This window comes from Triticum urartu, chromosome 2A (assembly GCF_056163025.1).
Source record: "Triticum urartu cultivar PI428250 chromosome 2A, HENAU_Tu73, whole genome shotgun sequence".
In the NCBI taxonomy this organism is placed as follows: domain Eukaryota; kingdom Viridiplantae; phylum Streptophyta; class Magnoliopsida; order Poales; family Poaceae; genus Triticum; species Triticum urartu.
The window spans coordinates 84673465-84744556 of NC_141874.1; the positions used below are offsets into that span (position 1 = coordinate 84673465).

Below are 71092 nucleotides of genomic sequence, written 5' to 3' on the forward strand. Positions count from 1 at the left end.
AAATTTTACCTCTTCCTCACTTGCATATAACGTATTTTGAGTACCTGGATACGAAGATTATGGATCTGGAACCTGACACTCCTGCAAGACTTGTCATGTGGGACACAGAGGCCATTAAGAATTATGCTAACATAGACAGCCTGTCAACAGAGGACGAAATTTTTGGGAAACACACGGTGAGTCAACTTTTCATCATTTTCCTTTGGCGAACTTTTCGACTCAACATAATGACTTAGCTGCCATATATTAATTTGACTTGACTGTAATTCTTTCCTTCCACATGACAGCTGAAAGACATTAGGCGCACGCCTTTCCAACCACCGCCTGGCTTTCAGGCGCCATTTTTTCAAATGAGTCCCAGACTAGAAGCCTACATAGAAGAATTTGTGCCTCAATAAAAACTTTGTTCCGTAAGTGATTTCCAACTTCTACACCTGATTTTATGTTTGAAATGATATCCCTTAGTTTTTATGAAACAGATACATGTCCTATTGTGTTCATCCAGACAGTTTCCTATAGTACGTTAGCTGTGCTTTTGTGTTAAAACCAGAAGTGCTTCCTATAGGACGTTAGCTCTGCTTTTGTGTTAAAAACAGAAGTGCTTCCTATAGGACGTTAGCTGTGCTTTTGTGTTAAAAGCAGAAGTGCTTCCTATAGTACGTTAGTTGTGCTTTTGTGTTAAAACTAGAAGTGCTTCCTATAGTACGTTAGTTGTGCTTTTGTGTTAAATATAAAAGTGCTTCCTATAGTACCTTAGCTGTGCCTTTATGTTAAAACCATAAGTGCTTCCTATAGGACATTAGCCGTACTTTTGTGTTAAATGTAGAAGTGCTTCCTATAGTACGTTAGCTGTGCTTTTGTGTTAAATATAAAAGTGCTTCCTATAGTACCTTAGCTGTCCTTTTATGTTAAAAGCAGAAGTGCTTCCTATAGGACGTTAGCCATACTTTTGTGTTAAATATAGAAGTGCTTCCTATACTACGTTAGCTGTGCTTTTGTGTTAAATATAAAAGTGCTTCCTATAGGACGTTATCTGTGCCTTTGTGTTAAAACCAGAAGTGTTTCCTATAGGACATTATCTGTGCTTTTGTGTTAAAACCAGAACTGCTTCCTATAATACGTTAGCCGTGCTTTTGTGTTAAATATAAAAGTGCTTCCTATAGTACGTTAACTGCGCATTTGTGTTAGATATACAAGTGCCTCCAATAGTACGTTAGCTGTGCTTTGGTGCTAAAACTAGAAGTGCTTCCTATAATACATTAGCCGTGCCTTTGCGTTAAAACTAACAGTGCTTCGTATAGTACGTTAGCTGTGCTTTTGTGTTAAAATAAGAAGTGCTTTCATATAATACGTTACCAGTGCCTTTGCGTTAAAACTAACAGTGCTTCCTATAGTACGTTAGCTGTAATTTTGTGTTAAAACTAGAAGTGCTTCCTATAATATGTTAGTTGTGCCTTTGCGTTAAATATAGAAGTGCTCCCTATAGTACGTTACCTGTGCTTTTCTGTTAAAAATACAGGTACTTCCTATAGAATGTTAATTGTGCCTTTGTGTTAAATATAGAAGTGCTCCCTATAGTACGTCATCCGTGCTTTTTGTGTTAAAACTACAAGTGCTTCCTATAGTACGTTAATTGTGCCTTTGTGTTAAACATAGAAGTGCTTCATATAGTACGTTAGCTATGTCTTTGTGTTAATTGTAACACTGCTTCGTAAGGTAGGTTAACTGCGCTCTTTCAAGGAATGTGTTCGCCATGATCCATGGACTTTGTTAGCCGCGCTTCCCGCAGCACACCATGTGTCCTTCTGCGCACATTATTCCATGCCCTTTCTACAATTATTGACACAACGTACAGTAGTTCACAAGATATATTTCATTTTCGGTATTAATAACTTATTTTAATTCTCGGTGTTAATAATATCTGATGGTTTTTATTTCAATTCCAGGCCAAGATGAAAATTGCCAAAGTTATCAATGAAATGTACACAGAACTTTTCTCACAGTTTCAACCAGTTCTCGAGCAGAAATTGGAGAAGCTCCTTTCACTTGGTAGGGATCTTAGTGCAAAAGAAACCAAGACTAGAGACCAGGGCGTTTATTGTAACTTGCAACAGGACAACTCAAATGAAAAAGAAACTTTTTCATCACTCCCTTCAACATATTCTACGCTTCCAAGTTCTAGCACGACAAGCAGTCAAAGTTCTTCCAGCAATGGCTCAACCAGTGTCCTTCATGCCACATCATACTCCCTGGAAAATTTAAAGGGTTGCTGCGATACCCCTGACCCAGAATCCCAGAATCCGTACGACAAAGAGCAGTCCCAAATTCGTCTATCTTCACACCTAAAATCATCAACCCCGATTAAGTTGCTACTAGAAGTGAACAGGATCGACCACAACAAAGAGGACATTGATGAACAAGCCAAGATTCATCTGGACAAAGTTCATAACCATCTGCACAACTGCCTTGATGGCTTGCCGGTCCATGAGCCCTTCGTGTCAACATCCGAGATGCTGGAGAGCAGAGCAATTATAATGACAGGTGAAAACTCATCTGAGTGTTCTGTACCGATTGAAATCCAAAATTCTGCTGGAGGATCTGCAGACCACAACTCTTTGACAAGCCCACTGGAAAAACTCTTGGAGGAAACAGCAAAACCTACTGCAACAGAAACATCAGCCTCGCACTCTGCGGTTGACAAACAATTACTGACTGATCCAATCTCAGCAGATACACTTGGAGCACCTATTTATCACGTTGGGAAAACGTCACCAACTACTGCACGGTCCAGCGGTTCTGACAGCGCTCACAACAACTCTTCAACCAACACAAAAAGCCTCACTGTATCCCAGCCTGCACAAAAATCAAACAATGTCACTGGACAACATTCTTCTTCGCTACAGGAAGATAAGGTCCATATTGTTTCAACTTTGAGTGACGAGAAGAACATTGCTAAAACAGAACGCACAAGAGCTACTTCCTCCCTTCCTCCTACAGTAGAAGTCCCCAGTGATTCTGCTAGCGGTTCTGGCTCAGTACTGGACACGGGAAAAGAAATTCCATCCACTAGTGATGCTCCACTGGTTTCTGCACCATCTGTCAATGCAGAAGACAATAACATTGCAGAAGAACATGAACAGTGTATGAAGCAACCACCTATTGATCCCACAGACAGCGTCCCTATTACCACAAGCGCACATCCGCCAGAACCGGAACCACAAATGGCACCTCACAAGAGGTCCTTAAAGCAGTCAGAAGATCCAGGTAACAAGAGTACAGAGCCTCCACATAATTCAACAGAAACTGCAAACAACCAGTCTCTACAAGCTGACAACCACAGAAGCCTCCTTAATTGTGGATTCATTGATGATGATCAAATATGGTCTGACCCATCTATCTATGAACAACTTGACAGAGTCATTGAACAAAAAAAGAAACAACCCTTTCATAACCAAGTAGCATCACAACAATGCCAACCTGATACTGTCTCACACTTGGCCAATAATTCAAGCTCGTCAGCTAGATCTTCCCTTTCTAACTATCCAGATCCACCTATACCCAGCAGATCAGGATCAATGTCAGGCGGTAGCCACCCAACACAGGCCTTTGATACGTCATACTCTACAGGTTTAACTCAAACTGTCTTGTCCCAAAGTTTACCAGCAACTCCCTTGTCCCAACACTACAACCAACCAACTCCTAGTATCAAAAACCACTTCTACCGACATCCTGGTGCTCAGAATAACGACGATTCAAACAAAAGCCAGCGCTCACCATATGCGATCAACAACCAAAGTCACAAGCAGTACCAGCAACAAACCACTGTCCGTGATGCCCACTACCCCCAACACAATGATGCTCAGAATAACAGCACTACACGGTGCCGACAACGCCAACCTCAAGAGCAGAAAAATCAGCAACCACACAGAGGCGGGTCTAATGGGCAAACTTACAGTGCCTTGCAACAACAGTTCAACAGCATGCAGTATTCCGGCCATCCTCTCCAGCATTTTCCAACAGATATTCCTTCAAGCTCAACCGGTAATCCAACTGTCAGAACATTAGAACTGCGCATGCAGCACCAACCACAACGCCTAATGTTCCAAAGAAACAACAATTATAATGAGGGTCGTCTACAAATTAGTAATGGTCAATTGAAATCCGATGGTCATGTCTTCCAGCCTCACAACATCATTCTGAGCTAGAACAGACTCGATTCACTGACCAAGGGAATGGCCATCAAGATCACTGCCAACTTTTCAAAATAAGAGATTCCACAAACAAGGAGAAAGAAGTGTATGAAACAATCATCGACAATACGCCAGGTATCAAGCAAAATGATAGGTAATGAATTCGTTGTTCCTGTTACAGTAAAGTTTTGGTCCCTTCGTTTAATAATGCTAATCGTTTCATCTTATGTTTAAAAAGAAAATCTTACGATTTAAAATTCATTTGTTTTTTTACAGCAAGAGGATATTCTCCGTCGATCGATGTTGGGCCGATCATCGAACTTTAGGTTTGTCAATGAAGGTATACGGATATATCCACTCATTCGTGGTCGATGCTTACTCAGCGTTGCTGATGAAAGAACAATTCTACGCAACGCCAGCATTTATGCACAAGCATATAATGTACATGGACGCTTCTGTAAGTTCTTGCTTCTCATAAATAATAATAACAAACCACAGTTTCTACTACTACCACACTGAGTGACATAGCTACAATTTTCTGCAGGATAAATTTAAAGTTCTAGGAGCAAGCACAGAACTACTCAAGGAACAGATTGTGGAAAAAACTATTGGGTACAGGCTGCCCAACAAATGTAACATTGTGAGTTCACCCTACTCACTCTATCTGCCTAGTGTTCGTCTTTGATTCTACAAGTTTTTCTTGTTACAATGATATTATTCCCTGTCAATTGTTTTAGGTCTTAATACCTGTGAGAAAGGATCCACATTTTATCTACCTCATCATCGTGAATCTTGCAATGCGTCGCTTCGAAATTCTGTGTCCTTATATCAATTGCGACGGTATAAAGGAACACTCGGACATTGTCATCGAAAACTTCAAGAGAGCTTACCATTCTGCTTACAACAACTATCCTCACACCATGGCCTCCTTTCATGTCAAACTTGTGCAGAGTGTATGTAACTCAGACAGAGAGTAAGTTTCTTTTAACTGTAGCTCTACCTCATTTAAACCATGCATCTTTTTGTTCCACTACACATCCCATACCTATTGTTCACCTTCTAATCACAGACATTAATGCTCTCAATTTTCAGGGATGACAGTGCTATTTACAGCATGCATTTGATGTCGCTCATTAATATGAATAATAATTCATTTTTTATCAATAATGTAAGTTCACTCTCATTGACAACACATCAACATACGTTCATCCAAGCCAGCTGAACAATTAGTTTTGCAATAAATTTTATTAATTTGCACGGTTATGTGTTTGCAGATCCATGTGAAACCGATGAGAGAACAACTAACTTACAAAATGATAACATCCAACCACAACACAGGCCATGTATTTGAGGCACTGAGCATCGTCCTCGACAAGTACAATATCCGGCGCGAAAGAAGAAGAGTTGGAAGAAGATGACTACTGCTTAAATTTTCCTTAATTTAGCTGGAGCCATCCGAACATTGTTTCAGCCAGCCATATCGACTCATATGTAATCACAACAATATTTCACCTATTTTTGTGTCCGTCCAAGATATCTGCTATGGATCCCGTTAAACACAGCTGTGCGTTCAAATGGTCAAGTCTTAAATTCCTTAACAGCAAACATTTACAAATAAGAATCATATTTTTTCCAAAAGTTCTAAACATGATATTCAACACATCACTTCCTTGCACTAGAACACCACTCACTTCAATAAGACATAATAAAAGAAACAATTGAAACACAGAGGAAAAACACTATCAATTCGTAAGCATCTGACGAAGGAGCTAAATGACTGCACTGTCGTGCCTCTTATCCACGTAGAACATGCCTCTCTAACCACGGACAACTAAGCTGACACACACAAGTGCGCCACCAGTTAACACAGGACCGTCCCCTCTCGGAAGCTTAACACCGGTCCCTCTCCAAGCCAAATGAGTCATGGAAGCACGACCGTGGCTCAAGTTAACGAAAGAAGAACCATCCTCTGTGATAGACGACTAAACTGAAAAAAATACCAAAACAGAAGAACGACCGTGACTTCAACTGTAAAAGGTCCGTGACCTCACAAGTTTCAACGACGAGTCTCTCTCAGCAAATAAGTGAAAGCAAACGTTTCGAAAGAAAGGCACGACCATGCCTTTAAGTAACATCATAGACGTGCCTCTCCGAGCGAACGTGTAAGAGAAAGCATTTGTGAACAACAGACAGAACTCTGACTCAACATAACATAGCACATGCCTCCACTAACTAAACAGACGTGACTTCACTAGCAGACTAACTAGAAATATTACAGAACATACAACCATGACAGTGACTCATACTAACATAACGCAGTGCCTCTCCGAATTTAATACTGAAAGGAAGGATAACGCCTCTACCAAACATACGACAATGCATCCTATGCCTTCACGGTCATGCCTTTCAAAATCAAAGTACCACCACAGTAATAGAAAGACAGAAATGCAACCGTCGATAACACAATACTCCCACAGCAAGTATCACACTGGATTACCGTGCCTAAAACAGAGAACATATACTAAAACAGACAACATATATTGAAACAGACAGCAAAGTGAGAAAATCTGAAGAATCTTAAACACACTCAAGCTCTGCATAAAACCATTTCAAAAACAACCGTGCCAAACACAGTACAAACACAAAGGAAAAGTAAAGCCCCTACCTGTCAGTGAAGAAGCTGGCAAACTAATAAGACCAGAGCGTGCCTTGCCTAAAACAAAAACAATGCCTCCCTGAACAAACGACTGTGCGCTGCCTAGAATCACGAAAGTGCACATCTGAGTGCTCCTCTTAATACATCTCATCTTATACCAACCCGTAGCAACAAATCATAGAGGAAAATATTCTTGAAGGCACCCAATCAAGGAAAACATAATGGAACGAAAATAAACTTAAATTTCCAAACTAGTCAACTCCATCCGGTTCAAAATAAAACAACGACAATTACAAATGCATCAGTCTATGTAATACTACCCCATACAATAACTATCAAATAACCAATTCATCACACAATCCATCTTGCCAGCACTTCCACCTGGACTACTCCTCAGAAACGTCCTCGCCATCTGAGATCAGGAAGACAGCGACGATGTAGGATGTCCCTCATCGACAGAAACCGGCGGTATAGCTCATAGCTCACATACCCTTCCTAAAGGAAAATCAAATTAAAACATGAATATACAAAAAAACAAGTATTGTTCTAGCAACAAAGGCAGAAACTAACGAAAATGAAATCTTCACTTACAGTAGCTCCATATTTCAGGTGATCAAATCTAAGTGGCTTCCAATCCCAGTAGTGACGAAGAAGTTCTGGAAAAGATGACTCCAGCTTCGAATAAGATTCGTCAATGATGGCTCCTGCTAAGTCCTCCATGGAGTCCCTTTCTTTGCCGCCTTTGATCATAAACTTCTCTTGGATGTCGATATGGTACCCTTCTGGAATTCTGATGAAATCTTGAAAAAGAGCATCTCTAATATTCCTGATGCCCACACTAGAGAAAGTTATACCTCTATTCTCAAGGAAATCCTTCAAGGCAGGGCACTCCGTCCTGGCCCTGCAGAAGTGATAGAGCAAAACATGATTCCGCATAGCCAGTTGCATGACAACGACTTTTCTACGCCCGTAACAATCCTTTCGCGTGAACTCCATGCCGAGACCAACAAACTTGTGCTTCTCCCCGCGCAACCAGTCCTCGTACAAGCGAATGATCTCCTCCACCTTACCAGGCTCGTTGGTGTACCACACATCGAGCTTTGTGTTACCATCGGCAACTATAGAATGGTACTCGGTGGTGTTCAAAAAGTCATCCATGGCAACGAGCAGCAAGGTGCCAATGGAGATTCCTAAGACCCTGCGACAAGGTTGGGGAGTGGTGAGGAGGCTGGGAACTGACTGATGTTCTGTGGCTACAATATGACGTGAAAACCTCACAAACACGGCCAGTATTTAACCTTGGCGAGGGACCTTTGAGTTACAATGCGCATTAACGTGTGAACTAGGAACAGCGAATAGACGGTTGTGCTTCCGAAGCTCATAAAACCATGCACTTCATAAAGTCACGGCTGTGCACAAATATTTGATGCCGTGGAGAAATCGAGGAGTCTCTAACTTTATTTTACGGTAACTGACACACTGAATAGTCACATAGAACAGCCGGCACATCGGTCATCAATTCCTCCTTTAAAAAAAGACCACCAATGGAAGAATCCAATGAAGCAAACAAACAGCCAGTCGTACGCCTTAGATCCGAAGGCCAAAACTCATATGTGCCTCATCTTGCTAGATTCACAACATTTGTCCCTCGATAGTCAAGGCTGGTTTCAGGTGAGGCCCGGGTATGCAGGCACAACACGCACATACGTGTCTATCAGGCACGGGTATGCAGGCACACGACGCACATACGTGTCTATTCCACAGGCACGGGTATCACCACAGGCACGTAGAGATACAGGCAGCAACTCGTCGTAAACACGTGAATGCAGGCAACAAAGGCACGGAAACGAAGCCTCTACATGCACGTGCTTCGGCTTGGCAAGGCACGAATACGGCCTTGCAATTAACGTTCTCGAGCCACGGCTAGACACCCTCTGCGTATAGACATGGAATTGTAGCTTCTCCGATGCACAAGCATGGTTTTTGAATTGGCATTATCGAGGCACAGATACAAATCCTCTGCATACAAATCATCTGGATGCAAAAAAGAGAGGTGGCAGAGGCATCGGTAAGAACACTCTGTTCGAGAGGCACGGTTGCAAACTCTCAAGAGGGACAGCCATGTGACACCGCAGACACATAGACACGTGAAGTGTATCACATGAGGATACATCAAATACAAGCAGCGAATCAACGGTAGAAGTGAAAGAGCCACAGTTTTAAAGTGACTAGAGGCACGGGCGTGTAGAAGCACGGGCACGACGAGTCACAGCCACCGCATCCCCTCACGGACAGGCATCTGGCACCACAGGCACGTAGAGTCACAGCCAGCGTGTCTCCTGAGACAAGCGAATGTAGGTACAGGACGCACAGAACTGCAGCGTATACAGGCACGGAATTGCGACTTTTGTCGCACAGGTACGGCTTTCGAATTGGCGTTCTCGAGGCACGGGTACAAACCACCTGAATGCACAAAAGAGTGGTGACAGAGGCACAGTTGTGTAGTCTGAAGAGAAACTGCCGTGTGACACCACCACATAGAGACATCGCGTGTGTCACGTGAGATACATGAATAGCGCAAAAGAAGCCACGGAAGTGCAGCCTCCACAGACACGGATGCGGGCTTCTAGAGGCACGGTCCCGAAGAACACAAAGATAGGAAACTGAAAAATGTTGCCTCGTACGTTACCAGACATGCGTCTCTTGTGCGAATGTGTAAAAGCAACAATACAAACACAAACAAACAGCGGTGAATATAAGCCAAACAAAAAACACGCTTCTCCCAAACAATACATATGCGTCCCCTCACGGACGGGCGTCTGGCACCAGAGGCACATAGAGTCACAGCCAGCATGACGCCTGAGACACACAAATGCACGTACAGGAGACACCTAATTACAGCGTATACAGGCATGGAAATGCGGCTTCTCATAGTTATCAAAGCACGGGTACAAACAACCTGGACGCACAAAAGAGTGGTGGCAAAGGCAAGGATGTGTAGTGTCAAGAGGAACTGTCGTGTGAAACCAGCACGTTACAGACATGGCATGTCTCACGGATGTACATGCATAGACGGAAAGAAGCCACGGAAGTGAAGCCTGAACATACACAGATGAACGGATTCTCGAGGCACGGTCCTAAAGCACACAAAGACACAAAACTAAAATGTTGCCTCGTACGTTAGCAGACGTTCCTCTCTTGTGCGAACGTGTAGAAGACAACAATACAAACACAATCAAACGGCACTGAATAAAAGCCAAACACAAAACGCGCTTCTCCCAAACAATACATATGCACCACTTCAACTGGTTCTCTAAATATACATAAACTCGCGCAAACGTCAACAATGAACTTGTAACATGAAAAAACATAAGAAATTATATTCACATAACATGAGACGGTACTCCATAGGATTGAACTAAAAGTACTCATTAATTATACAAAAAAAGAAATGAAAGTCTTCCAGGAGTCCATTCTGCTCAGACCACCGGGACCATTCTACTCAATTGGAGTTCTGCTCAAAAGCATCAACGGCGTCCGGGGTCGGGAAGACAACAAGGATGCATCATGTCCTTCATAGACAGAACTCGAAGGTAGAGCTCATAGCTGACATACCCATCCTAAAATAAAAAGCGGATGAGAATGAAGATATACGTAAAGGGGAAAAAGTACTATTGTTGCAATAAAACAAAAATATAAAGACGAAATTTTCACTTACAATTGCCGCATATTTCAGGTGTTCAAGGAAAAGCGGCTTCCATTCCCAGTAGTCATGCAGACCTTGTGGAAAAGACGACTTCATACTCAAGTAAGATTTGTTTATGACGCCTGCCAAATCTGTCATTGAATCCCTTAGATTGCCTCCTTTGATCATGAGCTCCTCTTGAAGGTCGATGTGACACTCTCTTGGGATTTTGAGGTAACTGTTTGCGAGAACATCCCTATCGTTCCTGACGTCGACACTAGCGAAAATTATACCTTTGTTCTGAAGGAAATCCTTTAGAGCAGCGCACTCTGTCCTGGCCTTGCACAACTGATAAACAAGAACATGCTTGCGCATTGCCAGTTGCATAAGGGCAACTTTTCTACTACGATCAAAATAATCCTCTCGTGTGTACTCCAGATCAAGACCAACAAACTTGTACCTGTCCTCACGCAGCCATTCCTCATAGAGAGTAAGAATCTCCTCCACCTTGTGGGGCTCATTGGTGTACAACACATCGAGCTTGGTATTACCATCAGGATCTATAAAGAGACGCTCAGTAGTGTTCCTGAAGTCGTCCATGGAACCGAGGCTGAGATGACAATGGAGTTTGACTATGCTTCTCGTACGAGGCGAGGATGACGGGAGCTACCTGCACTTCTTTGGAGGGAATAAGACACGATAACCTCCAGGAATACACCACTACTTAACCTTTGGGGAGAGACGACTCAGTTACCATGTGCCCATTTAATTGCTAAGGAAACGGTGAATGGACGATTGTGCTTCTGCAGCTCGTGAAACCATGCACTTCAAAAGTCACGACTGCCACGCTGTAACCGAGGAGCCTCTAGGTTAACTCTAGCACGCTATCTGGCACAATAAATACTAACAATAAATAGCCATCCCATCGGTCACCAGCACATCTTTTGACCGAGAGAACAATGCGAAGAGGCAAACGAGATGACCCTGTCGTACAAATACTACACTGGGAGCGAACAAAAATAGAAGCACGGTTCGCCAGAAGAAAAGCCACACACGTGCATCCACTTTGGTTAAAGACAAACCTCACTAACATCCACGCACCATGTCTGCGTACCACCTGAAAGATTGACAAAACAAAAGCACGTCCATGCTTCTGACATACATATAACCGTGGACTATCATACATATTCTCGCCTGAAGCTAGCATACATAAAAACAGTGACTCCCCTGGGTCAACAACTGCCTGGAAAAAAAATGCAATACCAAAGTCACGAACCGTGACTCGATTTCAGATGCAAATGTGCCTCTCATTAGCAACCATCATGCCTCCCGTCAATTTGCATCCCCCGACATATCGACCATGCCTCTCCTGTTACAAAGACTATGCATCTAATAACATCAACACCAGTCCTCTCCTAAAGAAACACCCAACCATATCTGATTAAACATGTGATTAAAAAAACACAGAAGCACGAGTATGCTTTTTAGCATGTATATTGGTGCCTCTCAAAAAGTATGTGAGGTGGGATAGGCACGTAAAAGACTCCGCTCGGACGCAACACAGCTGGACAACTATAATGGGAGGCAGCTGGACGAGTCAAACATCTCGTGTCCCCATAACACCTCGGAATACACGCACACCATCTACAACCAGCATTCATTCCATTTCGCAGAATAAAAAATAAAACAAGAAGCACTCATTACTACTCTTGCTCTCTCCCGTCTCCTTTATATTTCAGTAAGCTCCGACTCCCTCAGCCACAACACAACTCATTTGCCTTCTCCGTCGCCTGCTTCTAGGGTTCGTGCTTCTTCTCCGTCTCCTGCTTCTAGGGTTCGTGCTTCTGACCCGCACACAATCGATTAATTTCTAAGCCATACTTCTCTCGTAGATTGCTGGTCGTGGGTGCTTGCCCTAAGCTTCCCATCACAAGCCATCTGCCTTATCCGTCCGCCTACTTCTAAGGTTCATGCTTCTTCCCCGCACACAGTCTCATTTCAAACAAGTTATTGTAGAGTTTTTATTGGGTCTCTTGATTAACTTCCAAGCCGTGCTTCTCTCGTAGATTTTGCTAGCCGTGTGCGCTTGCCCTAAGCTTCCCCTACCCAAATCTCCATTCGTCAACCCTCGTTCTTCTTCTGTCACAAGTAAAAAGCATATGCGTAAGCAGCATGCTCTGATCCGTATTTATGTTTTACGTTTAGGTTTTTCATTTGATAGTTATTGAAGCATCAGATCCGGTACAACGACTTCATTCTGTAACGGAATATAAAAACCATTCGAAAATCTAAACAAGTGTTATAAACTCTGTCATACTGCTTTTCTGGAAGGAGTAGATGACAAGATTTATGGTAAATTTGTAGTTGTTGCCTGCCTTCAATATGGCTAACATATTTGAAGCTAGCCGTTGTCTACCTTCCATGTTGAAGCTTGTTTTTAAATTTTTATGGTATTCTTGTTTTCTTAACATAGTTTTTCTGAAATATTTAGGTATGATTTGCCCTGCCTGCCGCCAACCAGGCGGCCCTTGCGAACCACACCCTGAAGTTATCCAGGAGTTTGAGGTTATTCTTGATGAAAATTGCTGGAGCCGCATGGTTAGTAAGCATCACTAACAAATTAGTTGCTTACAACACAGTAAAAATCGTCACTGTCACTCATACCCCCTTGCACCTACACTAGGTCCCCCTGCTGCCACTTCTTCGCACCTGCCTTGTGTTTTCATTTTCCATTAGTTTGCTTGCCTATGCCCTGATTAATATAGTCCATTAATTTATAATACAATTATGTTGTTATCTGTAATTCTTATCAAAAATTCATATCCAATTTAAGAAAATTTTTAACATTAATAGTATGCAAGTTCAAATTTATACTTACAGGTTGTTATTTGCACTATTTTTTCCAGTATGTACCTTGTAATGTCAGAGCTTTTCTCGCTGAATACATTGAAGAGGAGAAGAAAGAAGCAAGAAAATTGCGTAAACAACAGGTAGAGCTAGCCCTTCTTACACATGAAGGAAGGTCTTACAATGCTTTGTTTAAGCATAGGGTGAACTACACAAAGTTCTGCGGTGGTGAGTGGAACATCTTTGCGGCTGATTATGAACTTCGTGCTGGAGACCGCATAGAATTTGAACTACCAGACGAGGGTCTCAATCTCGAAATACAAACATATCGAGATAACAAAAGGCTACTTCCATTACCCCACGTTGGTAGGTATTTAATATTACAAACATTACAAACTTATCTTCTTTTGTTGTAATTTTATATGCATGAATCGAACTGAATAATATTAACCCCGTGTTGGATATAACTTTATCTAACTTTAAAAGATTTTTCTTTTTCTAGCTCTCGACGATCTTTTCTTCTGACGATTTCGACCATGTTCACTGCTGTGTCTACTCTAAGGATATTGAGCTTACCTACGACCAGACACGATTCTTTCTACAACGCCTTTTCGGAGATACTTTCATCCATTGCCATCCATTTGTCCATGTCCTGACTCACACTAACACCAAAGACTACGTCATGGTTGGTTACAACTGTCCTTGTTAAAATACCAAACGTATTTTGCTCATATGTAATATAAACAATACTGACGTAATATTGCTTATATGTAAAATTATAAAGAACCTATTTATTCAAACCTAAAACAACAAAACTTCCGTTGTTCTCTTAATATGTTGTTTTATCTGTTTACACACCAAACCTGAACATGCCAGGAACTATATTACTTCCAATATGGAATTTCTTAATGTTTGTGCACTCACCATATTCAGACATTCTTTTATTTATTGTCCAAGTGACAAATCAACGGTTTTAATTTCTATTTAATTTTGATTTTCTTCTAGAAAATTCTGAGGAGCGTTGTCTCAACACTGAAGAGATGGGTGGACATGCCAACCAATGGCAGGGTAACCCTTGAAGCTCCTGATGAACATACACATGTCATCACTACTTCATTGTACTACATCTCCAAAAACGACGGCAGGATGGTAATACAAAAGTCTTCTTTCAGAGACTTCATATCAGCTGCATCCTTCGTTGAAAAGAACGTTGTTCTAATCACTTTCAAAGAGCGAAATGACCATTCTGTGTCCATCATCATTCAGCGCATTATGTAGATTCCGTCGGAACCAGCACCTAAAATGGAAGCAAACAGTGTATCTCCTAGAATGTTCAATGCTCGTTTCATCATGATGCCTCCAGGAGCAAAACACTGATTACTATAAGTTTTCTAGATAGGATGGTAGAGTAATTTAACTATTATGGACCATGTGCTTGCTTGAACTATCGGAATAATCTTTTGCAACTTATGTAGCTCTTACAGACACTCAACTTGCTATTTCAACCATCGGAATTATCCTTTTAAAACAAATGTTGTTTGAACCATCGAAATGATTCATTCGAAAAAATGTAGTTCTTATCCTTTGAAAAGTTCACAATTCAAAAAACCAAAAAACAAAAAGATTCATTTTCAAAAATGAAACGAAACAAGAATCAATTTGTGATTCAAAACCTCTAGCAATGCGATGTTATCAAACTTATTCAAACCATCTAGTGAAACATATCTCAATTAAAAACCAAACAGGACTTCGTTTTCAAGTCCAAACTATATTTACTTCAACTTTTCCTAAACACACACTTGTGCACCGAATAACATAAAAATCGTGCCTCCCTAACCAAGGAAGATTATTAATTGAAAAAAACGTTTCACAAAAAAGGCACGACCATGCATCTGCTGAATGTTCTAACGTTTACACAACTACTTTCACAGCCAAAGATGCATCATGCAGGCAGCACGCAACGAATAAAAAAAATTCAATGAACAAGACAAGTGAAAATCTTAAAAAAAGATAAAACAAACCCCTGTTTCCGAAATTCTACGCCTGGAACCGCCGCGTGACTAGCAACTGCTCTTTGGTGATTTCCTTTTTTGCACGACAAAACAACTCTTTCACTTTTCCGACTCCATTTCATCCACTTCCTCGAAAGTTTCTCGCCGGCCGCAGTTCACCACCGCACACCTCCAGCCATGGACGACGGGAAACTAACAACATTCACCGAACACATCACTATCCACGGTACAACCGTGCTCGAGGTGGTGTACACCAACGACCCAAGGACCGTGGAGCGGATCATCAACAAATACGAAGAATGGCTAAAGGAGGAGAAGAACAAGTTCGTCGACCTCGAGTACACACATAAGAGCAGTTACATACGACAAGGGATCACCGTCGTCCAACTTTCCATGCGCGAGCATGTCCTTGTATACCACTACTGCAGATCCGAGCGCTCCCAGGCGTTAGTTGACTTCCTGCAACGGAAAGCGGTAACTTTCACTAGCGTCGACACCAGGAACGACAAGACCATGATTGCCCGTGCATGCATCAGAATTCCAGACAAGCACCACGTCGACATCCAGAGGCTATTCTGCATCAAGGGTGGTGGAGAAATGTACTCCATGGGTGACCTTGCAGCGGCCATCATCGACCCCTCATACAAGAACATGAAGAAATCATTCCCAAAGGAGAAGCACCAGTTCTGGAAGTGGAAGCCACTTTCCCCGATACACCTTGAGTACGCGGCAAAGGACGGGTATGTTAGCTACGAGTTGTACCGTAGAATCCTAATCATCGAGAACGGGCTATGTCACCTCCACCAACAACCAATGAAAGAAAGACTCCGCCCACGTAAGAGCAATGACGAGGGATCTTCCAGCGGCTGGAAGCGCTGGAAGGGAAACAGTGGTTGGTAAATTGCGAGAAAATGGATGTCTACATTAAACTAGTAGGAACTACTATTATCATAATTTGGATTGTATGAACCTATGTTGTAAATATGTTTGTTGTCGCTCAAAGATGATGTGTGTATTGTATTACTATTTTACGTTTGAACTTTGAACACAGTGGTGTGCTCATGTACTAATTTGGATTATATGAACCTATGTTGTAAATATGTTTGTTGTTGCTCAAAGATGTTGTGTGTATTGTATTACTATTTTACGTTTGAACTTTGAACACAGTGGTGTGCTCATGTACAAATGCATACTACGTTTTGCATGTCTAAATGCAATTAGTAAGTTATGTCTAAATGTAATTAGTAAGTTATGTCCCAGTACTGAGCAAGCATATATTGTATCCATGATTATAGAACAAGAGATATCTCGCACGATATTGTATTATAATTTTCATACTCAACCTTTACAAGATGCATTGTGCATTTACAGGAATATGTGATGATATCGTTGTAAACTTTCAGTACAATGCTTATTAAACATTGGCGTGAGCAATTCATAAATACTGCAGAAGATCATTCGGTACACAGTCACAAGCGACGAGAACTTTGTTACCTTAACCACATTGAAAAAAAATCCTTGCCTCCATTTCACATCAAACACCACTCCGTCCATTCAGAACATCCTTGCTATTGTACACAGCTTCCTCTCCGTACACCAGTTCTGCACGATGCCATAAAACTACACTACTGTGTGCAACTGACCTATTTACAAGCGTGACTCACTAAGTGTCTACTCAATCCATGCCTGTGGTGCCACGCACCCGTGACCCTAGAGACTACACACCTGTGCATCATTAACCGAGCCCCTCTAACCAGATATTCGGACCGATGCCTCTACTGCCGTACATCTGTGCCTCTAGAATCTTGACACCAGCAAGAGGGTTCAAAACCGTGCCTCCAGACAACCGTGCTTGTACTGACTGCACTTCCGTGCCTTTGTTTGCTTGATCAACGTGCCTCACTTGAAACCCACAGTAACTCTACATGCTCCGCACGCGTGATCGCCAATGAAACTTTGGTGCTGCATAGACGCGTCTCTCAGTATACCCGTACCTCCACAACCGTGCTTGTACTGACTATAATTCCATGCCTCCGTTTTGCTCAATCCACGTGCCTCACATAAAACCAACAGTAACTCTACGTCCTACACACACACGTGCCTCTCGCATGAAACCCATAGTATCTCGCCCGTACAACTTTGGCGTTGCACACACGTAGCTCTCAGTATACCCGTGCCTCCTCACGACCATGCCTGCACTGACTTCAATTCCGTGCCTTCATTTGCTTAATCCACGTGCCTCACATAAAAGAGATACACAGCCGTGCCTCGGAGTAAACAACACACGTGCCTCTACTATATTGATAACTATGACCCCAATTAAATAACATCCGTCCAAAAGAACATCTTTAAAAGAGATGCACAGCCATACCTCTTCTACAAACATACAACAGCAATGAACACTTAGGTTCTTAGGTTATATCAAGACAACATTAACCCGTAGCATAGATTTTTAAACAAAATCCATTTATGTTCAAAGGCTATAACTAACATCACTGCGGCAGAAGATTGAAGATAACAACAAGCCTCCCATCACGCTCTTTGAAAGTTATCAGCACCAAGCTGTTTACTTCAATAGACGATGCCTGGAGAAAATCACTGAAACCTTCCTGTTTGAACACCATTCTACTACCCAAGCCAATGAAGTAGGAGCAAGGAGTGCTCACATATATATCGTCATCACCATATTCCAAAGTAACTTCAAGGGTTAAAACGCCAGTCCTAGGAAAAGTCACAAACTCCTTCAAACTCCTCACAACAATACCAGGAATAACCTGACAAAAAACATGAAGCTATCAGAAATAGAACAAAAGTTAAAAACTATAAATAGAAGAGATAATAAAAATAAATAAATAAACAGAAACAAAGAAAAAACGTTGGAAAAAATCTGACCATATGATGACCATTAACATTCATGGAATCAATCCTGTGAACAAAAGGACAACACGGTATGTAGACATCATCAAAGAGTTGACACCTCATGAAATACATCTGCTGATAATTAAGAAAAACACCACGGGTGTAATAACAACTCGCAACAAGTTCCATCTCGGAGTCGCTCAAACCATCAAGAGCTACAAAATATAATTACACAGGCTCAAGGGAACAAAAAAATCATCATGTGCAATAAAACAAGCTAAAAACTTCCTTAAAAATAAACCTTACCAACAGACGGTAAAGGAGACAACGCATCTCCACGACCAACACGATAAAAATCAATACCAATCCATGTTCCATAGTGTTCAAGCCTAATGGTCATTATATCACGAGGACGAACACCATAATCACTGACCAATCGTTCCCAGGAAGGACCATGGAATTTACTCCTCAACCGACCATGACTAAACAGAACATCATACAAATAACCCTCATTGCACTGAAAAGCAAGATCAGTATCTTCGTCACCCCTCCTTATGGCTAAAGCCCTACACTCCTCGATGTAACGATCAAGATGAGCTCTAACACTGCACGGAACATACTGCACAACAAATCAAAACAAGGATCATAATCAAAACCTAAACAGCATGAGCAGCACCAAAAGAAATAAACGTGTGTGCCAAAAATTGAACAATTATAAAATGATATTCTTACAACACGCCTCCAATAACGCCGATCCAGGACCACACTGAACCCATCTACAGAAGAATCAACAGAAGAACACGGGCCACCAGGCATACGGCAAAAAGGACAAGCCATAACTGCAAGGAACACAATGATTATCAAGAACTAATCCCACAAAACCCAGTTGAAACTTGACATCTGATAGTGTTGATAGTCCCCACCCGTAACTACCCCATAAATCTCCATATCCCGGAAATATAATGGGAACAAAAAGAGAAAAGTGAAAGGGAAACAGGGAACCCACGAAGGCAACCGGTAGGGAACGGCGATCACGCAAACGGGGAAGCGCGGTCGACGCTAAAGAAGGACCGCCGTAAAAGCAGGCAACAAGCGCGGCGGCCGGGACAGGGGCCGCCGTAACCACGCGACAAGAGCGGCGGCCGCGACGGACGGAGACGATGGCAAAGAAAGAACAGTGCTCCACGACGGTTCGCCCACACCAGAGAGAAAACAGATCTCAAAACAGATCAAAAGGTTTTACAAAATATTAAAAAGTATAAGGATTAAAGTGAAAAAAAAGGAAAAAGCGGAAAGGAAAACCAGAAACCGGAAAACATGGGAGACGCCGTGCGCGTGACAAGTGTCGCGCGCAGAGCGCCTCGAAAAAGTCTCCCGACCGCTCCGCGCGTGACACTTGGCGCGCGGGGAGCGCTCCCCGACTAATCGTTGCGAGAAGCGCTCCTCAATTAGTGATTTCGTAGCCACTCTATCTCGTAGCTGTTTTTCTTTTGAGAATCACTACCTCGTAGTTGTTGATGATAAAAGAGAAGCGCGAAAATATTTAACAACAAATAGTAGTGTCGAGATTTGAAAAGATTTCTGAATTTTTTAGATATATTTTTTGAAAATTGTCAACAATTTTGAAATCCGAACATTTTTTGGAATTATGTGGAATACACAAACAAATTTTGAAAATGTGTACCATTTTTTAAATCCCCTACGATTTTTAAAGTGCGAACACTTTTATAAAAGGAATAATTTCGGAAGCTGAACAAAATATAAAAGTGCGAACAGTTTTGTGAAAAATTGTTCCCATTTTTAAAAAGTTAGAAAGTGTTCGCACATTAAAATTTTATTCAGGTTTCAGAATTTGTTCGCATTTTTACAAAGAAATGTTTCTGTTTCAAAAAATTCTCGTCTTGGAAAATTCTTCGCACTTATTTGTTTAGGTTTCAAAATTTTGTTTGCTTTTTTAAAAGTGTTCGCACATCAAAAAATGTTCGGGGATTTAAAAAATGGTTCGTGTTTTCAAAACTTCTTTGTGTTCCTTTTTTGCTTTTAAGAACACTTAGATTTCAAAATTGTTGACCATTTCCAAGAAAATGTTCCGAAATTAAATGTTTCAAATCTCGACCCCGCAGTGTCTTATTAAATATGTTCGCGCTTCCAATTTACAACAAAAGTTACTAGCTAGGATGGTTGGTGGTATGAGCTTGGAAGCAGCAGGTCCCAAGTTCAAATCTTTGTTCACGATTTATATTTGTCTTGGGTATTTTTAAGTCGCGCGATATACTAAAAAGAAAAAGATGCTTCGCGCCTGATGGGCTGGCCCAGTCATAGCCTTACCAGCCACGTTGACAATCCCCTTGAAAAGACGCTTAAGGTTTAAAATATATTGGGATCTTATAGTTCGGTGTGCTGATTTTAGGGATTCACAGTTTAGGGTCTGATTTAGCTTCCATCTACAAACTTAAGGTTTATTTTTGACTTTTTCCTTTTTTCCATCAACTTCATACATATACTCCACAAAATTTTGCGGTTCCACGAATTTGGAGTAGTCCACATCTTTAATGTATATATATACATAATCTGTATATAGTCTATGAACGAGTGTAGCGACCCCTTTTTTACTGATTCCTGTAGGGTATCTCGATGATCAAATGTAATCGGGATTTTCGATTATGATCCACCTGTGGTAGCGCAGCTGCGGTAGTGCACACCTCGCGGAGGGCGTGCTTCCGCTGTTTTTTCGAGGTGTGCCTCGTATATCATGTACACATCCTTGACATCAGATGAGTATGGTGGTTTTCCTCACTAGGGCAGTACCCGCCATCACCATCATACGGCCGAGTTTCCCGAGGCACATATTTCCTGCTTTTGCGACCTTACAGAAGACCCATCATTCTGTGTGTATGTGGGTGGCTGGTCATCCCGACGTTGTCGCATGGCTGGTTGAGGATTTTGTCTAGCCGTGACCTATGATCGCTCCCGGCGTTCCGACACCTTTTCTAGGCGCCGACAAAGGTAATGGCAGCCGTGGAAGATCTTTGTCCATAGTTAGTATTAGGTAGAAGATGCTAAATTTTTATAATCCCATGTCATGTGCTGATGTTGCAGTCGAACACTTTGTGTTGCATTGTAGAGACAGTTTACAAATACAATGCATGTGGTTGTATGAATTTAAGGTTGCTAACTGAGGTACCTGATTACGGAACCTCAAATTTAAAAGTGACCGCTCACCGTACGCAACGCGTTCACAGATGTTTGGAAGGCTGTATTTGATGTATCGGGCTATAGATGCCTTACCTAGATATCAAAATAGGGTGTCTCACGGTCTTGCAAAATATGATTGATTTGAGCACGACGTGCTGGCTACATTAGACCCTGAGTTTATTATTTAGATTATCGTTCCAAGTAATATGGGTTAAGCCAACTCGAACGTTGATGTACTGGTTTCGTCACAAGAAACCTACTAACCATTTACAAACCGTTCGCATGAGATCCTTAGTCTATCAGTGTTATTATTATGACATTTTCATAAATCTTATTGTTATGAAATACTCACTTCGTTTCATAATATAAGATTGTTTTGCAAACTAAAAACTACTCACTCCGTTCTTAAATATAAGTCTTTTTTAGAGATTTTAATATGGACTACATAGGAATTTAGGAACGAAGGAAGTAGCTTGCAAAACAATCTTATATTGTGAGACTGAGGGAGTAATACAGAAAACTTAACGAGCAAACATTCACGCATATATTGTTCTGTGCTACCTGACACCGAGACACGGGCGCTTAATCTGAGCTGCTTTATTCCGAGACGCTTAGGAAATGCGCACCGTTTTGGCTGTATTCTATGTTCCACGCAAGCCTGATCCCTGATCCGTCAAGTCTTGGGAACTACTGGCCGAGTGCAGGTGTCATGACGACACGTCTAATCTCCTGGCCAAAGTGCTAATGGCAGTGAGCCTAGCTCGGCACGGCCATGAGCCCGTGCATGACCCGTTCAATCTGAAGCAGCTTTCTTTTCATCCACCGCGTCGTGATATGCACCGAGATGGCCAATCTGCCCCCTCCCGCCCGGTGGAAATAACGAAATAGCACTTCTTGCGCCCCCATTCTTTCGCTCTTCTTTGATTTAATTTCTAGACTAGAAACTCCCTTCTTTGGAATGCAAATGCCGAAATGCCTGAGCGGGTTTCCTAGCGATGCACCAGCTCACTTCCCTTTCTTTCTCTTCTCCTAGTCTTTTTCTTTTTCTTTCCCTCATCCTAGTCTTGCTTGTAATGATCTTCAACTTCGTATTTTCGTTAAGCAAATAATGAAAAGGAATGCCCGGTTGAAAAAAGAAATGCCTGAGTGACAAGCTCTGCAAGTACCGCATGTTATCTTCCGCCCACGTAGGAGAACGAAACAAATCAATTTATCAAAGAGCGGCGAGAGATTCACAAAAGACTCGGAGCGAGCCCGTACTTTGTGGACCACACATTTGCGATTCTGGGGTCGAATGAATGGTTTAGCCCTTAATTACCTTGGATTTTGTGATGTATCAGTCCACCTTCATTTCGCACATATAGCCTCACGGAGGGATTAAAGAAGATTGAGAGGAAATTTCACTTGTAAGAGATTTAATTCTCCGTAGCCCTCACTATACCAAACAAATTTTAAAAAGGTCATATTTGGTAAAAATAACTAAAAGTAGCGGATTGCTTCGTAGAGGATGGCCAAACTGCGGTCTTTGCCAACTCTGCAAAAGGGATCCGAAATCTCCTGCTCATCTCATGTTCAATTGTCCTTACACTATTAAAGTTTGGAACATGGTCTTCGACTGATTAGGAGTACAATCGGCGACTCCGGGCTGGAGTAATCTCCAGACTATCAAGCAATGGTGGACCTTAAATGATGGAATGCAAAAGAAATCCGGGAAGGCCAACAACTCTCTGTTGATGCTCATATGCTGGGAAATTTAGAACGAAAGGAATGATAGGGTCTTTCGCTTCAAAGCATCACTTTCTTCTAGAGTGGTCGCGACGATTAAGGATGAGACAAAGACTTGGGTTATCGCCAGGGCTAGATTGCTAGAAAACTTAATTCCAAGAGAGTGATGCCAATTTTTTCAGATCTGGATGGTCCTGTAACCTTTAAAACTATGCCTGACTTTTCTTTTTAGTTAATGAGATGAGGCAAAGCTTTTGCCTCTATTAAAAAAGATTATTTTGGCTGAACTTTAAAAATGGTTCAATTTTGTTGCTAAAATGTCATTTTACTAGGGACGGGGGCAGATAAGTAAAAATACAAGATTCGCCTCGAAAGAGCGATGCGAACTGTGTGCACCCCAATAATTCTACACTTACGGGCAAACTCTCCACGGAAACCACTTATGGACTGCCCTCCACCAGTCTTTCTTCCTCCCTTGATTTTCAGTGCGGGACCCACCCTTTACTGGTTCCAATCGATGTGTCCCAGCTCTGCCCGTAACTCCATTCAGTAGGAATGAGCGCGTAAGTGTAGCATTGCCGGTGCGCACCCTGGGGGTAAGGCCAACTCCACCGCGCGACCCTATCCTGTCCGGCCCCGTCCGTTTGGGGTAAAAGGGACAAAAGAGGCGGCCAGCGCGCGGGAGCAAACGTACTTTTATCCGTTTTGTGTCTGCTTTCGACCCATCCGCGACCCAAGTTTGCGCCGCTTTTGGGGTGAAACGGACGCCACGCGGACGCGCGGGTCGTCTGCGCGTGTCCTCCCCTGGCCCGCCCGTCGGTGGCACAAGGCGGGCCTTTTTCTATCCGCCCCCCTCTCTCCCTCCGGCCGCACCCCCTTCACTCTTCCCCACTCTTCCCCTCGCTGCCGCCGCCGCCGCTGCCGCACCCCCTCCACTCTGCCGCCGCCGACGCGAGCTCGCCCAATCCCTTCCCCTCGGCGCCGCCGAGCTACCCAACCACGGCCACCTGATTTGCGCACCCGCCGGCCGGTTTTGGGGCGGATCCGGTCGGTCTTGAGCTCGGCCGGCTGTGGGAGGCCGGACCGCGCCATGGACTGGCCGGGCACCTCGTCGGAAGGCCCTAGCAGGGCCGCAAGGCCACATGCAGGCAATGGCTCCTCCTCTAGCTGCTCGGATCTGCATCGTCGGGGTCCGCCGGCAGATACACGAATGTCGGTCGGCCGGGCTCGGTGCTTGCCCAAAAGCTCGTCGGCGCACCGTTGCCACTCATTAAGTGCGACCACTGCCCAAGGATAGTCGTGCGCTGCGTGTTTACAACGCCGGAACATTCCGGATGGGTGTTTATCAAGTGCTTAAACAATGGGTATGCGCTTTTCTTAGCTTCGGTTTGTGCTCTAGATTTGACTAGTTGTACTAACTTCAAATTTTGTTGTGTAGAATGGATGCAAGTTTTGGTATTGGGAAGAAGAATACATCGATATATTGATAGAGCGAAATTTAGTACATGTTTGTGCACTTTTAGCTAGTATAGAGGCTGTAAATGAGACAAGTGCACTTGTTGCTAGATTAGAGGCTAAACACGAGACTAGGTCTGAGAAACCAACATCTACTTCTGGCTTGAAGAAGAAAGGAGGATGCCAGATCGAGCCTCCTCCACAGATCAACAATGAGTGCATCGAGAAGGCCCTAACCCAACTCAAGGGGGCAATTATGGAAGTTGGCTATCTTCTAAAATGTATTCTTGTTGTTCTTATTTTCTTTGGCCTTGCTTTACTAGTCAAAATATGATGATGTATTGTCATGTATCAAAAATGAATAAAAAAAATAAATACTTGCAAAGAAAAAATGCACGCGGACAGGATGCGGCCGGGATGCGTCCGCGCGCTGGGCGTACGGTCACCGTATCCCAGGATACGTCCGGACACGACTCCAAATTCCTACCCAAATGAATAGAATCCGGACAAAATGGATATTCGTTTTAAGATCGCGCGGTGGAGTTGGCCTAAAGTGATGGCACACGTCCGCGGGCCAAAGCACTACAAAAACCCAAGCCGGCCACCACCCTTCTTCACTTCTGCTTACCGACGAGGCCAAGCAGAAGCACCATCTTGACTAGCCCCATCCCATCGCCCCAATGGCAGCAGCAATTCCCAGCGCCACCCGGACCAGCCCAGACGACTGCTACTGCACCGAGCCCGGCTGTGGCTTCCAGGCCCCGCCGCGGGCGCTCCTCGACCACCTCGTCGCCGTGCACTCCCTGCGCGCGGCCAGAATCTCCTACGGCGACCAGTACGAGCTCGTCGTGCCGGCGTCGGAGCGCCGGATCCTCCTGCTCGCGGAGAAGGACGAGCGCGTGTTCCTCCTGGCCGTAGGCGACGCCCACGGCTGGGGCCCGTCCGTCAGCTCCGCCGACGGCGACGAGAACCGCGCGTTCAAGGCGATCTCCGTGCTGTGCCTCAGGGCGAACGCGGCCGCGGAGGCGGGGCCGCAGTACGTGACCGAGCTCTCCACCGCAGGTGAGACGATGTCGACGGAGTCAGCCGTGTGGAGCTCGCCGGGGCCGTGCGAGGCCCCCCTGAAGTCCATTCTGCCGGCGACCCTGCACGGGGCGTCCAAGGACGTGCATCTCCGCGTACGCATCAGCGTCCCGAAAAAGTCGCGGTTCTGGAAAAAGTTTCGTCACTCTTGCAAGTTCGGATTCCTCGGAAGACTTTGTTGTTGTGTCAAGGTATATCGGACGGGTAACTCGGTGACATATGTCAGTTGCATCTGAACACCTCTGGTTAGCAGCCGACTATAGTATGTTGCGTGCGTGGCACTATATGCTTGGATATGTATGGCTGTTAAATCTGTTACTAAATGCCTTAAGTAGTTAAGTTGCCCTGGATGGGCATGGGAAATGCTGATTAGGATTATGTGAGCTTCGTCTTGTATGTTGTTGCGTTGCGTTGTTTTCTTTTCTAACCGGGCTAAATCCCTTTTCATTGCGAATGAACGGAAATACATAAGCTCGAGAAACATTGTCAGGGGAAAGGAAAGAGATTGCGTTCCGTTGTGGATGGGTCATGGGTTTGATGTCTCCTAGCAGCTACACTAGTCAACGTCAGTGTTAATCTAGCTTACCAATCTTTTTGTAGCCGAATTAAGCTTAGTCTTGGCTTCCAAGGATAAACCCTAGATAAGCTACAGGTGAATCTGAATATACAAGCCATGGATGACCTAAAAAAAGTCAAATGACAAGTGTCACACATGTGGCATCAAGCTCTCCGACCGGGAAAGCCTAAAACGCACACATGAGCATACGTAGCTTAGGATTGATAGGGACATCTATTATATCCTTTCTCTCAACAGAAATAAAAAACATCAGCAATCTCCATCACCAGTTCACCACGATGTAAATGATCCGACGTTGGTCAGGCCCGACCATAAATAGACATGTCAACTATGTGACTATTACTCATCAATAAATAAAAATGGATGTCCATCACTGCGATGATGCAGAGGCCCGAGGTTTAACCTCTTTTTATTTTATTTTTACTCAAATCAGCATCAGACGCGCAGCAACATATTATCCTGCGTTGCAAATGTTATCAAATTAGCATTCGGAGTAACAAGATATACAGCCTAGCAACTGCCGGATATAACAATGCGTTCTATGAAATCTGTTCAGAGCATCTGTGTATACCAGATTAGCAGTTCACCGATTGTTCGTCCTATGCCGCTGTTGTGTATTCAAATGCACGCGATCCATTGATCCTCTGTTGACTCCGTGTGCTTCCGTTAACAAATTATTAGGGAAAAGGAAATACTGAACCGCCGTCTCGTCCAAATAACTGAATCACGGTGTGTCACTGTACATATTTCCCTCTACTAAATGAAAAGGCAGCGCTCCTGTCAGTTCTTCAAAAAAAAAAAAACACGGTGCGTCATTTGATCCGGCAGGAGCACACACCGTACATGAGTTTTTTTTTTAACATGGTACATGAGATTTCTATTCTATCCATCTCCTCCTGATCTACTCGGGAAACACATAGTCACATGCCAATACACTGGAGAGCAAGGGTGCCGACGGGGCCTAACTCGTGAGCCTCTCCGCCGCCGCACGCTCAAACACCGCCCTCAGTGACTTCTTCACCTCGTCGTCAGCGAACATAAACTCCACAGCTCCCTGGGCTAGACGAAATAGCTCGGTCTTGCTAAGACCTGACGAATTACACACCGGATGCAATGTTTAGAGTCGGTGTAAGCAAGTATATGTTCTTGGAATTACTGAGGAATAACCTCTGATTGATTTTCTGGGTACTGTTTCTAAGAGAAATGAGCGCATACCAAAGGTAGACGCGGCGAGGTAATACTCATTTGAGAGGCTCGTTGAAAAGAGGCCACAATCGTCGGTGCATATCGACAGAGGGTGTTTCGCGTTGTAGAGGTCAGCTGCACAAGTTCGGAAACTCGGAATGTTAAGATGCTTGCTGGGGTTAGTTTTATTTATCAAGGATTTTGGGTTCTGCATTGTCAGATACAGACCAAAGTGATGACGCTCAAGAGAAGGGGTGCCTCCGGTCATAACATTGGAGGTTAAACATATCTCCACCTGCAGAATTTCGTCTTGGAAGTTAGGTAAGCATGGCTGACATAGAATAGCTACAGATAATGAAAGGCGAGGAACAGAAATGAGGTCACCGGGATCACTGATGACTTGAGCTTCTTCCACTCTTCGTCGTCGAGGCAGCAGACATGACCCAGCCTTTGAGGGCAGAAGTCCAGCATTGCTTGGATCTCCTTCCTGTTTGGTACCTGTTGTTCACTAGTAATATTTAATTTCATTGGCCAAATAATATATGTAAAGATTTGCAAACGGTACTTTGAGAAAATAATGATAATAAGAAAACAGTGTGTTTTGAATTGTCTAAATGTATTTTCATACCTCACCACAGTGAATTGTGGTGGGGATTCCCAGCTCTTTAGCATGTTCTAGAGCAGGCAGGTATGTCTCCCTTCACAAATTTTGAAAACATCATGCAATATTAGCACATAAATAGCTAACATGTTTTCATTTAGTTCGAGCCAGATATAAAATATTTCTTACCATTCCCCTACAACTGGATTGCCAGAGAGATCAATGCCAATTACACCCTGGTCCTTCATTTCCATGGCTAAATTAACCTGATGAAAGGAAGTAAACTATTAAATATGTTCCAAGCTTTGTTCAGAGTATAGGCTGAAGTGGAAGATCAACATACAGTATCCAATGCAGCAGAAGTTGTCTCATGACGGTCAATACTCAGAAGGAGCCTAACATATATCTTCTTTCTCTTTGTGTCGCCACCCAAATCACTCATTGGTGTACAACTTAATTTTTCATTGTTTAGAAGAACATCAACGTCTTCAACAGACTTATGACCTTTTACAACAGCATTCATGTAGGATCGCTTTGTTATCCCCTTGGCTTCATTATTCTAGGCGGTGAGAGCAAAAGAGACACAAAACTAGTCACGTTGCGCACAGACTTGTAGAATTGTGAACTAATATGAAAAATAATCCAAAAGTAGCACCTTAGGCGTCGTCCTTATTTCTAAATACACAACATTCTCAGCAGCAAAATCTCCCACAACCTGCTAGTTTTGTCTGAACAATTAACTGAAGAAATGTTGTGTACAACAATGTGAAATAACGCAAATAACGATTAACATGCCTCCTTGGCGATTCTTGTTACTGTATCATGGTCAGTTGTAAGTATATGAAACAAATCAAAGAGCCTAACACACTCTGGGAGACATCTGTCATCTGTTGAAAATTTAAAACCAGAGTTAATAAGCAGACATGGAATTCAAGCCATACAAATAGTACAATTGCAAACAGAGAAATATAAGTACACAATTTGAAAGATGTTCATATTTGGTTCATAGCATGTTTTGATATGACTTATGGGTAGGTAGCATTGGAAAACGGCATGGAAATGGTCCACTTACTCTTCATGATCACATCCTTAACATCTTCAAGGACAATGACTCCTTTGTCACCTAGTTCTTTTGCTAGTTCTCTATTCAAGAAATGGCAACAAAAGGATATCAATTTCTAGAAATAGAAATATCAACTCCAATGGAAATACTAACATGCCAAGATAGCATTGTTAGAAGACAAGAAAGTAGAATACTGACAACTGAATGGTACCGAACAAAACCAGAGGTGTTTTATATGATAGTACTAATTTATACATTGTTGAAAATGTTGCGCGTTTTTGTGCGTATTAGAGAAAAGAGAAGTACGTGTTGAAGACAATGCAGTTATTGCGCCCTGAAATCACCATGGTAGTAAAATTGGTAGGTGATTTAAGTAGCTAGGGAGCATCCATCAGACTATGACACTATCACAGAACAGTTTCAGTACCCACATGGCATCTAACTTCCTCTGTCCCAAATGATAAGACGCTTTTGGTATGCTAAATTTTCGAAAATCTTAGGTGATGAATCGTTCAGCAAAACTTTCTTCCAAAAAAATCGTTCAGCAAAACGATCTGGGAGAGCGGTAGCAGACGCTGTTGGCCCCAAGGATGCAAACGAACGAAGCCAAGATCAGTCCAACTGCACTGCTCTAGCCTCGGATAAGAAGGCCTTGTCCACCGGATGGAAGGCACGAAGGACCGGGCGCTGGGGTTGAGGGGTGGCCGGGAAGAGGAGGGGAGAGGGAGCGGTACTGACAGGAGGGTGGAGTTGCGGACGGAGCCGTTGAGGTGGGCGTGGAGCTCCACCTTGGGGAGGGCGACGCACCACTCCCTCATCTCCTTCTCAGCCTCCGAAGTCTGAGTCTCCATGGCCGCCGGCTTCGTTTTGCTCCGGCGTCTCCCCGGCGCTCGCCTCCCCTTGTATGATTGGTTTCGTGTCGCTCGAGTCTTTGTGGGGCCAGAGCACGGAGGCAAAAGTGCGCAGCCGCCTGGCAAAATTGTAAAAACATCCGCCAAAGATAACAGCAGCAATCTCCAGACCACAATGTAAAAGATCCAACCTTGGTCGACTGAATTGCAAAAGCCATCAACATTGAAGTCCAGGTTTGCAGGAGACACACTTCTATAGGTTTGTGCTAAAAACGACTAATTTTGCATCTAAGTTTTTGCAAGAAACACTAGTCGGCAGCTTAGGTCGTTTTGAACACGATTATGACAGGTGGGTCCCCTGGACAGGGTGACATGGTAAGAAAAAAGCCAATTACACCCCAATACAATTTTGTTTTGCAAAATGACCCCTAGAAAAGTAATCAGGTCCTCCGTGACCTTAATCTCCCACCGGTCCGGTGGTGGACGCCAGCGGCCACTCCCTCCCCGTGCGCGGCGAGGCACAAGGGAGGTTCGACGTGGTCGGCGACGGCAGGACGCCCTGGATCCGATGGTAGTGTGGGTTAGGCCTTGTACAATGCAATGTTCTTAGGAAGGTGCTTAGAGAAATAAATCAGGCTTTTCTTAAACACCGGTGCTTATTTGTACAGGGTAGACGTTTAATTAGGCGTCTCTCTTTTAAAAATAGGCACTAATGCTTCAGAAAAAACCGATTTATTTTTCTAAGCATCTAGCATTGTACAAGGCCTTAAGACGGCAGTGCAACAGAGCTCTGCACGGCGGCGATTGAATATCAACGGTGTTGTTCCTGTAGGAGAACGATGAAGACGGCACACATCAAAGAGAGATGGAAGAGATAGGGGAGGGCACCTGCGGCGGAGGAGCTCACCGTCGAGGGTCGGCAGGCTGCACGGCAGCAAGGTGCAAGGGTAAGCAGTGAAGCCGTTGAGGAAAAAAAAGAGAAGGGGGGGGGGGGGGGGGGGAGGCGTGGTGGAGCTGTTGCTCGTGGCCTGGCCTGATGGCCTCAGCCCGCACGCCTGCGAGCTCGAGCGTGCCGGCTGCGGAGCTCGCTGCTGCTCCTGGCCCTCTGTCACAACCTTATCCTCTTTCTTTCTTTTTTACAGAAAAGATAACCTTATTCTCTTCTATAATTTAATCTATGTTATTCTGTCTATTTGTGATCCATTATGTCGTGCCACGTCATTCTGTTCAGTGGGTCCTGCCTGTCATAAATGTTATTAAAATGAGCGAAGCGGATGACTAGTGGTTTCTGCAAAAAATTTAGGCTTCAAATTAGTGTTTTTTGGCACAGACATGTAGAAGTGTGTTTCCTACGAATCTAGTCTTCAATGTTGATGGTTTTTGCAATTCACTCAACGTTGGTCAGGCCCGGCCATAATAGACATGTCAACCATGTGACTATTATGCGATTAATAAAAATGGTTGTACATCAATTAATAATAGACATGTCAAACATCTCAACGTTGCCTAGGGGTTTATCACTTTATCCTCCCTTTTGATTATTATTTTTACTCAAATCAGCATCAAGAACCAAGAAAGACACGCAGCAATATATTATTACCCTGCGTTGCAAATGTTATCAAATTAGCATTCGGAGTAACAGGATATACGGCCTAGCAACTACTACCAGGTCTATAACAATGGGTTCCATGAAATGTGTTCAGAGCATCTGTATACCAGATTGGCACTCCACCGACTGTTCGTCCCTATGCCGCTGCTGTGTACTGTGCAATTGTGCATTCAAAAAAAAAAAATGCACGCGATCGATGTGGACCCCGTATGCTTCCGTTGACACGAACCAAACCGAACAACTGTTCTGGTTCAGGGAAAATGGAATACTGAATCGCCGTCATGTCCAGGTAACTGAATCACGGTGCGTCATTTGATCCGGCACGGGCGCACACCGTACTACGTGAGATTTCTATTCTATTCATCTCCTCCTGATCTACTCCGGAAACACACAGTCACATACCACTAGATTACTAATACACTGGAGAGCAAGGCCGACGGAGGAGGCCTAACTTGCGAGCGTCTCCGCCGCCGCACGCTCAAACACCGCCCTCAGTGACTTCTTCACCTTGTCGTCGGCGAACACGAACTCCACAGCGCCCTGGGCTAGCCGAAACAGCTCGGTCTTGCTAAGGCCTGACAAATCGCAGACCGAATTCAAAGCTCAGAGTCAGTAAACAAGTATATGTTGGGATTAATGGGGAATAACTCTGATTGATTTTACAGGTACTGTTTCTAAGAGAAATGGGTGTACCGAAGGTAGACGCGACGAGGTAATACTCATTTGAGAGGCTCGTCGAAAAGAGGCCAGAATCATCGGTGCATATCGACAGAGGGTGTTTCGCGTTGTAAAGGTCAGCTGCACAAGTTCAGAAACTCGGAGCGTTAAGATGCTTGCTGGGGTTAGATTTCTTTTTGTCAAGGATGTTGGGTTCTGCATTGTCAGGTACAGACCAAAGTGATGAAGCTCCAGAGAAGGGGCGCCTCCGGTCATAACATTGGAGGTTAAACATATTTCCACCTGCAGCTCTCGAAAGTTAAGTAAACATGGGTGCCATAGAATAGCTACAGACAGTGAAAGGCGGGGAACAGAAATAAGGTCACCGGGATCATCGATGACTTGAGCTTCTTCCACTCTTCGTCGTCGAGGCAACAGACATGACCTAGCCTTTGAGGGCAGAAATCCAGCATTGCTTGGATTTCCTTCCTGTTTGGTACCTGTTGTTCACTAAGCTCTAATTTCATCTGCCAAATAATATATCGCATATGTAGAGATTTGCAAATGGTACTTCGAGAAAATAATGATAATAAGGAAACAGTGTGTTTGGGACATGTCTGAATGTGTTTTCATACCTCACCACAGTGAATTGTGGTGGGGATTCCCAGCTCTTTAGCATGTTCTAGAGCAGGCAGGTATGTCTCCCTTCACAAATTTTGAAAATATTAGCACATAAATAGTTATCATGTTTTCATTTAGTTCAAGCCAGATATAAAATATTCCGTACCATTCCCCTACAACTGGATTGCCAGAGAGATCAATGCCAATTACACCCTGGTCCTTCATTTCCATGGCTAAATTAACCTGACAAAAGGAAGTAAATTATTCAATATGTTCCAAGATTTGTTCAGAGTATAGGCTAAAATGGAAGATCAACATACAGTATCCAATGCAGCAGAAGTTGTCTCACGACGGTCAATACTCAGAAGGAGCCTAACATATATCTTCTTTCTCTTTGTGTCGCCACTCAAATCACTCATAGGTGTTTCATCGTTTCTTAAGTTAGAATCAAATAGAACAACGTCGACGTCTTCAACAGACTTAAGTCCTTTAACAACAGCATTCATGTATGATCTCTTGGTCATCCCCTTTGCTTCATTATTCTAGGCGGTGAGAGCAAAAGAGACAAAAAAAAACTAGTCACGTTGCGCACGGACTTGTAAAATTGTGAACTAATATGAAAAGAAATTCAGAAAATAGTACCTTAGGTGTCGTCCTTATTTCCAAATACACAACATTCTCGGCAGCAAAATCTCCCACAACCTGTTAGTTTTGTCTGAACAATTAACTGAAGAAATGTTGTGTAGAACAATGTGAAATAACGCAAATAATGATTAACATGCCTCCTTGGCGATCCTTGTCACTGTATCATGGTCAGTCGTAAGTATATGAAACAAATCAAAGAGCCTAAAACACTCTGGGAGAGATCTGTCATCTGTTGAACATTTAAAACCATAGTCAATAAGCAGACATGGAATTCGAGCCTTACAAATATCACAGCAGAGAAACATAAGTAGTACAAAATTTCAAAGATATGGATACTTGGTTCATAGTATGTTTTGATATGACTTATGGGTAGGTAAAGCCTTAGAGAAAACGACACGAAAATGGTCCACTTACTCTTCATGATCACATCCTTAACATCCTCAAAGACAATCACTCCTTTGTCGCCTAGTTCTTTTGCGAGTTCTCTATTCAAGAAATGGCAACAAAAGGATATCAATTTCTAAAAATATAAATATTAACTCCAATGGAGACAATCCGGTTTTTCCATCTCATAGAAATTCTAACATGTCAGGTAGTATTGTTTTGTTTTTTGCGGGAAGTCACGGTAGTATTGTTACAAGACAACAAAATAGAATATTGACAAATGAATGGCACGGAACAAAATTACGATATTGCTGATAATAGATTCCCTAACATTGCACATTCCCTTTGGAAAATGATGCGCGCTTTGGTGTGTATTCGAAGAAAAATAGAAGTACATATTGAAGACAATGGCGTTATTGCGCCTAGAAATCATCATGGTGGTGAAATTGGTAGTACTAGTACTAGATGCTATAAATGTCAGGTGAGCAAAACAATCTGGGAGAGAGGGAGCAGGCGCTGCTGCTGAGGATGCAGAAGAACTGAACCAAAATCACTGCGACTTCAATTGCACTGCTCTAGCCTCGGATAAGCAGACCTTGGCTACCGAACGGAAGATACGAAGAAGAAGCCGGGTCTGGGGTTGGGGAGGGGGGGAGCGGTACTGACAGGAGGGTGGAGTTGCGGACGGAGCCGTTGAGGTGGGCGTGGAGCTCCACCTTGGGGAGCGCGACGCACCACTCCCTCATCTCCTTCTCCGCCTCCGAGGTCTCCATGGCCGCCGGCTTCGTCTTGCTCCGGCGTCTCCCCGGCGCTCGCCTTGTATGATTGGTTTTGTCTCGCTCCAGTCTTTATGGGGCCAGAGTGCAGACACAAAGGTGCGCAGCCGCCTGGCAAAATTATAAATGCTGGTCGATTTCTGGACCACCCGATTCTGCGCTGAGATCAGTGATGCGCTTTAGACTAGCCACAATGAAGAGTAACATACACGTATCCCTAAACTATGTTACTATCTTTATAGTGGGTAGTAACTTAAGTATGATAACATGTAAGGATTCATTTATTAGGTTATAGACTCATATTGCATTGAGACATGTGATGTTACAGTAACTAACTAAGTTACTACAACTATCTCTCTCCTCATTAACTCATTGTCACACAAGCAAATTTGCTGAGTTGGACTCGATGTTACTGCTGAAGTTACTACCACTGTGGCTAGTCTTATGCGGCTCGTCCAACACGTCCTCGCCTCCCCATTGTTCACAAGTTTTTTTTCTTGAACCATCGTTCAGAAGAGTGTGCCGGCAGCATATCACAAAAATCGCATCAGTGTGCCGGTGCGCCTTTTCTTATTTCTTTTTCTTCTATCCTTTTCTTATTTCCTTTTCTTCTGTCCTTGATCTACGGATCATCGCCTTTGTCACATTTCCAACTGCTCCCTGCTTAAAATCAATGAAACACCAGCCAAGGCTGCCCTTTCAAAAAAAAGTCTTGGTGGTAGAAAACGGAATTTACTCTAAAAAAGTAGTCCCTAGTTGATAAGTTTGTGGAACTATGTATTGTATGATGATTGTTCTAATGGTCCCTAGTTGATAAGGATGTGCGGACACATATTCTTGACTAGTATACGACTCGGTTGATGACTATGTTTCACAAGTCATGTGCATGGAGATGCTAAACCGATAGTATGGGATCGGGGATGGAGATCACCGAGCCGGACAGACCCACTTTGAGACGCGGCGAGATATAGTCATCTGTTAGTCTCAAGTGCAATGTCTATGCCATGTCCTAGACCTGAGGTCCTCGCATGTTTTCGGGATGAGGATCGACTCACTTAGGGTCTATCAAACGCTACTCCGTAACTGGGTAGTTATAAAGGTAGCTTTCAGATGAGTCGTGAGACATGCCGCGAGACATGGTTGACCAAGATGGGATTTGCCCCTCCTATTTGGAGAGATATTCTCTGGGCCCTCTCGAGTGATCAGATTCAGAAAGCATGGCCATGCGACTTGGGTTAAGTCTTAACCCAGTTCGGGAATCTGTATCATGGTTTCGAGAAGAGAGGTCGACCTATCACAAGGGTGACAAGTATTCGCCTTGAGCTCGACAACAAATATCGTGAGGCAAAAGGAAAGTTGCATTGTTGAGGTTCGTCAAACGACTTTATGCCCACATGGGAGTTGGCACGTTCTGCTAGGAGCCGCTACCAACTATCGACTCTGGTCGTGTCCATGTGTACGTGAACCTATAGGGTCGCACACTTAAGGGGCTGCAGCCCATTCGGATTGGATCTGAGTGGAAAATGGATGTGGACTCCTAGTGGGCTCAAGTGTTGAGCCCACCTTGAAGGTCTATATAAAGGTTAGTGGGCACACCACTTAGGGTTGATAGTATTGAACCCTGGTTAGCCATCGCCACTCCCCACGCCCATGCCGCGCGACCGGACCTAGCAGTCCCCGCTCGACGCTGCTCCCCGTACATGTGTATACCTTGGAGGCATCGCATCTGCGGTGCTTGGACGAACCATTCGAGGGAACCGCGAGGTGCCGAACCGCATCTGTGGTGCCTACGTCTGTTGAATATGAAGTTAATGATAGTGATCATGAAGCTTCGGATCAAGTTGCTATCGAACCTCGTAGGTCGACAAGGATATGTACTACTCCTAAGTGGTACGGTAATCCTGTCTTAGATATCATGTTGTTAGACAACAATGAACCTACGAGCTATGGAGAAGCGATGGTGGGCCCGTATTCCGACAAATGGTTAGAAGTCATGAAATCCGAGATAGGATCCATATATCAGAACAAAGTATGGACTTTGGTGGACTTGGCCGATGATCGGCAAGCCATTGAGATAAATGGATTTTTAAGAAGAAGACGGACGTGGGCGGTAATGTTACCGTCTATGAAGCTCGACTTGTGGGAAAGAATCTTTTCACAAGTTCAAGGAGTTGACTATGATGAGAATTTCTCACCCGTAGAGATGCTTAAGTCCATCGGAATAATGTTAGCATTAGCTGTATTTTTCGATTATGAAATCTTACAGATGGATGTCAAAACAAGTTTTCTTACCAGTTTTCGTAAGAAAAGTTGTATGTGATACAATAAAAGGTTTTGTCGATCCTAAGGATGCTAAAAGGTATGCTGGCTCCAGCAATCCTTCTATGGACTAGAGCAAGCATCTCGGAATCGGAATATATGTTTTGATGGAGTGATCAAAGCTTTTAGGTTTATACAATGTTTGCTAGAAACTTGTATTTACAAGAAAGTGAGTGGGAGCACTACAACATTTCTGATAAGTATATGTGGATGACATATTGTTGATCCGAAATAATGTAGAATTTCTGGAAAGCATAAACGGTTGTTTGAAGAGTGATTTTCAAAGGAAGACCTGGATAAAGCTGCTTACGTAATGGGCATCAAGATCTATAGAGATAGATCAAAACGCCTGATGATACTTTCAAAGAACACACACCTTGACATGTTTTTGAAGGAGTTCAAAATAGATCAGTCAAAGAAGGGGTTCTTACCTGAGTTGTAAGGTGTGAAGTTGAGTAAGACTCAAAGATTGACCACGACAGAAGAAAGAGGAAGGACGAAGGTCGTCCCCTATGCTCTTGTCATAGGCCCTATACGGTATGCCATGCTAAGTACCGCAACTGATGTGTGCCTTGCCACATGTCTGGCAAGAGGGTACAAAGGTGATCTAGGACTGGATCACCATATAGCGGTCAAAATTATCCTAAGAGGAATAAGGAAATGTTTCTCGGTTATGGAGGTGATAAAGAGTTCGACGTAAAGAGTTACGTCGATGCAAGCTTAACACCTATCCGGATAGCTCTGAGTAGAGATACCGGATACGTATAATGGAGCAACAATTTGGAATAGCTCCAAGTGGAACGTAGTAGCAGCATCAACGATATAAAGTTTTGCAAAATACATAGGGATCTGAATATGGCAAGACCCGTTGACTACAACCTCTCTCACAAGCATAACATGATCAAACCCAGAACTCTTTGAGTGTTTATCACATAGTGATGTGAACTAGATCATTGAGTCTAGTAGACTCTTGGATGTTGGTCACATGGCGATGTGACATGTGAGTGTTAATCACATGGCGATGTGAACTAGATTATTGACTCTAGTGCAAGTGGGAGACTGTTGGAAATATGCCCTAGAGGCAATAATAAATTAGTTATTATTATATTATATTTCATTGTTCATGATAATCGTTTATTATCCATGCTAGAATTGTATTGATAGGAAACTTAGATACATGTGTGGATACATAGACAACACCATGTCCCTAGTAAGCCTCTAGTTGACTAGCTCGTTGATCAATAGATGGTTACGGTTTCCTGACCATGGACATTGGATGTCGTTGATAATGGGATCACATCATTAGGAGAATGATGTGATGGACAAGACCCAATCCTAAGCCTAGCACAAAGATCGTGTAGTTCGTATGCTAAAGCTTTTCTAATGTCAAGTATCATTTCCTTAGACCATGAGATTGTGCAACTCCCGGATACCGTAGGAGTGCTTTGGGTGTGCCAAACGTCACAACATAACTGGGTGGCTATAAAGGTTCACTACAGGTATCTCCGAAAGTGTCTATTGGGTTGGCACGAATCGAGACTGGGATTTGTCACTCCGTGTAAACGGAGAGGTATCTCTGGGCCCACTCGGTAGGACATCATCATAATGTGCACAATGTGATCAAGGATTTGATCACGGGATGATGTGTTACGGAACGAGTAAAGAGACTTGACGGTAATGAGATTGAACAAGGTATCGGGATACCGACGATCGAATCTCGGGCAAGTATCATACCGCTAGACAAAGGGAATTGTATACGGGATTGATTGAATCCTTGACATCGTGGTTCATCCGATGAGATCATCGTGGAGCATGTGGGAGCCAACATGGGTATCTAGATCCCGCTGTTGGTTATTGACCGGAGAGTTGTCTCGGCCATGTCTGCATGACTCCCGAGCCCGTAGGGTCTACACACTTAAGGCTCGATGACGCTAGGGTTATAAGGAAAGTATGTACGCGGTTACCGAATGTTGTTCGGAGTCCCGGATGAGATCCCGGACGTCACGAGGAGTTCCGGAATGGTCCGGAGGTAAAGATTGATATATAGGAAGTATGGTTTTGGCCACCGGAAGTGTTCCGGGCATCACCGGTAGTGTACCGGGACCACCGGAGGGGTCCGGGGGTCCACCAGGTGGGGCCACCAGCCCCGGAGGCCTACATGGGCCAATAGTGGGAAGGGACCAGCCCCTAGGTGGGCTGGGGCGCCTCCCACCAAGGCCCAAGGCGCCTCCAAGAGGGGAGGGGGGCAAACCCTAGGGCAGATGGGCCCTAAGGCCCACCTCAGGTGCGCCTCCCCCTCCCCCCCTTATGGCCGCCACCCTAGATGGGATCTAGGGCTGCCGCCACCCCTAGGGAGGAAACCCTAGGTGGGGCACAGCCCTCCCTCTCCCCTATATATAGTGGAGGCAAAGGGGCAGCCCAACACATGAAGTTCCTCCCCTGTTGGCGCAGCCCTACCCCTCTCCCTCCTCGTCTCTCGTAGTGCTTGTCGAAGCCCTGCTGGAGTCCCGCGCTCCTCCACCACCACCACGCCGTCGTGCTGCTGCTGGATGGAGTCTTCCCCAACCTCTCCTTCTCCCCTTGCTGGATCAAGGCGTAGGAGACGTCACCGGGCTGTACGTGTGTTGAACGCGGAGGTGCCATCCGTACGGCACTAGGATCATCGGTGATTTGGATCACGACGAGTACGACTCCATCAACCCCGTTCACTTGAACGCTTCCTCTTAGCGATCTACAAGGGTATGTAGATGCACTCTCATTCCCCTCGTTGCTAGATTACTCCATAGATTGATCTTGGTGATGCGTAGAATTTTTTTAAATTTCTGCTACGATCCCCAACAGTGGGCCCCCTGGAGCTCCTCCGACCTCAACTCCAACTCTATATATTTACTTTCGGGGAGAAAAAAATCAGAGAGAAGAATCATCACGTTTTACGACACAGAACCGCCGCCAAGCCCTAAAACCTCTCGGGAGGGCTGATCTAGAGTCCGTTCGGGGCTCCGGAGAGGGGAATCCGTTGCCATCGTCATCATCAACCATCCTCCATCACCAATTTCATGATGCTGACCGCCGTGCGTAAGTAATTCCATCGTAGGCTTGCTGGACGGTGATGGGTTGGATGAGATCTATCATGTAATCAAGTTAGTTTTGTTAGGGTTTGATCCCTAGTATCCACTATATTCTGAGATTGATGTTGATATGACTTTGCTATGCTTAATGCTTGTCACTAGGGCCCGAGTGCCATGATTTAAGATCTGAACCTATTATGTTTTCATCAATATATGAGAGTTCTTGATCCTATCTTGCAAGTCTATAGTCACCTATTATGCGTTATGATCCGTTAACCCCGAAGTGACAATAATCGGGATATTTACCGGTGATGACCGTAGTTTGAGGAGTTCATGTATTCACTATGTGTTAATGCTTTGGTCCAGTACTCTATTAAAAGGAGGCCTTAATATCCCTTAGTTTCCATTAGGACCCCGCTGTCACGGGAGGGTAGGACAAAAGATGTCATGCAAGTTCTTTTCCATAAGCACGTATGACTATATTCAGAATACATGTCTACATTACATTGATGAATTGGAGCTAGTTCCGTGTCACCCTAGGTTATGACTGTTACATGATGAACCGCATCCGGCATAATTCCCCATCACCAATCCATTGCCTACGAGCTTTTCATATATTGTTCTTCGCTTATTTACTTTTCCATTGCTATTGTTACAATCACTACAAAATACCAAAAACATTACTTTTGCTATCATTACCTTTTGCTACCGTTACCACTACTATCATATTATTTTGCTACTAAACACTTTGCTGCAGATATTAAGTTTCCAGGTTGTTGAATTGACAACTCAGCTGCTAATACTTGAGAATATTCTTTGGCTCCCCTTGTGTCGAATCTATAAATTTGGGTTGAATACTCTACCCTCGAAAACTGTTGCGATCCCCTATATTTGTGGGTTATCACCCGTGCGCCGCCCTTGCCCCGCCGCGCGCCGCTCCTGCCCTGCCGTCGCCGCTAAATGTAACCTTTTAGTTATACATGCTATTTTTTACATGTTTTTAGATTTTCATATATGTATGTATGTATTTTTTAGATATATGTATTTTTTTATGTATGCTCATATATGTATGTATGTATGTATTTTTTACATGTTTTTTGTATGTTTGTATGTATTTTTTCAATTGTAATATGCATGATGTTTTAAAAATACATATATGCAAAATTTAGTTTTTTTAGAAAAGTTTTATCTATATATGTTCTCTCATTTAGTACATTTTAGGTTAGTTTCATTTTTAGAAAAGTTTTATATATTTAGGAAGAAGGAAGAAGAAGAAAAAAAATTATATGCAAAAGTCACATTTTTAGAAAAATTTTATATATCTAGTTAGGAAAGGAAGAAGAAGAAAAAGAAGGAGAGGAAAAAGGGAAATAAGAAGCGGAAGAAAGGAGAAGAAGAGGAGAAATAAATAAGAAGAGGAAAAAAGAAGAAAAAGAAGAGAAGAAGAAGAAAGGAATAGAGGAGAAGAAGAAAAAATAGGAATAGAGGAGAAGAAGAAAAAAATAGTTCTTCTTTTTTTTCTTCGATCTTCTCCTCTATTCCTTTCTTCTTCTCCTCTTTTTATTTCTTCTTCGTCTTCTTATTTTTTATCAGGTATGTCGTTGTCGATATACCCCTCCCGATAACTTCAACACGAGGGGGAGATCGATATACCTCCTCCCCGATAACATTATTTTCCCATGTATGTATGTCGTCGTTGTCGATATAACCCCCTCCCGGATAACTTGGACATGAGGGGCGGTTGATATATATACCCCCTTCGATCGTGATAACTTATACCACAGAAGCACCCCCAGCCCTCTCGCTCGACCAAAACTCTCGAGGACACCCAAACCCTAGAAAAAAACAATGTCGGTCTCCTACCCCCTCCCGCCGCGCCCCTACCCGACAAACTCTCTCGAGGCCACCCAAATTTACCAAGTTAAAAGAGTGTTGTCGTCGAGGCCACCCCAAACCCTTGACGCGTTTTCGAGGCCACTCCAAACCCTTGACGCGTTGTCGAGGCCATCCCAAACCCTTGAAGCGTTGCCGAGGCCACCCCAAACCCTAGAGAAGCATCGAGGCCACTAATATGATTCCTTATTATGATTAGCTAGCTAGTTCTACATTTGTCACTAATATATCCATCTGTCATGTTTGAATAATAATTGCCATGTTGTAAATATTTTCAAAAACTATGGAGCACCCCCGAGACAAAGCAATAGAAGCGGTGTTGGGGGACATAATCGCAGCCGGAAGTGATGTCGTCTTGTCGTTTCTCAACGACACCGATGGTCTAGAAGGACATGGTGAAGAAGCAGGCTACGATGATCGAACAATGGAGGAGGAAGGACATGATTATGATGGCTCCGATGACCGAATGCCGGTGGAAGAAGGACACCGTGATGACGGCTCCGGTGAACGGAGTCCGGCCAGGTATATATATTAATTAAGCATGTGCTGACTATAGCTAATTGATGCATTAATTGTTTTTGGTATGTACACATATTAATTAATAACTCTCGTCTTTCTCCTTTTTTCTAGCCCTCCGGATCGAGCACAACTTCGGTAAAGAGACGAGGCCCGAAGAAAAATTTGCGCTCGGATGAAAGGTTTGAGATCACAGCAATCGCGCGCGATGGCCAACCGATTGAACCATCCGGACAAAGGAAGCATTTGCTGCTCAGTGTGGGGTTCTTGTTAGGGACAAGATCCCGATAAGCATCCACCAATGGTATAAGCCGGCTAAAGAAGACCCTGAGGTGTCTTATGTCAACGATATGCAGAAAGATAATCTTTGGACCGCGCTGAAGGCAAATTTCACCCTACCGCCAGAGGAGGATCTGGAGAAGCCAGTTAAAGAGCAATTGATCAAGTCTCATGCTCTTAAGAAGATGGCAGAACTATCCAGGAGGTGGGAGAATGAGCTGAAAATAACGTTTGTTGACAAAGAAGAGACACCAGAATTCATCGGCCGGTATGAGAAGATCAGAGATCACTGGGACGAATTTGTGGCCCATAAGACATCGGACAAGAGTAAGAAGATGTCATCGACAAACAAGATAAATGCTGCAAAGAAGAAGCTTCACCATCGCACGGGGTCAGGTGGCTACCTCAAAGCCCGGCCATTATGGGCCAAGGCTGAGAATGACCTGGTTGATAAAGGGGTCGAACCAGAGACATTGAACTGGCCAGACCGTTGCCGGACTTGGTTCTTCGGGGTTGGCGGAACCTTGGACCCTGTATCAGGGAAGTACCGTTGGACGAACGAGCAACTGCGAATACCCGTCACGAAGCTTCGGTAGTATATCGATGCTGCGCAACAAGGGACGTTCGTTTCAGACAGAGAGAACGGCGATCTCACAATGGCCCTCGGGAATCCTGAGCACCCTGGACGGACACGAGGCACGCCAGGCTCCGTTCCGTGGAAGGATGGGTTTCCGGGCGCATGCGGTTACAAATGCCAGGAGAGGAGGAAGAAAGTGGAGCAGACCCAAATGCAGGCGCTGCACGCAAGGGTACAAGCGATAGAGGAACGAGAAGCAGATCTCAGCAAGCGACCTGCCAAAGCTTCCCCCAAAGCTACCCCGCCATCTCAGCGGAGAAGCAACGTGGCTACCACCGAGCTGCTTCAGCTGGAGCCTGTCTTCACGGCTCCTGTCAGCTACCCCGTGGATGCTATCACGGAGTCTCAACATTGCTATCTTATGACGCAATGGATGAAATTGAAAGTCAAGGCGGCTGTTGGCTCTGTTGCACCTCCTGAACCTGGCGCAACTTTTCACTGTCGGCCGATTCCAGAAGGATATGCTAGGGTGATGGTGGATGAAATAACTGGCGTATTTGAGGACCTCGAGCTTGACCACCCTACGGGTGAAGGGGAGACTCGGCTGGGTTCTTCTCTGAAGACTCCATGACTATGGCGGAATGAGCTCCTCAACCTTCCGAACTGGACGCCTCCGCCTCCTCCTCCGCCTCCTCCTCTAGCGAGTCAGGGCACTCCGCCTCCTCCTCCGGCGAGTGATCAGGGCACTCAGCCTCCTTCTCCGACGCATGGCGTCACTCCGCCTCCTTCTCCGCCTACGCCGGCGCGCCCGAGCAGCCATCCTCCTCCTTCTCCGCCTCGCCAGCAAGGGCGGAAGAGACCCGCCGCCGCTCCGGCTGCTCCGGCGCGTCGTAGTCCTTCTCCTCCGCCTCGTAAGCAACGAAAGAAGACAGCCACAACCGCTCCATCTGCTCCGACGTCTAGTAGTATAGCTAGAGGTGGGAGGCAATACAGATTCGGTCCATCTCTCAAGCCTCTAGAGAAGTTACCATACGAGAGGACCGCGGAGGAAACCGCAAAGATCATGGAAACCGAAGTAAAGGACTTCTTTGATGGGGTGAAAGCAAATAAACATCCACCTCCGAAGGAGAAGATAGATTTAGTGAATTAAAGCGCACTATCGATGCCCTGAGGAAACCACCAAAGTCTCCGCCGAAAACAAACTATGAGCGCATTACTGAAAAGGTATATATCGAAGCGGAGCGGTCGAGAAGTACTATCAGTGATCGAAGGTTAGCAGAACGACGAGCTGGGAAAAAAACTGCCTAGCTCGGCGAACAAGCGAACCAATCATGCCCCCCGCTCAAGGTGTCTAGCGATATCGTCGCTAACGATCATAGGATGGTGCCCGGTTATACCAATCTTGAAGATTACCTGCCCGACGATGTACATTATGAATTCTTGGAGGTGGACGAACACAAATACCATTACGGGAAGCCTCTCGTCAAAGATGAAAAATCTCTAACAATGATGATGCGAAGATTGCATGATTGGTACATGAAAACATATAGAGAATCTGGGGGGCGAATACTTTGACTTGAGAGTTAAAGAGGAGCACGACCTCGTTGGAATTGATCTGTTGTCTATTCCATTTGAGGAGTTCTCCCAGTTTTTCAATCAAAAGGCCCTCGATAAATTAACGGTCACTTGCTACTGTCTGTAAGTACTACTTCGGTCATTAAGTCTCTATATATAGCTCAGCTCTTTCATTGCATGTATTTACAATTATCCTCACTATATTATGCAGATTGAAAATCGTCGAGTGCAGAAAAGCAGAAATATATGATATTGGGTTCATTAACACAAATCTCATAGATGAATATGTTGTTAAAAGAATGCCAAAGAAGCCGAGGCCAACTTGCTCAAATCGTTGGTAATAAATCAAAATAAAGATAAAATACTCTTTCCTTACAACTTCAAGTGAGTGTTACTGTCTTGTGCATATTTGGTTTCCCTTATTACTCAAGGTTATAGTAATGTAATTAATTGATGAGTTATGCATGCGTCCGCAGCTTCCACTATATTCTCATGGAGATTAAGCTTGAGCAGGGACTAGTAATCGTTTTAGAATCGAGACGAAAAGATCTCGAGACCTATGCAGACATGACTAAAATTCTCAACAAGTATGTTCAATCGATCATTATCGCACCATATCGGCAACTCTTTGTTCATTTCCTGATATCTCAAGTAATAATTATTATCTTTGTCTTGCAGGGTTTGGAAAAAGTTCACCACAAAAGCTCCGGGACTGCCAAAGGAGCTGCGATATACATACCCGAAAGTAAGTACTACTAGCTAGCTACTTCCGCGCATCTCCCGTTGATTCTAGCTACTTTCATTGATGCCATTTATAATGTATGACGCCCCCGATTTGACCGTACACTAATCATGCACGCAGATGTGTACGATCAAGATCAAGAACTCACGGGAAGATATCACAACGCAACTCTACAAATAAAATAAGTCATACAAGCATCATATTACAAGCCAGGGGCCTCGAGGGCTCGAATACAAGAGCTCGATCATAGACGAGTCAGCGGAAGCAACAATATCTGAGTACAGACATAAGTTAAACAAGGTTGCCTTAAGAAGGCTAACACAAACTGGGATACAGATCGAAAGAGGCGCAGGCCTCCTGCCTGGGATCCTCCTAACTACTCCTGGTCGTCGTCAGCGGGCATCACGTAGTAGTAGGCACCTCCGGTGTAGTAGGAGTCGTCGTCGACGGTGGCGTCTGGATCCTGGACTCCAACATCTGGTTGCAACAACCAGGTAGAAGGGATAGGGGGAAAAGAGGGAGAAAGCAACCGTGAGTACTCATCCAAAGTACTCGCAAGCAAGGAACTACACTGCAATGCATGGGTATCAAAAGGAATAAGGGTATCATATGTGGACTGAACTGCAGAATGCCAGAATAAGAGGGGGATAACTAGTCCTTTCGAAGTCTACGCTTCTGGCAGCCTCCGTCTTGCATCATGTAGAAGAGAGTAGACTGAAGTCCTCCAAGTAGCACCGCATAGCATAATCCTAACCGATGATCCTCTCCTCATCGCCCTGTGAGAGAGCGATCACCGGTTGTATCTGGCACTTGGAAGGGTGTGTTTTATTAAGTATCCGGTTCTAGTTGTCATAAGGTCAAGGTACAACTCCAAATCGTCCTATTACCGAAGATCAGGCTATTCGAATAGATTAACTTCCCTGCAGGGGTGCACCACATACCCCAACACGCTTGATCCCATTTGGCCGGACACACTTTCCTGGGTCATGCCTGGCCTCGGAAGATCAACACGTCGCAGCCCCACCTAGGCACAACAGAGAGGTCAGCACGCCGGTCTAAACCTAAGCGCACAGGGGTCTGGGCCCATCGCCCTTAGCACACCTACACGTTGCGAAGCGGCCGGAAGCAGAACTAGCCCCCTTAATACAAGAGCAGGCTTACGTTCCAATCCGGCGCGCGCCACTCAGTCGCTGACGTCACGAAGGCTTCGGCTGATACCACGACGCCGGGATACCCATAACTACTCCCGCGTAGATGGTTAGTGCGTATAGACCAAATGGCCAGACTCAGATCAAATACCCAGATCTCGTTAAGCGTGTTAAGTATCCGCGAACGCCGACCAGGGCCAGGCCCACCTCTCTCCTAGGTGGTCTGAACCTGCCCTGTCGCTCCGCCTCAAAGGTCCACTCGCGGGTGCTCCTACGAGCCGACCCGTCTTTAATCACCACATGTATCATGTATAAAGTATATAGTATATACCCGTGATCACCTCCCGAGTGATCACGGCCCGAAAGTATAGCATGGCAGACGGACAAGAATGTAGGGCCACTGATGATAAACTAGCATCCTATACTAAGCATTAGGATTGCAGGTAAAGGTAACAACAGTAGTAGTAAGGATAGGCTATGCATCAGGATAGGATTAACGGGAAGCAGTAACATGCTACACTACTCTAATGCAAGCAGCATAGAGAAGAGTAGGCGATATCTGGTGATCAAAGGGGGGGCTTGCCTGGTTGCTCTGGCAAGAGAGAGTGGTCGTCAACTCCGTAGTCGTACTGGGTAGCAGCGGCGTCGGTCTCGGTGTCTAGCGAGAGAAGAGGGGGAAGAAACAATAAATATTTAAGCAAACAGATGCATAGCGATGCATGACATGACAAGTAGCGGTGCTAGGGGTGCCCTATCGCGGTATGAGGTGATACCGGTGAAGGGGGGAAACATCCGGGAAAGTATCCCTGGTGTTTCGCGTTTTCGCACAGATGAAACAGAGGGGGAAAGTGGCGTGTTCGCTATGCTAGGGATGCGTGGCGGATAAACGGGCTGCGTATCCGGGTTCGTCTCGTCGTTCTGAACAACTTTCATGTAGAAAGTATTTTCATCTGAGCTACGGTTTATTTTTATATTAATTTTAAAAGACTTAATTCATTTTTAGGATTTATTTAATTATTTAAACTCAACATTATCCGAAACAGTAAAGGATGACGTCAGCATGACATCATGTTGATGTCAGCAGTCAACTGTGCAGTTGACTGGGTCAACTATGTGTGGGTCCCGCATGTCATTGATTGATTAGGCTAATCAGGGGTTAATTAAGTTAACTAGTAATTAGGTTAACCTAATCAAGATTAATTAATTTAATTTAATTAATTCTTTAATTAATTAATTAATTAATTTAATAATTATTATTTATCTAATTATTTTTATTATTATTATTTTTTTAATTAATTTTTTTAATTAAAACATCCTGGGCATGGGGCCCATCTGTCATAGGCCCCAGGGCATACAGGGCGCGAGCGACGGTTACGGACGCACGCCCAGGGGCACGCGGGCGTCGGCGCAGGCGGCCACGGCGGGGCACGACGACGGCCAGGGATGGGCGCAGCCCGGCTGGCCCTGGACGCCGGCCGGGACGGAGGAGGTCGCCGACCAGGGCAGGGGTCGCGGCTAGCGGGGCCTGGCAGCGGCGCGCGGGCCTGCAGGCGTCAACGGAGGCGGGCCCGGCGGCGGGGAAGCAGGCCACGGGCGAGCGGGCGACGAGCGGCTGTGGCGTGAGGCAAGGCGGGGCGATGGCGCGGGCGCAGGCTGCGGCAGGGCTGAAGCAGCGAACGGCACGGGCGGCGGCGCGTCGACGGGGAGCAGAGGCGGCCACGCGCGAGGCGCGGATGGCGCGACGCGCGCGCAGTGAGGCACCAGCGAGCGAGCGGCACTGGCTGTGGGAGGCCAGCGGCGCGGCCGGCCGATGCGTGTGTGGCGAAGCAGGGAAGAGGAGAAGGAGCGGTGCTCACGGCGAGGTCGTAGGGCCAGTGGCAACGGGGGACGAGGAGGAGGTCGAGAACGACGGCGGAGCGGTCCGGCGAGGGCGTGTTCCGGCAAGGCGGCGTCGTGATGGCGGCGTCGTAGCTCGAGGGGGTCCGGCGGGGAAGAGACGATGGGACGGCGCCGACGAGGAGGATGCAGGCCGGCGAGGGGGGGTTCGGCGACGGGGAGGTCGAGGCGGAGGCGCGGTCCAGGCGGCGACGTGCGCGCGGGGGAGAGGGCCGAGGGGATCGGGATAGTGGGGCGATGGGGGGGTGGTGCTCCGGTGGGGGGGGGGCGCCGAGGACGGCGACGCGCGTCGGGGCGATGTCGTCGGGGGGGCCGTTCCCCTCGATCTGATCTGGATCGGGGAGGAGGGGGGAGAGTGACTGGGGGGAGGGGGCGAGTGGGTGACAGGGTGGGCTTAGGGTTTGGGTCGTGGGGGATATGGGAAATGGGGGGAGGCCGGCTGGGCCTTTGCCCAGTTGGGCCGGTTGGTGGCCTGGCCGGCTGGGCCGTCTGGCCCAGTGGGGGGTGCGTTTCCCTTTTGTTTTTTTCTGTTAGCTTTAGGTTTTAGTTTTTTTCTCTTTTGTATTTTCTCTTTTGTTTTGTTTTCTGTTTTTGTGTTTTCTTTACTTATTTCTTTTCTGTTATATTTTGTTCCTCTTTTTTCTGTAAAGTACCAAAATGACCTCGAAATTAGTACTACCACTAAACCCACTACCATATAAAGTTTAGACCCTAAATAGAATAGTTTAACATTTTTATTAATTATAAAAGGCATTTCAATAATTATTTCGCTACACTTTTATTCACTTTAGAGTATTTAAAGATTTTATAAAAGTGGGGTTTCTTCACCAAGATTTAATATGGATTATTTGGCTCACTCCGAACATTTTAGTTTTAATATTTGAAAACTTTTATTGTTTGCTTGATTTTGAATTTGAATTCGAACCGTTTTCGAACTAACGCGAGATTACCAACAGTAATCAAGGTGACGTGGCATCATTAGGAGAGGTTCACTGTAGCCTAATTATCCGGGCGCCACATAATGCTTCACTATCAATTTGATTGACCTCTATTTCTCGTAAAGTGCTTGTGGCAGGAACAAGGAAATGATTACTGTGGATACTACGTGTGCGAGTTCATCTACAACGCGACTTGTAAAAATAAGCGGGGCTACTCTCAAAGATAATTTGATGTGCGTAAGCAATAATATTCACAATTTCATTTTATTACACCATCATTTCTATTGAGTTCCATTCATATATATATGTATTAACCCTCTTCTTCAAATTAGATGTGGCAGATGCGGAATGAACTCCTACCAGAAGATCGCATGAAAGCAATTCAAGAGGAATTGGCGGGATTCTTTTTTGACCACGTCATCAATAAAGCCGGAGAATACCATGTTCAAGCTGAGTTCTTATATAATTAGGGGAGATTATATTGTAAGAGATCTTAATATTGTATATATGTAGCCAGTAGCGTCGGATAGATATACGAAAACTTATTGTTTGCGCAATCTCTCGGAGAAGTAGAGGTCGATATCACTTCTCTCGATATGCATGACGAACTTCTGCACTTAATGGTTTCCTTCATTTGCTTACTAGCTAGCGTGTCGAGGGCCTTTCTATATGTATAGTACGTAGTGTCGACCAAGCACGGAGATAAGAGAGGACACTTCTCTCTATTAATTAATTAGCTACCAAACACAATATATGAAACACCTTAATTATCCATACAAAACCCCCAAATCCCCCCCCTTCAGGAAAAAAGACAAAAACCCTAGCCCTTGAAAAGCTGACGCGTGGATGCCTTTAGGTCCCGGTTGGTGCCACCAACCAGGACCAAAGGCCCTCCTGCCCGGGCTCGCCGCAGCGGCCACGTGGAGGCCCATCTGTCCCGGTTCGCATAAGAACCGGGACTAAAGGCCAAGGGCTTTAGTAACGACCCTTTAGTCCCGGTTCCTAAACCGGGATAGATGGGCTTTACGAATCGGGACAAATGACCCTTTTTCTACTAGTGTCAGCCAAGCCCCCTCCATGGCATACAGATTATTCTTCTTAGGCAATCAAATGGAGTACATGCATTTATAATTAAAAATATACCATAATACAAATGTATTTAGCTAACCAAATAATCGATCCACGAATCTTGGGAAGACCAATGGGTCTTTCTCTGTTTTGATAAATCAGCGATTCGGTAGGTGGTAAATTCTGACTATTTCATTCGTTAATCAGAACTAACCGTTGAAACATGTGGGATCAATATGCATGAATATATGCCCATTCCTGGAGTACGTTGCGGCGCATAGAGCCATAAATGGCAGGTAATTTCTTGATCAATATACCAAACCATGCATACATGTAGATAATTATCTATGATTGCACCAGGAGCTTGGACTGAATGAATGAATTGTTGCATACCTTCTTGACAAGAAGATTGTCAGTGTATCTCCTTCCCTTCAGGAGCTCCTTTCCATCAATTATCTGCACACAATGCTTTGGTCTCTGGTCTCGGTTACAGTTCAGAACAACAGCCGTGCTAAACGAAACATCATGTCATTTCTAGCCATGCATGATCCTCGGTTATTAGGCTGGAACAGTCCGGCGAACTGGACCTCGTTGTTTCTAATTCACAAGCACAGAGAACTAAAGATGCTGCACTTGGATGTGCAGAAATACCCCATAAATTATCGACGAGTATTGCATTAGCTTCATTACAATGCGGACATTCAAAAGCCAGCAGAACAACCTACAGATTTACAAACACAGATTTACCACCATTCTAAAATCAAAACAAAGAGCTGAGCGTGCAGAACCATACCTCCTGGAAGTTGGAAATCATAGTGAGCAGCAACCTCGTGGTGCCCTAACCAGAAGAAGTCCCGTAGACTCCGCAGCGGAGCGAAGGTCATCACATTGCACCCTTTTCTCACTCAGATGTGCGCCGGCAGTTTGGTATTGTAGACTGCCAAACATATATGATTAGATTCATTTAGTTTCATATTACATATTTTGGGTATTGTAGACAAATAGTTTTCTCTATAACTTGATCAAACTTTGACTTTTCAAAAAATCTATACGCACTGCACTGTGAAACGAAAAGAGTAGTCTTACTCCAGCCGAAAGTTTAGTAGCCAAACAACACCGAACAATGATTGATCCAAGCTGAGCATGGCCACCACCACCCACGTCGTGCTATTCCTGTTCCCCATGCAGGGCTACTTTCCACGCATGATCACCATCACACCCATCTTAATCACACTCAGACATATTGATAAAAAAAGTTATAGTTGATAAAGAAATTGTTATGTGATAACCAAAAAAGGTTGCCTCTACACCGAAAGCAACATGACCACATGGAGCGATCAGGCTCAAGAGCATCTCATACCTGGCATCAGCGGACCAAACCTGCTTGGACCAGGGCATCAGACAACACCGTACAGTTCCAGCCGAAGCCACAACTGAATCCAAGGCAATACAACGACGGTGGCTGGCAGTGCTGTAGAGGTATGAAACTTGTTGAGCATATGTTGTACACTACACTACACACACACACACACACACACACACACACACACACACACACACACACACACACACACACACATATATATATATATATATATATATATATAACTTAGGTATGTATTTATACCGTTGTATCTTTCTCTCCCTTCGTATATTTGTACATCTTGAGAGACAAGTAGAGGTCGGTCCACCCTGTATCTATATATGTGCACCATACACACAATTAATGATTATCGATTCGTGCAATCTCATTCTTCCTAACTAACATGGTATCAGTTTAGCACGCCGATCCTATTCCCACCTTCCGCACCAGCCGCCGCTGCGCCCTACAGCCGCCGCCACCGCCTCCTTTGCGTCGCCGTCGCCGCGCCCCTTCCCCTCGCAGCCGCCGCTCTCCTCTCTGCCGCCGCTGCCTCCCTCCCCCAGTCGCCGCCGCCCCCCAAAACCCTAACCCTAACCCGCGCCACCGCCACTAGCCTACCCACCCGAGCCACCGCAACTCTCCCTTGCCGCTGCTCCCATGGCGTCTCCCCACTCCAACAACTCCAACCCGTTCGCCGGACTTGTGCCTGACGCCACCACCGTCTGTGATCTCGACATCCACACCCGCGTTCCCATCAAGCTCGACCAACCCACCTCCTCGTACTACGCGTGGAAGACCTACTTCAACCTCGTCTTCCGCGAGTACCACCTCCTCGAGCACATCGACGAGACCGTGGATGGCGACCTCATGGCGGATTATCCGGACTGGGCGGCCATTGAGGCCTCCCTCATCCGGTGGTTCTACCTCACGGTCTCCCCGGACATCTTCCACACGGTCGTCTCGGAGGATGACGACGCGTGTGCCATGTGGATCAAGATCAACAATCTCTTCACCGACAATAAGCTTCAACGTCTTGTGTTTTTGCAGCAGGAATTTTTCAGGTGCCACCAAGATGATTCCTCCATTGACGACTACTGCATGCGCCTGAAGCGCCTCGCCGACGAGCTCCGCGACATCGGCGTCAAGGTGTCGAATGAGCTCATGCTTAGCACCCTCACCGCCGGCCTCAACGAGGATTTCGGTAACGTGGCCTCGAACCTCTCCCTGCTGCCGAACCCGACCTTCCAGTCCGTCGCCGCATATTTACGCTTGGAGGAACGCCGAATGAAGAAGGTTAAGGCCCGTGTTCATCACACCGCCCTCGCCGCCGGGACATCTCACGGGCCGCCGCAGCCCGCCCCGCCCCAACCACGTTCGCCGGCACCACGGGATACTTTCCCCTCCCGCCTGCTCCACCCGCTCCTCCGCAACAGCAGCAAGGCGGGGGCGGCGGTCGCCGCAACTGGCGTCGTGGGGGCGGGGGTGGAGGTCGCCCCCAACAGCAGCAGCAACAGCCGGGGTACGCGGGGGGGGGGGGGGGGCTCCATGCCACCATCAGCCCTCCCCGCCCTGGGCCGTCGGCCCTATCCCGTGGACCGGCGTGGTCCACGCTTACCACATGCCGGTCCCACGGGCTCCGGGCATCCTCGGGCCGCACTCGGCGGGGCCTTAGGCGCACCTCGCCGCCGCACCTCACCAGGCGGGTGGGGGCGGCTACGCACCGGGCGGCTACGCCCCAGGGGGCTACGCACCAGGCGGCTATGCCCCAGGCGGCTATGCCCCAGGTGGCTACGCGCCCCTTCCGGTGCCCGCCTCCTTCGGCTACGCACTGCTGCTCGTGCCGGCTCAGCTCCCTCCGGCCCCTTGGGATCCCGCTCTGCTCGCTGCGCTGAACTCGGCGCCGTCTCCCTCCAACTACGGAGGTGGCGGTGATTGGTACATGGACACGGGGGCTACCGCCCACATGACGTCGCACCCCGGTAACCTTGCCTCTTCCTTCCCGGCCACCACCTCAAACCGCATCACCTTCGGTGATGGTTCCTCCGTACCCATTACTCATGTCGGTCACAGTTTCTTTTCGTCTAATTCTATGCCTATTAACATGACTAATGTTCTTGTCTCACCTAACCTAGTTAAAAACCTTGTCTCCGTTCATCGTCTTGCACGTGACAATCCTCTCACTGTTGAATTTGATGGTCTTGGTTTCTCTGTGAAGGACGCCCGTACACGGATGGTGCTCCACCAATGTGACAACACCGATGACCTATACCCGGTGCATTCTGCCTCCACCGCCATCGCCACTGCCTCTCCAGTCGCCCTCTCCGCCGGTGTCGACCTTTGGCATGCACGCTTGGGTCACCCCAACTCCACCGTCCTTCGCCAGATTCTCAAGAGTTTTTCATTTTCATGTAATAAATTCGACGAGCACACTTGTCATGCTTGCCGTCTCGGTAAACATGTTCGTCGACCGTTTAGCGAGTCAAACATTATTTCTTCTTTTCCGTTTCAGTTAATCCACAGTGATGTTTGGACATCTTCCGTTGCGAGCAACACGGGCTTCTTATATTATCTTATTTTACTTGATGATTTCTCTCATTTTGCGTGGACGTTTCCGCTCCGTCGCAAATCCGATGTTCTCGCCACTCTCACGACCTTTTACTCCCACATCACCACCCAGTTCGAGCCCCCTATTCTCGCCCTCCAGACTGACAACGGAAAAAAGTTTGACAATGCTGCCACCCGTCACCTTCTCGCATCTCACGGCACTACCTTTCATCTCACATGCCCGTACACATCCCAGCAGAACGGCCACGCCGAGCGGATCCTCCGCACTCTTAACGACTGCGTCCGCACGTTGTTGTTCCACTCCAATGTGCCCCCTCGGTTCTGGCCCGATGCACTCGCCACCGCCACTCTCCTAGTTAACATTAGGCCTTGTCATCCTTGCTGGAACTACACCCCACACTAACTTCTCTTCGGTTCCCCTCCATCCTATGATGGTCTCTGCATCTTCGGTTGTTTGTGTTATCCTAGCACTGCCTCCACTACACCACACAAACTCGCTCCTCGCTCCGTAGCTTGTATCTTACTAGGCTACCCCCCTAACACCAAAGGTTACCGGTGCTACGACCCCGTCTCCCACCGCGTGTATACCTCCCGACACCTGTACTTTGATGAGCGGGTTTTTCCCTTTTACCGGGTACCGCCTTTTGTAGAGGACTCGGCGCCCCATGATGGTGTCTCGGATGCGGACCCGGTGCAGCCCCCGGCGCGACCCCTCCTGGCCCTGGCGCGGCTCCCGCTGGCTTCTCCTGGTGCGGCCTCGGCGCGCCCTCCCGCGGCTGGCCCCTCTGTTGCGGCCCCCGCGGCCCCGGCAGCCGGTCCCTCGGCCTCGGCCCCGGCGCGACCATGCATGGCCCCGAGTGGCCCTTAGGCTCCCACTCTGTCGAGTGGCACGGCTGGTGCCGCCCCGGCCTGCTCCACCACCCCGGCTGTCCCCCACAGCTTCGGCCGGCCCTGGTCCCGCTACGATGCCGGGGGCGGCGAACTCTTCATCACCTCCGTCCGTCGCTCCTACCGCAACCGACCCGCCTCCCGCTGGCATGGTGACGTGGTCCCGCGCCGGTATCTACCGCCTTAGCACGCGCTACGGTGCTGATGAGTACGCGTGTGCAGTGTCGACATCATCCTCTCCATCGTTGCCCATCGCCTCGTCTGCACGCGCCGCCCTTCGTGATCCACATTGGCTTGCCGCAATGCGCGAGGAGTTTGATGCATTGCAGCGCAACCGCACGTGGCATCATGTGTCGCGACCCCCTCACGCCAACGTCATCAGTGGCAAATGGGTGTTTCGTCACAAGACCAACCCCGACGGTTCTCTCGAGCGCTACAAGGCTCATTGGATGGTGCGCGGTTTCCGCCAGCGCGCCGGCGTGGACTTCACCGGCACCTTCGCTAAACCGGGCACGATTCGTACGGTGCTTCAGCTGGCGGTTTCTCGTGACTGGCCAGTGCATTAGTTGGATGTCTCCAACGCGTTTCTGCACGGCCACCTCACGGAACGGGTCTTCTGCGAGCAGCCGACTAGCTTCGTCGACGCTGAGCACCCCGACCATGTCTGCCTGCTCTCTCGGTCCCTCTATGGACTGAAGCAGGCCCCCAGGGCGTGGTACCAGCGTATGGCCGGGTTCCTACAGGAGCTTGGGTTTCACACAACCCGCTCCGACGCGTCTCTGTTCGTCTATCATCAGGGCACTGCCATTGCGTACCTGCTGCTCTATGTGGAGGACATTATCCTGACGGCATCCTCGTCTGGGCTTCTTCAGCAGCTCACAGCTCGTCTTCGCGATGAGTTTGCCCTCAAGGATCTTGGAGCACTGCACTACTTCCTTGGCATTGAGGTCATTAGCCGTGCCGATGGGTTCTTTCTGCACCAGCAGAAGTACGCTCATGAGCTTCTCGAGCGCGCTGGTATGCTTAATTGCAAAACCGCGTCCACACCTGTTGACACCAAGGCGAAGGTTTCTGCTTTGGAGGGTTCCCCTGTGCCAGATGCAGCGTCCTACCGCTCCATCGTCGGCGCTCTGTAGTATCCCACCCTCACTCGGCCTGACTTGGAGTATGCAGTCCAGCAGGTGTGCCTTCACATGCACTCCCCATGTGATTCTCATTGGACTCTGGTGAAGCGTATTCTTCGGTATATACGCGACACTATGACCATGGGACTCTCCCTGGCGGCTTCCTCCTCCATCAACATGGTCGCCTACTCCGACGCTGATTGGGCTGGCTGCCCGGACACACGTCGCTCTACGTCAGGCTAGTGTCTACCTCGGGCCCTCGCTGATATCGTGGTCGTCCAAGCGGCAGCCCATGGTCTCTCGCTCGAGTGCCGAGGCGGAGTATCGGGCAGTGGCTAACGCCGTTGCTAAGTGCTCTTGGCTCCGTCAGCTTCTCCAGGAGTTGCTTTGTGTGGTCCCCAAGGCCACGATCGTCTACTGTGACAACGTCTCCGCCGTCTACCTCTCCGCCAACCCCGTCCATCATCGCCGTACGAAGCATATTGAGCTCGACATTCACTTCGTTCGCGAGCAGGTGGCTCTCGGGAAGGTTCGTGTTCTGCACGTTCCTACCACTCAGCAGTTTGCCGATGTCATGACTAAGGGACTACCGACCCCAGTCTTCGAGGAGTTTTGGTCCAGTCTCTGTGTCTCCGGCGACGCTTCGACTGCGCGGGGGGGGGGGGGGGGGGGGGGGTTGAGCGTATGTTGTACACTGCATATGTATAGGACTTGGGTCTGTATTTATACCGTTGTATCTCTCTCTTCCCTCGTATATTTGTACATCTTGGGAGACAAGTAGAGGCTGGTCCACCCTGTACCTATACATGTGCACCATGCACACAATCAATGATTATCGATTCGTGCAATCTCATTCTTCCTAACTAACAGAACTGATGCGACGGCCATTGGGGCGATGGGTCGGCAGTCGGCAATTAGAGATCGACTGCTTCGCGCCCCCCCCCCCCCCCCCCCCACACACACACACACAAACAGAGAGAGAGAGAGAGAGATGGGGGTAATACCAAATCTGAAGCAACATGCAGCCAAGCTACCAAAAAAAATCCATCGACGGCAGTTCAGTTCCCACGTATATTTGGTTTGCTCTCATGTATTTTTGCTCCGTTTTATTTTCAATCTACGGCCCATGTAAATTACATTGCTTATACACTTTAGTTCCATTTTCAAACGTCATTTGCACTATCCTCCTAAAATTAATGTTTGATATTTTTTTACAAAGAATACATTTTAGAGCGGTAGAATGTAGTGATTCTTTTTCTTTTTCTCTTGTACAATCTCTAATTTAGTAGGAGCAGCAGTACCATGTGAGCTCGAGTGCCGAATTGGATTGCCACACATTCATGTCTGTTTGTGTTATGTGTATGTGGTGATTGGTGGTTCCGTATCCTCACCTGGTGCATGTGATTGTGTTAGATGTACTACTAATGGAAAGTCTTGTATGTGAGAAATCAACATTAACGGTGTGGAAAATGTAGCCTATGTGGATGAATAAGATGAGTATATGCTCCTAGATAGATACGTGATCAAAGACGTATACTTGCATTAGAAAACCAGAACCATATTTACATGGCTCGGAGAATCCGACATGCCAGCTGAACGCGCAGTACATATATAGTACTCCTACTACGCAACGGAAATATTATTCTGAAACTCAGCTTTCGGAAAGATGCTAGATTCGGATACGAATTGCCACGGAAATACCCTGTGCACCAATGCATGTTGAGCATGGGTTAGATCGCCCTACCTAGCTACACATACAGCCTGTGTCCTGATTGACAGTTTTTCTGTGAAGAACTACCCAATGTAATCTCAGTCTCAAACTCATCGTTGAAAAATGTTTCTCCGCTCGCCCGCATCGCCGCGCCTGCCTATATAATATGGAACCATGCATCGCCAAACCAATTCGCTCAAGCACCTGAAGTTTCTTTCCCAAAAAATGTCTGTGGCACGGACACTGACGACCTTGTCCGTCCGGCGGGGCGAGCGCGAGCTCGTGGCGCCGGCGAGGCCCACGCCCTACGAGTTCAAGGTGCTCTCCGACATCGACGACCAGGAGGTCCTCCGCTTCTACCGCTCCGGCGCTTTCTTCTACCGCGGCGACGCCTCCAAGTCCGGCATTGACCCGGCGAAGGCCATCAAGTCGGCTATCTCGGAGGCGCTCGTGCACTACTACCCTCTCGCCGGCCGGTTCCGGGAGCTCCAGCCGACGAGGAAGCTCGTGGTCGAGTGCACGGGCGAGGGCGTCGTGTTCGTCGAGGCGGACGCCAACGTCCGGATGGAAGACTTTGGAGACTCAGTGGCGCCGCCGGTGCCGTGTTACGATGAGCTGTTGCCCGAGCAGGAGAGCGCGACCGCCGTTGTCGTCGACCGGCCTTTGCTCTTTGCTCAGGTGACGCGGCTGACGTGCGGCGGCTTCGTCTTCGGGTTCCAGATATGCCACTGCATCGCCGACGGCCCGGGGATCGTGCAGTTCCTGACGGCGCTGACGGAGTTCACCCGCGGCGTGCCGGGCGCGCCGACCGTGCGTCCGGTGTGGCAGCGCGAGCTCCTCACGGCTAGCTGGCCGCCGGCCATTGCGCACGACCACGTGGAGTACGCGCCTCTCCCCGACCTCGGAAAGGACGTGGTCTCCTCCTCGGACATCTTCTCGCAGCACACGTTCTTCTTCGGGCCCCGCGAGATCGAGGCGCTCCGGTCCCAGGCCCCGGCAGAGCTGCGCTCCGCCGCGTCGCGGTTCGACCTGATCGGCGCCTTCATGTGGCGGTGCCGCGCCGCTGCGCTGCAGTACGGCCCGGACGAGCTGGTCCGCCTGCACATGTTCGTGAACGGCCGGGTCAGGAACAGGAGCCGCCACCGCCTGCCGAGGGGCTACTACGGCAACTCGTTCGCGTTCGCCTCCGCGTGCGCGCCCGCCGGGCAGCTGTGCCGGAGGCCCCTCGGCGAGGCGCTGCGGCTGCTGCTGGAGGCCAAGGCGCGGGCGGAGCAGGAAGGGTACGTGCAGTCGGTGGCCGGCTTCAACGCGGCGCACAGGAGGCCGGCGTTCCCCAAGGCCCGGACGTACCTCATCTCGGACATGACCCAGGGGGGGATGATGGCGGTGGACTTCGGGTGGGGCACGCCGGTGTACGGAGGCCCGGCGACGATCATTCTGGCCACGTTCCATCTGGAGGGGAGGAACGAGGCCGGTGAGGCAGGCGTCAACGTGCCGACGAGGTTGCCGGTGCTGGCGCTGGAGCGGCTGAAGGTGGAGGTGAGCAAGGGGCTCATTACGGTCAGCGGTGGGACTGTCAGTGAACCTGATGCGGACAAGAACAAGTCAGCCTTGGTTTCTGGTCACACTCTCGCAAAGCTGTAGAAGCGCTGTGGTGGTAGGCTTCTGCGTACACAACATCAAAAAAGCACCAAGTTCGGCCACTGTTGTGCTTGTGCTAGACAGCCAGGTCGTGGCGCTAGTAATGCATCTCTTGTGGATTGTTTCCACCGCGGTATATGTTGTCTGGCTTTCTTTGATATATACTTGTAAATGGGTTTTTTCCTCGTCAGTCGTGTGTTTTTATCTATAATAACTAGCACACATGCATGTACGTTGCAACAAGAGAATAAATAGTGTGCATTTGAATTTAGTGAGAATTATATATGTAAGCATAACCATGCGAACATGTCGATAAGAAATAATTAGGTTCTGAGTTTCGCCAAACATGAAGTAATCAATAATCTATCTTTCCATTCATTGCTTGAGGGGATTTAAGGTATGAAGTTGGAAAAGGCCAGCGAATTATTTAATCTACTTTTTTCATTCATTTGAGGGGATTTCAAGATATGAGGTTTCAGAATATGAAAGTGAGGCGGTTCTTCTTTTTTTCATATACAAGTCATCGATATAGTACAACCGGAGTTAATTCTATTTTGCTGTTTTTTATTCATTAATCGAGGAGATTTAAGGCGTGAAGTTTCATAATATGGAGTAAGCCGGGTCTTCTCTTTTCCATGAGTAGTCAGGTCTTCTCTTCTCTTTTCCTCATGTAGCAATCCTCAAGAAATTCAGGGTCCTTTTTTAGCTAGCTTATATATCAATCCATCCATACTCGGTCCAGCATATTCCATCCATTCTTCATCCAGCTTACTATACATATAGTTTCACACACATATAGAAATTGATATGAACCCTTATTTCCTAGGTAGTCGGGCCGGGTAAATTGCATGGGTTGTGAAAGGCCTAGGCACCAAAACCAATTCGCTGAAGCAGTTGCAAAGTACCATCACCTGAAGTTTCTAGGCAGGCAGAGATGTCTGTGACACGGGCACTAACGACCTTATCCGTCCGGCGGGGCGAGCAACGAGCTCCTGGTGCCGGCGAGGCCCACGCCCTGCGAGTTCAAGGTGCTTTCCGACATCGACGACCAGGAGGCCCTCCGCTTCTATCGCTCCAGCGCTTCCTTCTACTGCAGAGACGCCTCCAGCTCCGGCATTGACCCAGCGAAGGTCATCAAGTCGGCGATCTCGGAGACGCTGGTGCACTACTACCCTCTCGCCAGCCAGTTCCGGGAGCTCCAGCCGACGAGGAAGCTCTTGGTCGAGTGCATGGGCGAGGGGGTCGTGTTCGTCGAGGAGGACACCGACGCCCGGATGGATGACTTTGGAGACTCGCTGGCGCCGCCAGTGCCATGTTATGATAAGCTGCTGCCCGAGCAGGAGAGTGCGACTGCCGTTGTTGTCGACCGCCCTTTGCTCTTTGTTCAGGTGACGTGGCTGGATGCCACTGCATCGCTGACGACCCGGGGATCGTGCAGTTCCTAATGACGCTGACGGAATTCACCCGTAGCGTGCCGGGTGCGCCGACTGTCCGACTGGTGTGACAGCACGAGCTCCTCATGGCCAGCTGGCCGCCAGTTATCGCGCACGACCACGTGGAGTACGCGCCTCTCCCTGACCCTAGGAAGGATGTGGTCTCCTCCCCCGACACCTTCTCGCAGCACACCTTCTTCTTCGAGCCCCGCGAGGTGGAGGCGCTCTGGTACCAGGCGCTGCGCACCGCTGCATCATGGTTTGACCTGATCGGCGCCTTCATGTGGCGCTACCACGCCATCGTGCTGCAGTACGGCCCGGATGAGCTGGTCTACCTGCACATGTTCGTGAACGTCCGGGTCAGGATCAAGAGCCACCAGCCCCTGCCGAGGGGCTGCTACGGCAGCTCGTCCGCGTTGGCGCCGGCGTGCGCGCCGCCGAGTAGCTGTGCCGGAGGCCCCTCGGCGAGGCACTGCGACTGATGCTGGAGGCCAAGGCATGGGTGAAGCAGGAAGGGTACGTTCCCAATGCGTAGGAGGTCGCCGTTCCCCAAGCCCCAGATGTACCTCATCTCGAACATGACCTACGGGGGATGATATGGTGGATTTCAGGTGGGGCACGCCACCGCGCACAATGCCCTAGGCATCCTCGTCGTTCGAAGAACGCCCATGAGGTCGACCAGCTGCGGCGCCGGGCCAGCCCACGGGAATACCACCTCCCAGGCCCGGGCCACATCGCCCTGTTGCGCCGGCTACACCGCCAGCTGGGCTGCTCTGGCGTGTGCCCGACGCTCCTCCTCCTTCTTCTGGCGACGCTCCTTCTCCTCGCACTCCCTCTGCATGAACCGCTCGCCATCGGTGCACTCCTCCGTCAGCGCGCGCTGGCTCCAATGCTCGAGGAACGCGTCCTCTTGCACCGGCGTCGCGTCGAGCCAGATTGGGGGGGGGGGGGGGAACCCACTCGCGCAGCTCACTTGTCCAGACGTAGCGCTCAGTGGGCTCCTGCATCGGCGTCAGAGTAGTGAGCCTCGGCGGCGATGGTGGCACCACACAGTCATCGGCCGCAGAGAGGGCACAAGGGCATCTGCTAGCCTCGCCTGTTAGTCCGCCTCTGCCTTGCGCCGCTCCTCCTCGATGAAGGTTTCCATGGCCGCCGCTGGCGCCACCTGGTACGGAACCTCCTCCTCCTCCGGCTTGACGGCGAGGGGTGATGAAGCTATGTGCCTAGGGTAGGGTCATGGACCTGTCCTAACTGCCCTACCCAAGGACATCTCTAGAAGAAATCACCTTTCAATCGACTTGGAGGTGTTCCACTCGACAGACTCGAAGACACTCGACCAAGAAGCAATCACTTGACCAAGATCCAACCACTCGACGGCCAGGAGATCTAAAGTCACTCCGCACGCTAATGGTCGGTCATTAAGTAGCTTTTATGGTCATCATAACACTTTATTAGGGGCGTTACCAGTAACGCCCGACCTTAATGTACTTAAAACCCTGCATAACTGAGGGCCGGAGGGGTCTGGCAAACTCTATATAAGCCACCCCCCTCCTCAGTGTAAAGGGTTTGCACCCCTGTAATTCATACACACATAATCCAGTTGACCGCCTCCGTGCTCCGAGACGTAAGGCTATTACTTCCTCCGAGAAGGGCCTGAACTCGTAAACCTCGTGTGCTTACAACTACTCCATAGCTAAGATCTTGCCTTTCCATACCTACCCCCCTACATTACTGTCAGACTTGGAACCACGACAGTTGGCGCCCACCGTGGGGCAGGTGTCTTAGCGATTTGTTGGAGGAGTTGCAATCTTTTCCGATCCAAATCATCATGGTTTCTGGTGGAATTTTGGTGGGGGGCCGCGAGATCCGTCTCGGCGCGCTCACGTTCATCGCCAACGACTCCGCTTGGCTTCAGGAGGCTCCGCTCGACGTGGACGCACTCCCTGTCCGCGGGGCAACGCACTTTCGCGTGTGCGTCCGCGGCGTCCTCTTGCGGCAACCGTCGACCCATTATCGGTCGGCCCCTGTGTTGTCCTCCCTCCCTATTTCCTGCCGGCGCAAGCGCTCTGGTCGGTCGAGACTTCAGCGGTGGGTGAGACACGCGGTGGCACGCCAGTCGGCCACCCCTCAAGTCACGGCGATCGAGCCTGACGAATCCCTCTACGGCCTGTTCGAACTGTCGACTGGCTCCGCAGAGACCGCACCCGAGTGCGATAGCAGTGATCCGGCGGCGGAGGTTCTGATGGTCGATGGACCACGCAGTCCTCCCGGTTTTCCCTGCACCGACGGAGGCGCAGGTGGAGGCGACCCGTCGCATCCCCATGAGGAATACCTCCCCGAGCCTCTCACGTCGCTGCAGAGAGAAGAACTTCGTCGCCGGAACGTAGATGCACTGCACACTCCTATCGTTGGAGAAACCCCCGAGGCTCGTGCCTTGGAGAACGCGCGCCTGGCAAACTTGGCTGAGCGCACTCGACTGGAGAACCTCCAGCGAGCACTCGACGAGCGTGCGCGACAACGGGTTCCAGAATCCAGTCGACATCAGCTCTTTTCACCCCTGCAGGTATATCAAACTCCGATTCAGAATTTAGCAGCTGCAGCCCGTATAGCAGAGTCGATTCAGCCTTCCCAATCAGAGGCTGGCAGAGGCTTGCTGCAGATCAGAGCGTTACTCCGGGCAGCAGGAGACCAGAATTCCGCTGTTTCTCAGTCGCAGAATAGGATTCATAGCAGATCCATTGCTGCAGACACAGTCCAGTCGGCTCATAGCCCAAGATCGCCCCCGAGGCGTGAGGGACGTGGGGACCGGCGTGATCAGTACAGGAACCGTGAGCAGTATGATCACCGATTCGATCTTGACGATCGACGTAGAGTGCCTACCCCTCCCCCAAGGAGTGGATCGTATGTGCCTCGACAGTAGGATGACTGGCGCCCTCATAGTGTTGGGCGAAGGATTCCAGTCGACCCCAGGGAACTAGGCTTTGATGCAAGATCCATTCTCGTTCAAGGTTTGGTCGACAGGAACAGAGCTCACCGAGAAGGTCACGACAGAGATGCACCTACCAGTAGCAGAGTACATGTTTCGGGGCCAGAGTGCTTTAGTAGGGCCATCAGGGCCGCTGTGATTCCTCCCAACTTTAGGTTGGCGACTGGAGTCAGTAAGTTCACTGGTGAGTCCAAGCCCGATACTTGGCTTGAAGACTACGAGTGGCTGTCCAGATTGGCGATGGCAATGATGAAGTGGCCATGAAGCACCTGCCTCTCATGTTGGAGGGCTCGGCCAGAGCGTGGCTGAATCAGTTAGCACCCAGCTGTTGGAGAACGTAGTAATTTCAAAAATTTCCTACGCACACGCAAGATCATGTGATGCATAGCAACGAGAGGGGAGAGTGTTATCTACGTACCCACGCAGACCGACTGCGAAAGCGATCACACAACGTAGAGGAAGTAGTCGTACGTCTTCCCGATCCGACCGATCCAAGCACCGTTACTCCGGCACCTCCGAGTTCTTAGCACACGTACAGCTCGATGACAATCCTCGGGCTCCGATCCAGCAAAGCGTCGAGGAAGAGTTCCGTCAGCACAACGGCGTGGTGACGATCTTGATGTTCCACTGTCGCAGGGCTTCGCCTAAGCACCGCTACAATATGATCGAGGTGGAATATGGTGGCAGGGGGCACCACACACGGCTAAGGAACGATCTCAAGGATCAACTTGTGTGTCTATGGGGTGCCCCCTGCCCCTGTATATAAAGGATGGAGGAGGAGGAGGCCGGCCAAGGCTAGCCGCGGCCAGGATGTGGAGTCCTACTAGGACTCCAAGTCCTAGTAGGAGTCCACCAAGAGGGGAGGAAGGGAGAAGGAAGTGGAGGAGTAGGAAAGGTGGCCGGCCCCCTTTTCCCTAGTCCAATTCGGACTAGAGGGGAGGGGGGGCGCAGCAGGCCTTTTCTCCTCTTCCCACTAAATCCCATCAAGGCCCAATACTTCTCCGAGCGAATTCCCGTAACTCTCCGGTACTCCAAAAAATACCCGAATCACTCGGAACCTTTCCGAAGTCCGAATATAGTCGTCCAATATATCGATCTTTACGTCTCGACCATTTCGAGACTCCTCGTCATGTCACCGATCTCATCCGGGACTCCGAACTCCTTCGGTACATCAAAACTCATAAACTCATAATATAACTGTCATCGAAACCTTAAGCGTGCGGACCCTACGGTTCGAGAACAATGTAGACATGACCGAGACACGTCTCCGGTCAATAACCAATAGCGGGATCTGGATGCCCATATTGGCTCCTACATATTCTACGAAGATCTTTATCGGTCAGACCGCATAACAACATACGTTGTTCCCTTTGTCATCGGTATGTTACTTGCCCGAGATTCGATCGTCGGTATCCAATACCTAGTTCAATCTCGTTACCGGCAAGTCTCTTTACTCGTTCCGTAATACATCATCTCGCAACTAACTCATTAGTTGCAATGCTGGCAAGGCTTATGTGATGTGCATTACCGAGAGGGCCCAGAGATACCTCTCCGACAATCGGAGTGACAAATCCTAATCTCGAAATACGCCAACCCAACATTTACCTTTGGAGACACCTGTAGAGCTCCTTTATAATCACCCAGTTATGTTGTGACGTTTGGTAGCACACAAAGTGTTCCTCCGGCAATCGGGAGTTGCATAATCTCATAGTCATAGGAACATGTATAAGTCATGAAGGAAGCAATAGCAACATACTAAACGATCGGGTGCTAAGCTAATGGAATGGGTCATGTCAATCAGATCATTCAACTAATGATGTGACCTCGTTAATCAAATAACAACACTTTGTTCATGGTTAGGAAACATAACCATCTTTGATTAACGAGCTACTCAAGTAGAGGCATACTAGTGACACTCTGTTTGTCTATGTATTCACACATGTATTATGTTTCTGATTAATACAATTCTAGCATGAATAATAAACATTTATCATGAAATAAGGAAATAAATAATAACTTTATTATTGCCTCTAGGGCATATTTCCTTCAGTCTCCCACTTGCACTAGAGTCAATAATCTAGATCACATCACCATGTGATTAACATCGATAGTTCACACCATCAGGTGATTAACACCCATAGTTCACATCGCTATGTGACCAACACCCAAAGGGTTTACTAGATTCAGTAATCTAGTTCACATCGCTATGTGATTAACACCCAAGGAGTACTAAGGTGTGATCATGTTTTGCTTGTGAGAGAATCTTAGTCAATGGGTCTGCCACATTCAGATCCGCATGTATTTTGCAAATTTCTATGTCAACAATGCTCTGCATGGAGCTACTCTAGCTAATTGCTCCCACTTTCAATATGTATCTAGACCGAGACTTAGAGTCATCTAGATTAGTGTTAAACTTGCATCGGCGTAACCCTTTACGATGAACCTTTTTTCACTTCCATAATCGAGAAACATATCCTTATTCCACTAAGGACAATTTTGACCGCTGTCCAGTGATCTACTCCTAGATCACTATTGTACTCCCTTGCCAAACTCAGTGGTAGGGCATACAATAGATCTGGTATACAGCATGGCATACTTTATAGAACCTATGACTAAGGCATAGGGAATGACTTTCATTCTCTTTCTATTTTCTGCCGTGGTCGGGCTTTGAGTCTTACTCAACTTCACACCTTGTAACACAGGCAAGAACTCTTTCTTTGACTGTTCCATTTTGAACTACTTCAAAATCTTGTCAAGGTATGTACTCATTGAAAAAACTTATCAAGCGTCTTGATCTATCTCTATAGATCTTGAAGCTCAATATGTAAGCAGCTTCACCGAAGTCTTTCTTTGAAAAACTCCTTTCAAATACTCCTTTTATGCTTTACAGAATAATTCTACATTATTTCCGATCAACAATATGTCATACACATATACTTATCAGAAATGATGTAGTGCTCCCACTCACTTTCTTGTAAATACAGGCTTCACCGCAAGTCTGTATAAAACTATATGCTTTGATCAACTTATCAAAGCGTATATTCCAACTCCGAGATTCTTGCACCAGTCCATAAATGGATCGCTGGAGCTTGCATATTTAGTTAACACCTTTAGGATCGACAAAACCTTCTAGTTGCATCGTATACAACTCTTCTTTAGTAAATCCATTAAGGAATGCAGTTTTGTCTATCCATTTGCCAGATTTCATAAAACGCGGCAATTGCTAACATGATTCGGACAGACTTAAGCATAGATACGAGTGAGAAACTCTCATCGTAGTCAACACCTTGAACTTGTCGAAAACCTTTTGCGACAATTCTAGCTTTGTAGATAGTAACACTACTATCAGCGTCCGTCTTCCTCTTGAAGATCCATTTATTTTCTATGGCTTGCCGCTCGGGCAAGTCAACCAAAGTCCATACTTTGTTCTCATACATGGATCATATCTCAGATTTCATGGCCTCAAACCATTTCGCGGAATCTGAGCTCATCATTGCTTCCTCATAGTTCGCAAGTTCGTCATGGTCTAGTAACATGACTTCCAGAACAGGATTTGTTGGGGAACGTAGCAGAAATTCAAAATTTTCCTACGTGTCACCAAGATCTATCTATGGAGAGACTAGCAACGAGGGGAAGGAGAGTGCATCTACATACCCTTGTAGATCACTAAGCGGAAGCGTTCAAGTGAACGGGGTTGATGGAGTCGTACTCGTCGTGATTCAAATCACCGATGACCAAGTGCCGAACGCACGGCACCTCCGCGTTCAACACACGTACAGCCCGGTGACGTATCCCATGCCTTGATCCAGCAAGGAGAGAGGGAGAGGTTGAGGAAGACTCCATCCATCAGCAGCACAACGGCGTGGTGGTGATGGAGGAGCATGGAAATCCTGCAGGGCTTCGCCAAGCACCACAAAAGAGGAGGGAGAGAGAGATGCAGGGCTGCACCAACGAGAGATCGAATCACGTGTGTTATGGGCAGCCCAATGCCTCAATATATATAGGGAAGGGGAGGGGCTGCGCCCCCTCTAGGGTTCCCACCCCTAGAGGGGCGGCAGCCCTAGATGGCCAAGGGGTGGCGGCCACAAGGGGGAGGAGAGGGAGGCGCAGGGTATATGGGCCTTAGGGCCCATCTGCCCTTAGGGTTTGCCCCCTCTCTCCTTCTAGGCGCATGGGCCTTAGTGAGACTGGTTCCCTTGGCCCATGTAGGCCAAGGAACACTCCCTTCAGCCCATGTGGCCCCCCGGGGCAGGTGGCCCCACTTGGTGGACCCCCGGGACCCTCCCGGTGGTCCCGGTACATTACCGATAAACCCCGAAACTCTTCCGGTGACCAAAACAGGACTTCCCATATATAAATCTTTACCTCCGGACCATTCCGGAACTCCTCGTGACGTCCGGGATCTCATCCGGGACTCCGAACAACATTCGGTAACCACATACAAACTTCCTTTATAACCCTAGCGTCATCGAACCTTAAGTGTGTAGACCCTACGGGTTCGGGAGACATGCAGACATGACCGAGACGTTCTCCGGTCAATAACCAACAGCGGGATCTGGATACCCATGTTGGCTCCCACATGTTCCACGATGATCTCATCGGATGAACCACGATGTCAAGGACTTAATCAATCCCGTATACAATTCCCTTGTCTATCGGTATGATACTTGCCCGAGATTCGATCGTCGGTATCCCGATACCTTGTTCAATCTCGTTACCGGCAAGTCTCTTTACTCGTTCCGTAACACATCATCCCGTGATCAACTCCTTGATCACATTGTGCACATTATGATGATGTCCTACCGAGTGGGCCCAGAGATACCTCTCCGTTTACACGGAGTGACAAATCCCAGTCTCGATTCGTGCCAACCCAACAGACACTTTTGGAGATACCTGTAATGTACCTTTATAGCCACCCAGTTACGTTGTGACGTTTGGTACACCCAAAGCACTCCTACGGTATCCGGGAGTTGCACAATCTCATGGTCTAAGGAAATGATACTTGACATTAGAAAAGCTTTAGCATACGAACTACACGATCTAGTGCTATGCTTAGGATTGGGTCTTGTCCATCACATCATTCTCCTAATGATGTGATCCCGTCATCAACGACATCCAATGTCCATGGCCAGGAAACCGTAACCATCTATTGATCAACGAGCTAGTCAACTAGAGGCTTACTAGGGACATGGTGTTGTCTATGTATCCACACATGTATCTGAGTTTCCTATCAATACAATTATAGCATGGATAATAAACGATTATCATGAACAAGGAAATATAATCATAATCAATTTATTATTGCCTCTAGGGCATATTTCCAACAGTCTCCCACTTGCACTAGAGTCAATAATCTAGTTCACATTGCCATGTGATAAACACTCACAGGTCACATCGCCATGTGACTGACACCCAAGAGTTCTGGGTTTGATCATGTTGCTTGTGAGAGAGGTTTTTAGTCAACGGGTCTGAACCTTTCAGATCCGTGTGTACTTCACAAATCTCTATGTCATCTCCTAGATGCAGCTACCACGTTCTATTTGGAGCTATTCCAAATAACTGTTCTGCTTGGAGCTATTCTAAATTGTTGCTCCATTATACGTATCCGGCATCACTACTCAGAGCTATCCGGATAGGTGTTAAGCTTGCATCGACGTAACCCTTTACGACGAACTCTTTTACCACCTCCATAATCGAGAAAATTCCTTAGTCCACTAGTTACTAAGGATAACTTTGACCACTGTCCTGTGATCCATTCTTGGATTACTCTTGTACCCCTTGACTGACTCATGGTAAGGCACACTTCAGGTGCGGTACACAGCATAGCATACTGTAGAGCCTATGTCTTAAGCATAGGGGACGACCTTCGTCCTTTCTCTCTGTTCTGCCGTGGTCGAGCTTTAAGTCTTAACTTCATACCTTACAACTCAGGCAAGAACTCCTTCTTTGACTGATCCATCTTGAACACCTTCAAGATCATGTCAAGGTATGTGCTCATTTGAAAGTACTTTTAAGCGTTTTGATCTATCCTTATAGATCTTGATGCTCAATGTTCAAGTAGCTTAATCCAGGCTTTCCATTGAAAAACACTTTCCAAATAACCCTATATGCTTTCCAGAAATTCTACGTCATTTCTGATCAACAATATGTCAACATATACTTATCAGAAATTCTATAGTGCTCCCACTCACTTCTTTGGAAATACAAGTTTCTCATAAACTTTGTATACACCCAAAATCTTTGATCATCTCATCAAAGTGTACATTCCAACTCCGAGATGCTCACTCCAGTCCTTAGAAGGATTGCTGGAGCTTTGCACACTTATTAGCATCTTTCAGGATTGACAAAACCTTCCGGTTTGTATCACATACAACCTTTCCTCATAAAACGTCGAGGAAACAATGTTTTGACATCCTACCTGCAAGATTTCATAAATAATGCAGTAATCGCTAATATAATTCCAACAGACTCTTAGCATCGCTACGAGTGAGAAAGTCTCATCGTAGTCAACTCCTTGAACTTGTCGGAAAACATCTTAACGACAAGTCGAGCTTTCTTAATGGTGATACCTACCATCATTGTCCGTCTTCCTTTTAAAATCCATATGTACCTAACGGCCTTACGACCATCAAGTAGTTCTCCCAAAGTCTACACTTTGTTTTCATACATGGATCCTCTCTCGGATT

At 46.9% G+C, this 71092-nt stretch overlaps 5 protein-coding genes and 1 pseudogene across 6 annotated transcripts; 3 read left to right on the forward strand and 3 right to left on the reverse strand.

Moving 5' to 3' along the window:
• The first annotated feature begins 15567 nt into the window (after positions 1 to 15567).
• Positions 15568 to 16290, forward strand: LOC147983959 (uncharacterized). The gene has a single exon (XM_087540924.1). It carries the CDS (start codon positions 15568 to 15570, stop codon positions 16288 to 16290), a length of 723 nt encoding a protein of 240 aa, XP_087397050.1.
• A 1592-nt stretch (positions 16291 to 17882) lies between these two features.
• On the reverse strand, positions 17883 to 19086 carry LOC147983960 (uncharacterized). The gene is made up of 4 exons (XM_087540925.1): positions 18982 to 19086; positions 18556 to 18868; positions 18283 to 18464; positions 17883 to 18164 (listed from the first exon to the last, which is right to left on the reverse strand). Exons 1-4 carry the CDS (start codon positions 19084 to 19086, stop codon positions 17883 to 17885), a joined length of 882 nt encoding a protein of 293 aa, XP_087397051.1.
• A 7890-nt stretch (positions 19087 to 26976) lies between these two features.
• LOC125535851 (N6-mAMP deaminase) lies at positions 26977 to 30801 on the reverse strand. Its single transcript, XM_048698920.2, has 11 exons — positions 29872 to 30801; positions 29143 to 29213; positions 28866 to 28957; positions 28726 to 28785; positions 28414 to 28629; positions 28260 to 28336; positions 28098 to 28167; positions 27854 to 27967; positions 27698 to 27764; positions 27500 to 27604; positions 26977 to 27373 (listed from the first exon to the last, which is right to left on the reverse strand). The coding sequence occupies exons 1-11, from the start codon at positions 29982 to 29984 to the stop codon at positions 27246 to 27248; spliced, it is 1113 nt and encodes a 370-aa protein (XP_048554877.2). The 5' UTR covers positions 29985 to 30801; the 3' UTR covers positions 26977 to 27245.
• A 1010-nt stretch (positions 30802 to 31811) lies between these two features.
• Positions 31812 to 34780, reverse strand: LOC125535850 (adenosine/AMP deaminase family protein). 2 transcript variants are annotated; one of them, XM_048698918.2, is made up of 11 exons: positions 34567 to 34780; positions 33931 to 34001; positions 33654 to 33745; positions 33514 to 33573; positions 33192 to 33413; positions 33038 to 33114; positions 32886 to 32955; positions 32637 to 32777; positions 32487 to 32553; positions 32287 to 32391; positions 31812 to 32168 (listed from the first exon to the last, which is right to left on the reverse strand). In XM_048698918.2, exons 1-11 carry the CDS (start codon positions 34671 to 34673, stop codon positions 32041 to 32043), a joined length of 1140 nt encoding a protein of 379 aa, XP_048554875.1. In that variant the 5' UTR covers positions 34674 to 34780; the 3' UTR covers positions 31812 to 32040. The 2 variants fall into 2 exon arrangements, with proteins under 2 accessions (XP_048554875.1, XP_048554876.1); XM_048698919.2 differs by having other exon boundaries at positions 32637 to 32750; positions 34567 to 34779.
• A 23645-nt stretch (positions 34781 to 58425) lies between these two features.
• On the forward strand, positions 58426 to 60215 carry LOC125541079 (benzyl alcohol O-benzoyltransferase). The gene has a single exon (XM_048704563.2). It carries the CDS (start codon positions 58521 to 58523, stop codon positions 59988 to 59990), a length of 1470 nt encoding a protein of 489 aa, XP_048560520.1. The 5' UTR covers positions 58426 to 58520; the 3' UTR covers positions 59991 to 60215.
• Positions 60216 to 60921: 706 nt separating this feature from the next.
• On the forward strand, positions 60922 to 62016 carry LOC125535092 (benzyl alcohol O-benzoyltransferase-like; annotated as a pseudogene).
• Positions 62017 to 71092: the final 9076 nt, after the last annotated feature.

What these genes read in the sequence shown, in the direction of transcription:
- LOC125541079 (XM_048704563.2), top strand. Translation starts at nt 58,521, where the DNA reads ATGCATCGCCAAACCAATTCGCTCAAGCACCTGAAGTTTCTTTCCCAA.
- LOC125535850 (XM_048698918.2), bottom strand. Translation starts at nt 34,673, where the DNA reads ATGGAGACCTCGGAGGCGGAGAAGGAGATGAGGGAGTGGTGCGTCGCG. An exon ending in TAAGGATGTGATCATGAAGA is followed by an intron (nt 33,746 to 33,930) that starts GTAAGTGGACCA and finishes AATGTTCAACAG; the next exon opens with ATGACAGATCTCTCCCAGAG. An exon ending in TCAAGTCATCGATGATCCCG is followed by an intron (nt 32,554 to 32,636) that starts GTGACCTTATTT and finishes CGAGAGCTGCAG; the next exon opens with GTGGAAATATGTTTAACCTC.
- LOC147983959 (XM_087540924.1), top strand. Translation starts at nt 15,568, where the DNA reads ATGGACGACGGGAAACTAACAACATTCACCGAACACATCACTATCCAC.
- LOC125535851 (XM_048698920.2), bottom strand. Translation starts at nt 29,984, where the DNA reads ATGGAGACTCAGACTTCGGAGGCTGAGAAGGAGATGAGGGAGTGGTGC. An exon ending in TCTTGAGCGTCATCACTTTG is followed by an intron (nt 27,605 to 27,697) that starts GTCTGTATCTGA and finishes GAACTTGTGCAG; the next exon opens with CTGACCTCTACAACGCGAAA. An exon ending in CCTCGCCGCGTCTACCTTTG is followed by an intron (nt 27,374 to 27,499) that starts GTATGCGCTCAT and finishes GTAATTCGTCAG; the next exon opens with GTCTTAGCAAGACCGAGCTA.
- LOC147983960 (XM_087540925.1), bottom strand. Translation starts at nt 19,086, where the DNA reads ATGGCTTGTCCTTTTTGCCGTATGCCTGGTGGCCCGTGTTCTTCTGTT. An exon ending in GGCGTTATTGGAGGCGTGTT is followed by an intron (nt 18,869 to 18,981) that starts GTAAGAATATCA and finishes TTTGTTGTGCAG; the next exon opens with TATGTTCCGTGCAGTGTTAG. An exon ending in GTCTCCTTTACCGTCTGTTG is followed by an intron (nt 18,465 to 18,555) that starts GTAAGGTTTATT and finishes TATATTTTGTAG; the next exon opens with CTCTTGATGGTTTGAGCGAC.